The sequence below is a fragment of the Hibiscus syriacus genome, unplaced genomic scaffold (assembly GCF_006381635.1).
Source record: "Hibiscus syriacus cultivar Baekdansim isolate YM2019G1 unplaced genomic scaffold, ASM638163v2 tig00110320_pilon, whole genome shotgun sequence".
NCBI lineage: Eukaryota > Viridiplantae > Streptophyta > Magnoliopsida > Malvales > Malvaceae > Hibiscus > Hibiscus syriacus.
The window spans coordinates 322536-394434 of record NW_024062679.1 but is presented as its reverse complement, the minus strand read 5'-3'; the positions used below and the strand labels follow the sequence as shown (position 1 = coordinate 394434).

Sequence of the window (71899 nt, the reverse complement as noted above, 5' to 3'; positions counted from 1 at the left end):
GTTTTGGCTCCAGTGGCTTGGACAATATTTTCATTAGGGATCTTCTTTAGGTTTTATCTCAAGTAAGAGAGCTTCTTCCCTTGACAATCCATTCATACAACAACAACAAAATACTATTACCATATACAATGGAATAAGGGGAGGTAGGATAGTAGGCTGCCCCAACGCTAAGTTGAAAACAACTTCTGTGGAAGACCTCCGATTAACAATCCATTCATACGAGTATCAATAATCTAACAGTTTAACCTAATATCAACTTCAGACTAGATAAATGAAAACATGGTACGTAAGTAATCTTAAATTTATAAAAAAATTATAAATTTACAAAAAAAATCAATATGATAACATGGATATTTCGTCTGAAATCCTTTCGTTAAATAAATAACTCGCCCTGACAAGAACTTGGATAAAATGTCAAGCAGTTAAAGCATATTTGTTTTCTGCCACTGCATTCTCAGGAGGCTTAATTTTTCTATGTATCTTTTGATTTACTATGTTAAAAGGTTACTCGTTTTAGTTACGCTCATTAATATTTTAAGTTATGATTAATCGAAAATATTAATTTTTTAATATATTCGGTTATATTTTTCTTTAATCTTAAATTAAATCCGATGAATATTTTATATTAAAATATATTATTATATGTTTAAATTCATATATTAAAAATATTTAGTTAGAGTAAATCATTCTTAACAATCCCCTATAAATAGAGAGCTAACTTTCCAGATTCAACACATATCAGAATTCAATAACTTTATAAATCTTGAAAAAAAAATTCTCTTTTTCTAGTTTTCTGGTGACAGACAAAGGCAATAAATAGTTTGTGATCTTCAAAGTTTGTGATATTATTCGTTGATTATCTAGTTGTTTTATTTTGGGAGACAGACGATCAAAAGATCTCGAGTGACTTTTTCTTTCTATATTTTTTTTAATTTTATTTTAAGAAATTTTACTTTTTTATTTTATTTTCTCATGTTCGATTTCGTCTCGGATTGTTATTTTGTATAAACATTAAATATTATTAATTTTGTGATATGACATGTTAGTAAAAGAGTTTAATTTTTAATTTAATCCCTGAATTGTACATAAAATACTAACTATGCCCCACTCTGTTCTGTACATGATTTCGAGCACCTTAACTGAGCACTTCGATAAAGGTTCCTTTGATTAATCTTATACTTAAAATCATCACTAGGGAGTACTTTTCTGCTCACTTTGATAGCGGATTCGGTTCCTTCGACCACATACAAGGCATTGACGGTATCCGGCATGACACCCACATCTTATAAGCAGCGACGGATACTTGAGCAATCCGGGGTGGTAGATTGCCACTCGGTTTCATGTACTGATATCTCGGGGTCACCAACAGATAGAATAACAAGACTATGATTGCAGAACCTAGAGAAACCAAGAAGCCTAGCGTCCGTTTGCCCGAATCCTCATAGTAAACAAGTATGGTGTTTGAAAATAGAGAGCCTACATTAAGTGCAAAGTAGAAGTAATTAAAGAATGCAGCTTTTGTTGGAAATAAAACGCTCACACAAACAACTTTTATTGAAACTTAAACAAATATTACAAGAGTACTCTCACTCAAAAACAAGAACTACAACTCACTCTTATAAGACTTTGCTTCTTCACTCACTTAGAAGCTCTTAATTTTTCTTGATGCGTAAAACTAAAATGGGAAGGGGTATTTATACTACTCAAGAACAATCCTACACCACACAAATAAACTAATTTAAACCATTACAAATTCAACAAATATCTAACTCTCACCTAACTAAATTGATGTAAGCAATGACATCATTAATTAAATGATGTAAGCAATGACATCTTTAATTAAATGATGTAAGTAATGACATCAATTTAGTTTGGGTTTGGGTTTAGGCTCCCATAATGGATCAAGTTTATGATCCAACACCCTCCCTTAAACTTGATCTCGTGACCCCTAGTAGGTTCCTTAATCTTAAGAAGTCTTCGTTGGTCAGTGGCTTGGTAAAAATATCAGCAACTTGATCTTGTGACTTCACATATTCAACTTCCACATCTTTTCTTGCAACACACTCCCTTATATAGTGGTAGCGAATATCAATGTGCTTGCTTCGATCATGGAATACTGGATTCTTCGCTAAGGCAATGGCTGACTTGTTGTCGACACAAACCTTGGTAGGCTCTTCTTGTATCAAACCAATCTCCTTCAATAGATTTCTAAGCCAAATTGCATGACAAACACATGAGGTAGCAGCAACATATTCCGCTTCACAAGTAGATAATGTGACAATCGGTTGTTTCTTTGACATCCATGTGAATGCAATATCTCCCATGAAAAATACGAATCCAGTAGTGCTCCTTCGATTATCTATGTCTCCACCCCAATCACTGTCGCTATATCCAACAAGCTTGTAATCATTAGAAACTGAATAGAACAAGCCAAAGTCAATTGTACCTTTCAGATAGCGAAGAATTCTCTTTGCGGCTTTAAAATGGGTGGTTGTTGGGGATTCCATGTAGCGACTAACCAATCCAACTGCGTGAAGAATATCGGGTCTCGTGCAAGTTAGATAGCGTAGACTTCCTACCAAACTTTTGAAGAATGTTGGATCTACACTTTCGCCTTCTTCATGTTTGGTCATCTTGATCCCGTATTCTGCCGGTGTGCTTATTGGCTTACAGTTCTCCATCTTGAACTTCTTCAGTATCTCCTTTGCATAGCTTTCCTGTGAAATGAAAATTCCATCATTTTGTTGCTTAACTTCAATGCCAAGGTAGTACGCCATGAGCCCCATGTCTGTCATCTCGAATTCTTTCATCATCACATCCTTGAATTCATTAAACATGCTTGGGTTGCTTCCAGTGAAGATCAAATCGTCCACGTAGAGGCACACGATCAAAATATCTTCATCTTTGATCTTGATATATAGAGCATGCTCGTAGGGACATTTGTTGAAGCCATTCTCTTGGAAGTACTTGTCGATTCGGCTATTCCATGCCCTTGGTGCTTGTTTTAGCCCGTAAAGAGCCTTCTTCAACTTCAACACCTTGTCTTCATGCCCTTTGACTTCATAGCCTGATGGTTGCTGAATGTAAAGTTCCTCTTCAAGAACTCCATTTAGGAAGGCGGACTTTACATCCATCTGTTGTATCTTCCACTTGTTTTGAGCTGCCAAAGAAATGATTAGTCTGATAGTCTCCAATCGAGCAACAGGAGCAAATACCTCATCATAGTCAATTCCAGCCTTTTGACTATAGCCTTTAGCAACTAGCCTCGCCTTGTGCCTTTCAATCTCTCCTTTGGCGTTTTGCTTTGTTTTGTACACCCATTTGACACCTATCGCCTTATGTTCCTTGGGAAGTGAGGTAAGTTCCCATGTGTCATTCTTCTCGATGGCCTTGATTTCTTCGTCCATCGCATCTCTCCATTTCTTTCTTGTACCGCTTCTTGAAAGCTCACTGGTTCACAATCGGCAAACAGACAAAATAATGTAAGATTATCTTGTCGTTCAGTTACCTCATAGAGATCTCTAAGGCTTCTTGTGCGTTGCACAACTCTTTCACTTTGACTCCCACTTGACGATGATGAAGGTGATGAGTCTCCTTGAGTGGTTGATGTTGGTGAAGTGGGTGGAGTTGCAAGCTCTTGTTGAGATTCATCTAGTTGCTCCCTCATTGTCTGCTCATCTTCTTCAAACTGAGGAAAGAAATTGAAGTCATCTGTATGGGAGTTAAAATCCCATTCTCCTTCTTCGTTGAAGACCACATCTCGACTAATCACAAACTTCTTATTGTCTGGATTGTACAACTTGTAGCCCTTCGAATTAGCATCATAGCCGATGAAGATAAAACTCTCGCTTTTATCATCAAGCTTCGTTCTTCTCTCGTTTGGTACGTGAACATGGGCTATACTTCCAAAGGTTCTCAAGTGGGAAATGCCAGGCTTTCTTCCACTCCATGCCTCTTGCGGTGTCTTTCCCCATACACTTCTTGTTGGAGATCGATTTGACAAGTAGACTGCACACGATACTGCTTCCGCCCAAAATTCTTTGGGTAGTTTCTTGCTTTTGAGCATGCTTCGTGCCATGTCGAGGATTGTTCTATTCTTTCTTTCTGCCACACCATTTTGCTGGGGGGATCTAGGAACTGTCATTGGTCGACGAATTCCATTTGCTTCACAGAACTCTTGAAACTCCCTGGAAGTAAATTCTCCACCTCGATCGGATCTCATGGCTTTGATCTTTCTACCGCTTTCTCTCTCCACTGCTGCTTTGAACTTCTTGAATACTTCAAAAACTTCTGACTTCTGTTTCAAGAAATATACCCAGGTTTTTCTTGAAAAATCATCAATGAAGAGAAGAAAATAGTTATTGTTACCGAGAGAACTTGGCTTGATCGGTCCACACACATCGGTATGGATGAGCTCAAGTGGCTTCTTAGCTCTTGTCTCTGACTCCTTTGGAAAGCTTTTCCTGAATTGTTTCCCGACTAGACACCCTTCACAGAGTTGGTCAGGATGGTTGATGTGAGGTAGTCCTTTCACCATCTCCTTCTTAGATAATAGCTCTAGACCTCCAAAATTGAGATGCCCAAATCGAAGATGCCAAAGCCATGATGCATCTTTGTAGCAAGCTTTCAGGCACTTTGCAACATCATTTTGTATGTTGATCAAGAACATTCTATTCTTTGACATCGGCACTTTAGCAATGAAGTTATTCTTATCATCTTTTATAGAAAGATTATAATTATTCATATGAATATCATAACCTTTCTCTACCAGTTGCCCTAAACTTAAAATGTTACTTTTCATATTGGGCACATAGTAGACATTTGAAATAAATTGATGTCTCCCATCTTTCAAACGGATAAGAATGTTACCTCTCCCTTTCACTGCTATTGTGGAATCATCTCCAAACGAAACATTTCCACTTACTGACTCGTCTAGCTCCACAAACATGTCTTTCCTTCCACACATGTGATTGCTTGCACCACTGTCAAGATACCAGGAATTTGCTTGGCCACCATCAGTTTCCTTTCGTGCTAGAAGAAGAGTTTCTTTGCCATCTGTCTTTTCCTCCACGTAATTGGCCTTCTCCTCAATTTTGTTGTTGGGAGCTCTACATTCTGAAGCATAATGCCCAAATTTTTGACAATTATAACATCGAATTTGAGATTTGTCATACTTTGAGTTTGGATTAATTCTTCCACGGCCTCGTGTTGAGCTTTCTCCTTTCTCATAGTTGTTGTTGGAATTGTTATTGTTGTAATTCCAGCCTCGTCCACGACCTCGACTTCCACCTCGTCCATGGCCTCTACCTCTGCCTTGGCCACGTTGGTTTCTATCATTGCGTTGGCTCTCATGCATATCCTTGAGTTGCAGCTTGAGGAGTTGCTCAGTAAACTCATGCTTCTTTTTATGCTTCTCTTCGTATGCTTGCAATGATCCTTGGAGCTGTTCGATCTTCATTTCTTCCAAGTCTTTAGTTTCTTCAATCGTCACGACGATGTGCTCAAATTTGGGATCCAACGAACGGAGTATCTTCTCTATTATCCTCACATCGTCTAACTTTTCACCATTTCTTTTTAATTGATTAGAAACAGCAACTACTCTTGAGAAATAATCTGAAATAGACTCAGATGCTTTCATGTTTAAGGATTCGAATTCACCTCTTAATGTTTGGAGACGAACCTTCTTCACTTGCTCGGATCCTTTGTAAGAGGTTTGCAGCTTCTCCCACGCTTCCTTGCTAGAGCTTGCACTTGAAATCTTTTCAAAACCATCATCATCTAATGCTTGATAGATGAGGTAGAGAGCCTTCTTGTCTCTCTTTCTTGAATCCTTCAAAGTTGTCTTTTGATCTGGTGTAAGAGTAGCAAAAACATCATCATCCGCAGGCTCATTATAGCCTTTCTCTATGATATCCCACACATCTTGTGATCCAAGAAGTGCCTTCATTTTGATACTCCAATTGTCGTAGTTGTTGTTGTTGAGTGTCGGAACTTGGAATGGTGCCATACCATTTGCCATATCTCTCAATATAATGAGATTTTGTAAAATCCGATTGCACGGATGAATCCGGAACGATGAAAAAAAAAAAACTTTGGAGGGACTTGGACACCTCGGTCAAGAGCTCCAACTCGGCTGAATCGGCTCAACTCGGTGAGTCAACTCGATTTTCTGGCAGCAGTCTTCCGGCGGTGCGTGGCGGTGCGTCAGAACTCAGATTGAGAAAATTCTGGCAGCGGCGTATTCCTCTCGTCGAGACCTTCGATCTTTCCAACTCGCTCTGATACCACTTTGTTGGAAATAAAACGCTCACACAAACAACTTTTATTGAAACTTAAACAAATATTACAAGAGTACTCTCACTCAAAAACAAGAACTACAACTCACTCTTATAAGACTTTGCTTCTTCACTCACTTAGAAGCTCTTAATTTTTCTTGATGCTTAAAACTAAAATGGGAAGGGGTATTTATACTACTCAAGAACAATCCTACACCAGACAAATAAACTAATTTAAACCATTACAAATTCAACAAATATCTAACTCTCACCTAACTAAATTGATGTAAGCAATGACATCATTAATTAAATGATGTAAGCAATGACATCTTTAATTAAATGATGTAAGTAATGACATCAATTTAGTTTGGGTTTGGGTTTAGGCTCCCATAATGGATCAAGTTTATGATCCAACAGCTTTCGAGTTTGTTCCTTTCGGATGTGAATCATCGAACTGATCCGATCCAAGTGTGGCTACGGTCGGGTGATGCTCGCCGTATCCAAACGCTACAAGATATATCGACAAGTAAAAGATAGCAACACCGAGTGGTGGTGGAGTGGTGCAGACTCTTATCCCATCACCACAATCAGCTGGGTTTTATCAGAGAGGAAATAGTCCAATATATACAGGAGAATTAACGTACAAAGATTGGAAATTTTACTTTATTTTATGAATATTTCGGCTCAGAAGAAGAAGATATGCATTGAATATAGATGAGTGTATGCCACATATATTTTAAATCATTTAAAACATGAAATTTTATTTTTCATTTGAAAGTGACATTCCATCACTAATATTATAATTTTATATTCTCAATGTTCGTAATAACATGAATATCATTATTACACTTTGGATCAATTGGTACAAATTCTTTTATCTTAATCAAAATTCCGATCTCGAGAATATAACCGTGTTAAATATTTTATCATAATCAAATCTAATTTTATATCTTTTTCATATTGGTTTATATGGTTAGTTGACAATATAGTTTAAATATATTGATTTTCTATACGGTTATTAAAAACCAGTAAAACAAAGGCATATATGGTGTCTGCTTTGGGGCAATAAGATCACACACACTGAACTAAAACAAACTGCAATTTATAGTTAAAAGTATCTAACAGATGGAGGCGAAGTAAATAATTTAAGTTGAACAACATCTTATTGCCTACATTAAGAATCAAAACTCATTCACTTACAGAATTTGTTTCAACTTGATTATCCTGTGTGTTAATCAAACAATATTATGGAAGTTGATCAAATCTGGTTTCTAACCTCCAATTTTCACTGGAAAAACATAACTCCCTGGGATTTTAAGTTAAGTATATGGTTTTAACTTAATCGCCTACTTCTATTATGATTGTTGGTAACCCGATTCATCTTTAAAATTCAAAACCTGCCAGTTTCACTATCATTTTCTCCCTCAAATCTCTCCTGGGTTTTTTGAATCTAGAATTTCCCTAACCTTTGATCTCTTGCCTGCATATATATTTTCTTTAAGACCAATCTCTAATGGTGGAAGATGATTCGAGCATCGTTTTGAGCACTAAATTGGCTGTTCTGGCTGCAGAAACCTCGGATTCCGGCGACAGCAACTACAAGCTTCGCCCCAGCAAACGTGCCAGGCATGATCACGGTGCGTCGTTAGCAAGGTTCAAAGGTGTCGTCCCGCAGCAAAATGGGCATTGGGGTGCGCAGATATACGCCAACCATCAGCGGATATGGCTCGGGACGTTCAAGTCCGATAGAGACGCAGCCATGGCTTACGACAGCGCTGCCATAAAGATACGTAGCGGCGACACGCATAGGAACCTCCCATGGACCGATCTCAACATCAAAGAATCGGACTTTCAGAGCCTTTATTCGACCGATGATGTATTGAACATGATCAGGGACTGGTGGTATCAAGCCAAGTTGGAAGATTTCGTCAAGATCTTGTCTAAAAAGGATGGGAAATTGATCAGTAATCTTAACAAAAAGCTTGTGCATGGTGATACACAGTTCTCATGCATGCAACTTTTTCAAAAGGAATTAACACCAAGCGATGTCGGCAAGCTTAACAGGCTCGTGATCCCTAAAAAATACGCCGTTAAACACTTCCCTCACATTTACGAGACCGATCAACAAAGTCTGGTGGGTGGGGACGAAGACATCGAGCTTGTCTTCTATGACAGGTTAATGATGACATGGAAATTTCGATACCGCTATTGGAGGAGTAGCCAAAGCTTTGTCTTCACTAGAGGCTGGAGTCGATTCGTGAAGGAGAAGAAACTCGGTGAGAAAGACTCTGTGACATTTTACGCATGCGAGTGCCCTGGTGGGAGTCAAAATGGCAGAAACTTCTTCCTCATCTATGTGGATTACAATGGTGAAAGATGTTGCATCGATGAGGGAGATTGTTGGGAAATAAAACGAGAACGAGTAATTTTCCTATAACCAGATTAGTGAGAATTCGAAATAAAAGTGAAAAAATAATACTCGAAATTGATAACGAATTTCAGCCAATTATGCCTACGTCTCTGGACTACTGCAGATCTTTTACTAAAGAGATAAAATTTACAGGTATTTACAAAACACTCACTACTCACAAGAAAACTCTCTAGTATTGAGAGAAAGAAATGATTTGAGATGATTTTGAAGCTAAATGAGTTAGGGTATTTATAGTTGAAGCTTAATGACTAATATTTGTAAATACCCTAAAGTCCAGGGACTAAAAATAATTTTCTCATGCCTAAAAATCAACAAAATTCAGCCCCCCATTTTTATTTTCAAACAGCCGGCTGCCAAGGAATTTAGCAACCCATGTACTTTTGAATTTTCAACAATCTCCCACTTAAAGCTGTTGTCAGTCAAAGTGTGAAAGGTTAGGCAAGAAATTGTTTCTTGCTCCAAACTTCCTCTGGTATTCCGCCATCCAAAGGAACTGAGGGCCCACGGTTGATCATGTAAGCTATAGTGTTAATAGCTTCAGCCCATAGCAATTTGGGCAATCCGGCATGTATCCTCATGCTTCCGGCACGTTCAAGACATTGTTCTGTTCATGCGCTCTGCTATGCCATTTTGTTGCAGTGTCATGGGAACTGTTGTCTCCATCTTGATCCCATTGTTTGCGCAGAAATATCTAAATCTACTATTTCTGTACTCTCCTCCATTGTCAGACCTCAACCGCTTGACTTTTAGATCAGTCTCATTTTCCACCATGGCCTTCCATTTTCTGAAGGTATCAAAGACTTCTGATTTCTTCTTCAGAAAATAAACACACACATTCCTTGTAGAATCATCGATGAAGGTGACATAATATAGTGAGCTTGCAAGACATGGAAATGGAGATGGTCCCCATACATCAGTATGAACCAACTTTAACTTTTCAGCCTTGGGTTTCTTGTCAATCTTTGCAAAACTGACTTTCTTTTGTTTGCTAAAGATGCAATCCTCGCATAGTCCGACATCTACACTCTTTAGATCCGACAGCTTCCCTTTTGACAAAAGTGTCTTCATCCATTTCTCGCTCATATGGCCAAGCCTTTGGTGCCATAGGTTTGATTTTCCATCAGTATCTGCTACTGCAATGATATTCTCTAAATTTGAGGTTACATAGAGAGTATCAGTCTTCTTTCCACGAGAAATGACGAGTGCTCCTTTGGTTATCTTCCATTCACAGCCTGCAAAGGTTGTACTATAACCTTCTCCATCAAGCTGTCCTACAGAAATCAAATTTCTTTTGAGGCCAGGAATATGTCTCACTCCTTTCAGCGTCCAGGTGGTCTGGTTTGGCAGCTTTAATCGGATGTCTCCTTTTCCGAAGATCTTCAAGGTTTCATCATCAACTAGATGAACCTTCCCAAAATCACCACTGACATAGTTCTCCATGATTTCTTCTGATGGGGTGGAGTGTAAAGATGCCCATGAATCCAAGATCAATGATTCAATCGGACTGTTGACGCTTAAAATCATGACATCACCTGTCTCCTCTGTCATGTTGGCAGATTCCTGTGCGCCGATATATTTCTTTGGTGTTCGACAATCTCTTTTAAAGTGACCCTTCTTGCCATAATTATAATAGGTAAAATCTTTCTTTCCCATTCTTGATTTTCCCCTTCTAGATTTGGATCTGTCACGATTTGAATTTCTTTATGAAGTTCTCCCTCTAGACTCCGTGTGCAAGGCTGAGGAGGTTGATGCTTCCCGATTCTTTTCGTCGAATTTATTCGTTCAATACCAGATCCCGAACATCGTCAAATTTTAATTTGCTGTTTCCCAGCGAGCTGCTGACTGCTGTAACAGTAGCATTCCAACTGTCTGGTAGAGATGATAAGAGAATTAAAGCTCGAACTTCATCATCGAATTCAATTTCCACTGAACTCAACTGAGTTGTGATTGTGTTGAGTTCATTTAGGTGTTGAGCCACTGATGTCCCTTCCGCCATCCGCAAACTGAATAATTGTCTCATCAAGTGAACTTTATTTGAGGCTGATGAATTCTCATACATACTGGAGAGAGCCACTATAAGACTCTCCGTAGTCTTTTTCTTTGCTATGTTGAAAGCAGCATTGCGGGATAAAGACAGACGGATAACTCCGAGGGCTTGTCTGTCGAGAAGAGCCTAGTCTTCATTCTTCATGCCCTCTGGTTGCTTTCCTGAGAGATGTTGATATAGATTTTTCTGGTACAGAAAATCTTCAATTTGCATCTTCTAAAAGCCAAAGTCTGCACCATCGAACTTCTCAATTTTCGCCTCCCCTTCTTCTGCAGCCATCGCTTCCACTCGAATCTGACTTCTTTGGATCGTTTCTTACAATTTCTGCGAACCATCGTGTATTAGAACACCTCCGTCGACAAATTCGTATCGCCGATAAAATTTTTACTATTCACGAAATTCACTATTCACATGAATATTAATGAATAGCAACCTTCAAAAAAAATGACAAAATTAATAACCAAAAACTCTGATACCAGTTGTTGATAAATAAAACGAGAACGAGTAATTTTCCTATAACCATATTAGTGAGAATGTGAAATAAAAACGAAAAAATAATACATGAAATTGATAACGGAGTTCAACCAATTATGCCTACGTCTCCGGACTGCTGCAGATCTTTTACTAAAGAGAGAAAATTTACAGGTGTTTACAAAACACTCATTACTCACAAGAAAGCTCTCTAGTATTGGGAGAAAGAAATGATTTGGGATGATTTTGAAGATAAATGGATTAGGGTATTTATAGTTAAAGCTTAAGGATTAATCTTTGTAAATACCCTAAAGTCCAGGGACTAAAAATAATTTTCCCATGCCTAAAAATCAACAAAATTCAGCCCCCATTTTTATTTTCAAGCAGCATGCGATCAAGGAATTTAGCAGCTCATATGCTTTTGAATTTTCAATAGAGATAAGAAAATGACTAACACTAATACGTTGGAAGCATCGGCGCTGGAGTTGGAGCTGAACATGGGGAAGAAGAATTACAGTAAGACTAGTAGTGAGTTGAATGAAGATAGAGTGGTAGATGGATTGGAATCGGGTCGTAATGTAAAGAAGAAAAGTATTACTCTTTTCGGAGTACAGATTAAATGATGAACATATAGGTCTAACAAGTGAGTTCCATGCTGCTTTGTTATTTTTAGTTGGTTTTTGATGTATCCAGACAATTATAATGTATATAATCCCAGGAATTAAAACAACTAATTCCTGGGTTAGGAACTTACACTACGGTTGAAGAATAATTAAGAACTAACCAATGAAGAATACATCAAAGTCTCCTAATTTTAGTATTAATGTACTTGATGAGAATATATATATTAGTATATGGAGTTTTAGAATTTCTTCTCTTCTTCCTTTGATAATAAATTATCCGGTCAAACGACAGGCAATAGTGCTTACTATTGGATAAACTCTTTGTATATATTAAGTTGGTTTTATCAAGTATTTCTTGCAAGAGTTTTTACTACTTCCACGATAATAATATAAATTTAACCAAAAAAAAGTATATTGTGCTATAGAAACGGTTGATTGATCTTTCTTTTGACTACTTTCAACAAAAACAAAATCTCTTTGCATTGGCTCTCTGTGCCTCTCAAAGGTGACCAGCTCTTATTCTTCTTAGTCTCCAACATTTTATGCTTACATAGAAATATAATTTTCAAAAAAAAGAGTTCTTTCTTTTTATTCTTCAGTTAAGAGGGCATTTGTTGCTGGTGTTGCCGATGAGAATGGTTATGGCTGGGCGACAGCAAAATCTCTTGATGCTGCAGGTGCTGAAATACTAGTGGGAACCTGAATTCCTGTAAGAGAATTAGGATTTATTTTGATGTTCCTGATAAACAATGCAACATGCTGACCATGGAGTTCTCCTTGTAGGCTTTGAACACATTTGAAACCAGCTTGCGAAGGGGAAAGTTTGATGAATCAAGCTTGTAAGGGTCGGTTACATGTTATAATACCGTTGGATACTTCATGAATTAATAATTACTGTTTTCTGATGGAAGCTGATGTTTCAGATTGCCAAATGACTCTTTAATGGAGATTACAAAAGTATATCCCCTAGATGCAGTCTTTAATAAAACTGATGATGTACCTGAAGATGTAATGGATAAGTTCATGCCCTCTCTGGAGATTTTACATGCTGAGAAGTTTAGATATCTTCGTAACACTTTCTATCTCGATTGTTTCATGCAGATAAAAGCAAATGAGCGATATGCAGGACCCTCAAAGTGGACTGTTCAGGTATCTGCAAACGTACCCGCTAAATTTTCATCTTTGGAACTTTTAGTGTCTAAAATTTGACTCATTTGCATTCATGATTATGTTACTATGTATTCCAGGGTTTCAAAAGCGTTGACATTCTTGTGCATTCACTAGCTAATAGCCCTGAGGTATAGGAGTTCCAAGCTTCCAGTTGCTAATGGTTTCACCTTTATTTCTCTGTTCTTAACTAGCAATTGTTTGTTAACAGGTCATTAAACCTCTTCTGGAGACATTCCGGAAACGATACCTTGCCAGTTTTATCTGCTTCAAGACCATGTTTCATTACTCAAGCACTTTCTCACATTAATGAATCCAGACGCATCTTTCGTCACTTCCAGTCTTATTTGCTGAACCTGTTCTCTTGATTTCTTATCATATAATAAACATGACTAAGTACTCACATATGTGCTTCTGAAATAAACTATTGCCATTTCCGGAGGTTCCTCAATTCTCTTACATGCATTGCTTCTTAGCGAATAATTCCAGGGTATGTTTTCTATATTTGGTTTGCTTACTATTCCGAAAACGGAATGAATACTCATTAGGAAACGGAAGTCTCAAACAACATCATATGCAGATATGGTGGAGGTGTAAGTTCTGCTAAACCTGCTCTAGAAAGTGACCCGAGAGTGAGTTGTAATTTGTTTCTAATTGTCGATGTAACTTGACTGCATATTCAGTTTCCCAGATTCGCCATGTTTATGTTTCTCTCATTAATTTTCAGGTACTGGCTTTTGAAGCAGGAAGAAAACACAAAATTCGGGTCAACGCAACATCTGCCGGTAAGAGCAGCTTGCACTCTTGTATTTTGAGACGTTTCTTTTGAATTCCAATGGCATTTCATTCCTTGAAATATGTCAACAAAGTGAAATTCTTGGAACACATTTGGTTATCCATAACTATATGCTTCTCATGGACAGGTCCTCTAAGATATCGTGCTGCAAAAGCAATCGGATTTTTCGACACAATGATTGAATACTCAAAGGCCAATGCACCTCTCCAGAAAGAACTATCTGCAGGTGGTTCCGAGGAACTACTAAGATTTCGATTGTTCTATTTTGTTAACTTCTTTTATTTAATGAATCACATGGATACTGAATAAAAGAATTTGACAAAACAGACGAGGTGGAGAACACTGCTGCCTTCTTTTGCTCAAATCTTTCGAAAAACATGCCTCTCTGAAGTTGTTGCATCATCTAAAAAAATGGAGGTTTTAAATTTATCTGTCTTCACTGATTTTGTTCGTGGATTAAAAAACAATCAGAAATTATCGAAGACTTTGTCCATTAGATACATTGAAGTGTAAAGAGTATTAGCAACAGTAGCTTTATAAGGTGAGGACTGAGGAGTGGGGACAGGTTTGAATTTCACTTTGGCTGAGCCCAAGGCAATTTAGGAAGCCTGGTTTTTATATGCTTCCCTTCGCTTGTAAAGGTAAAAGCTTTTTTTAGTGCTAGTTCTAGAACAAATTAGTGAATCCCCCCCCCCCCAACTATCCTATGCTTTATATTTAAATGTGAACGCTTGACTGGATTCTTATTACAGGCTAAGTTAAAGGCAAATTAGTGAGTTTGTTGCTCTCTGTACTTCAAGTTGCTGACAATTATTTTTTGTACAGGTTTTTTATTAATGTTTTTCCCTTAAGAGTGGAAGTTATTGATGTGTGTGGATTTGGTGCAGATTTGTTGCAGAATACGTCTGATAATTTTGATATTTTCTTGGGTCATTTTTGTTAAAAGTTTCAAAGTTTGGCAACCAACTTTGGAAAATATTTTTTTCAAAGTTTGGTAAATGTTTCTTTGAAAAATGTTTTTCAAAATTTGGTAAAATTTTGGTAGATGTTTGTTGAAAATAGGAATAGGTAAATTCACTTTAGTCATTGCACTTTATGGTATTTTCAAATATTAGTCCCTAAGTTTCTACTATAAATACCCTTACCCATTTAGCTTCAAAATCATCTCAAAACATTTCTTTCTTCCTATACTAGAGAGCTTTCTTGTGAGTAGTGAGTGTTTTGTAAACACCTGTAAATTTTCTCTCTTAGTAAAAGATCTGCAGCAGCCCGGAGACGTAAGCACAATTGGCTGAACTCCGTTATCAATTTTCGGGTATTATTTTTCCGCTTTTATTTCGCATTCTCACTAATCTGGTTATAGGGAAATTACTTGTACTCGGTTTATTTTCTTAACAACTGGTAATCAGAGCTTTTGGTTGTGAATTTTGTCAATTTTTCTGTGAGGTTACTATTCATTACTATTCACGTGAATAGTGAATTTCGTGAATAGTGAAATTTCGGTCGGCGATACGAGTTTGTCGACGGTGGTGTTCTAATACACGGTGGTTCGCAAGAATTGTCAGAAACGATCCAAAAGAAGCCAGATTCGAGTGGAAGCGATGGCTGCAGACGAAGGGAAGGTGAAAATTGAAAAGTTCGATGGTGCGGACTTTGGCTTTTGGAAGATGCAGATTGAAGATTTTCTGTACTAGAAAAATCTTTATCAACCTCTCTCAGGAAAGCAACTAGAGGGCATGAAGAATGAAGACTGGGCTCTTCTCGACCGACAAGCCCTCGGAGTCATCCGACTGACGTTGTCCCGAAATGTTGCTTTCAACATAGCAAAGGAAAAGACCACGGCGGGTCTTATGGCGGCTCTCTCCAGTATGTATGAAAAACCATCGGCCTCAAACAAAGTTCATTTGATGAGGCGATTATTCAATTTGCGGATGACGGAAGGGGCATCGGTGGCACAACACCTAAATGAACTCAACACAATCACAACCCAGTTGAGTTCAGTGGAAATTGAGTTCGATGATGAAGTTCGAGCTTTAATTCTCTTATCATCTCTACCAGACAGTTGGAATGCTACTGTTACAGCAGTCAGCAGTTCGTCGGGAAACAGCAAATTAAAATTCGACGATGTTCGGGATCTGGTACTGAGTGAAGAAATTCGACGGAAAGAATCGGGTGAAGCATCAACCTCCTCAGCCTTGCACACGGAGTCTAGAGGAAGAACTTCAGAAAGATATTCAAATCGTGGCAGATCAAAATCTAGACGGGAAAAATCTAGAACGGGAAAGAAAGATTTTACCTGTTATAATTGTGGCAAGAAAGGTCACTTTAAAAGAGATTGCCGAGCACTGAAGAAAGATACTGATGCACAGGAATCTGCCAACGTGACAGAGGAGACAGGTGATGCCATGATTCTAAGCGTCAACAGTCCAATTGAATCATGGATCTTGGATTCAGGGGCATCTTTCCACTCCACCCCATGCCAAGAAATCATGGAGAACTATGTCAGTGGTGATTTTGGGAAGGTTCATCTTGCTGATGATGAAACCTTAAAGATCGTCGGAAAAGGAGACATCCGACTAAAGTTGCCAAACCAGACCACCTGGAAGCTGACAGGAGTGAGACATATTCCTGGCCTCAAAAGAAATCTGATTTCTGTTGGACAGCTTGATGGAGAAGGATATAGCACAACCTTTTCAGGCTGTGAATGGAAGATTACCAAAGGAGCACTCGTCATTGCTCGTGGTAAGAAGACTGGTACTCTCTATGTAACCTCAAATTTAGAGAATATCATTGCAGTAGCAGATGCTGATGGAAAATCAAACCTATGGCACCAAAGGCTTGGCCATATGAGCGAGAAAGGGATGAAGACACTTTTGTCAAAAGGGAAGCTGCCGGATCTAAAAAATGTAGATGTCGGACTATGCGAGGATTGCATCTTTGGCAAACAAAAGAAAGTCAGTTTTGCAAAGATTGGCAAGACACCCAAGGCAGAAAGGTTAGAATTGGTTCATACTGATGTATGGGGACCATCCCCAGTTCCATCTCTTGCATGCTCACTATATTATGTCACCTTCATCGATGATTCAACAAGGAAGGTGTGGGTTTATTTTCTAAAGAAGAAATCAGAAGTCTTCGATATCTTCAGAAAATGGAAGGCCATGGTGGAAAATGAGACTGGTTTGAAAGTCAAGCGGTTGAGGTCTGACAATGGAGGAGAGTACAGAGACAGTAGATTCAGAGATTTCTGTGCAAACAATGGGATCAAGATGGAGACAACAGTTCCCAAGACACCGCAACATAATGGTGTAGCAGAGCGCATGAACAGAACTCTGAATGAACGTGCCAGAAGTATGAGGATACATGCCGGCTTGCCCAAATTTCTATGGGCTGAAGCAATCAACACTGCAGCTTACTTGATCAACCGTGGGCCCTCAGTTCCTTTGGATGGCAGAATACCAGAGGAAGTTTGGAGCAAGAAAGAAATAAACCTTTCACACTTAAGAGTGTTTGGTTGTATTTCTTATGTACACATAGACTCTGCTGAAAGAAGTAAGCTTGATGCTAAGTCCAACAAATGTGCCTTTGTTGGTTATGGCGGTGATGAGTTCGGTTACCGGTTTTGGGACTATGAAAATCAGAAGATCATCAGAAGCAGAGACGTCATTTTCAATGAAAATGTGATGTACAAAGATAGATCAACCGCAGAATCAAGTAATACCGAAGCTGAAACAAAGGAATTTGCTGAGTTCGAGGAGATTTCTGGAAATGATGTTCAGATCAATCCTGAAGCAGTTCAAGAAGAACCAGGCACACCAAAACTGAGACGCTCCTCCAGAATTCCTAAACCAACCCAGCGGTATTCTCCTTCTTTACACTACTTGTTGCTGACTGACAATGGTGAACCAGAGTGCTATGATGAAGCAATGCAAGTGGAGGATTCAGTCAAGTGGGAGTCTTCCATGAAAGATGAGATGGACTCGCTTATGTCAAATCAGACATAGGAATTAGCTGAATTACCACCAGGCAAGAAAGCGCTCCACAACAAGTGGATTTACAGGATCAAAGAAGAGCACGATGGGAGCAAACGCTACAAAGCAAGATTGGTTGTCAAAGGCTTTCAGCAAAAAGAAGGTATTGACTACAATGAAATTTTCTCTCCAGTCGTAAAATTGTCTACAATCAGACTGGTGTTGAAAATTGTAGCTGCAGAGAATTTACATCTTGAGCAGTTAGATGTAAAGACAGCTTTCCTTCATGGTGATTTGGAGGAAGAAATCTATATGAGGCAGCCAGAAGGCTTCATAGAGGCAGACAAGAAAAACCTGGTATGCAGGTTGAAGAAGAGCTTGTATGGTTTAAAACAAGCTCCTAGACAGTGGTACAAGAAGTTCGATAGCTTCATGAGTGGCAGTGGTTTTATCAGATGCCAAGCAGATCATTGTTGCTACATCAAGAGGTTCGACAACAACTTCATTATTTTATTATTGTACGTTGATGACATGCTCGTTGCAGGCTCAGACATGCAAGAGATTATACACTTGAAGCAAAAATTATCGAAGCAGTTTGCTATGAAGGATCTGGGCGCTGCAAAGCAGATTCTTGGGATGAGGATCAAGAGAGACACAAAGTCGGGGACTTTGATGTTATCACAGGCTGAGTACATCAACAAAGTACTCTCCAGGTTCAACATGCAAGATGCTAAACCAGTAAGTACACCTTTAGGTGTTCATTTCAGACTCTCCAAAGACCAATCACCAAAGACGGAGGAAGAACGTGCACACATGGTGAAGGTGCCGTATGCCTCAGCAATTGGAAGTCTGATGTATGCCATGGTTTGTACCAGACCAGATATTGCTCATGCAGTGGGAGCTGTTAGCAGGTACATGAATAATCCGGGCAAGGTACACTGGGAAGCAGTCAAATGGATCCTCAGATATCTTCGGGGTACCACAAACAAAGCACTTTGTTTCAAAGGTGGAGATATGATACTGACAGGCTATGTAGATGCTGACTTAGCCGGAAATGTCGACATCAGAAGGAGCACTACAGGGTATGTCTATACTCTAGGAGGAACTGCAGTGAGTTGGGTTTCTCAACTACAGAAGATAGTTGCTCTCTCCACAACTGAAGCAGAATATGTCGCTGTTACGGAAGCCAGCAAGGAGATGGTTTGGCTCCAAAGTTTCTTGGAAGAGTTAGGCAAGAAACAAGAAAACAATATCTTGTATTGCGACAGTCAAAGTACTATCCATCTAGCAAAGAATCCGTCTTTTCATTCCAGGACAAAGCACATACAATTGAGATATCATTTTATCCGGTCTCTTCTGGAAGATGGGATTTTGAAACTTGAAAAGATTAGTGGAGCTCAAAATCCGGCAGACATGTTGACAAAGACGGTGACTACGGACAAACTGAAGTTGTGTTCAACTTCAGTTGGCATGCTAGAATAACAAGACCAGACATGCTGCTGCATTGATCGAGGTGTGAAGACATATTAAAATCAGTCTTCAAGTGGGAGATTGTTAAAAGTTTCAAAGTTTGGCAACCAACTTTGGAAAATATTTTTTTCAAAGTTTGGTAAATGTTTCTTTGAAAAATGTTTTTCAAAGTTTGGTAAAATTTTGGTAGATGTTTGTTGAAAATAGGAATGGGTAAATTCACTTTAGTCATTGCACTTTAGGGTATTTTCAAAGATTAGTCCCTAAGTTTCTACTATAAATACCCTTACCCATTTAGCTTCAAAATCATCCCAAAACATTTCTTTCTTCCTATACTAGAGAGCTTCTTGTGAGTAGTGAGTGTTTTGTAAACACCTGTAAATTTTCTCTCTTAGTAAAAGATCTGCAGCAGCCCGGAGACGTAAGCACAATTGGCTGAACTCCGTTATCAATTTTCGGGTATTATTTTTCCGCTTTTATTTCGCATTCTCACTAATCTGGTTATAGGGAAATTACTTGTACTCGGTTTATTTTCTTAACAATTTTATACATTAAAAATTATCCTTTATTAAGTTGTGAATGCATTGTTTGGTTTCTATCCACTTAAATCACCCTTAGAACTGATGTGCTGAAATTATATAGGTTTTGTTTTCTTTGCATTGAATTTTCTTAATGGTCAGAGGTAAACGGGGCGCATCTTCTTTTGACAGGGACACATATTTCAGGTTCTGCGGTAGATAAACTCGAGCAAGTTGTGGGATACGTAAGTCTTGGGTACCCTTTCGGTATGATGACCTCGGGTACCCTCTTTGGAGGACACCACAATGCCATATTGCAATCCCTGAAACCAAAGCTTTTTGTCATGGGAACTCGGGATGGATTTTCGAGTGTGTGAATAAGCTCGATAACAAGCTGAAATCTGAAGCAGGACGCACCGAAAGGCGATTAATCAAACTAGTTAGCCACTTTGAAATGGAAGGCCTCGATTATGATGCTGAGATGGTGAATTGTATCCTTGAATTTATTGCCTAATTGAAGCACAAGCAACCTGTTCTTAGACTGGTTGGTTGAATTGCTGTGAAATTTGCCTTCCATTGTATTTGTTGAAGTTTTGTGTTTGTGTGTGTACATATTTTAGCAACTTGCAGGAAATTAAACCTTGTGGTTCCCAAAATTGGAAACATGGGTCCCCACTGGACATGACCGCAACCAAATGAACAAGATGGGGACAAAGATGAAAAAGAGTTACAAAATGAAAATAATTTTTTTGAAAATTTATACAAAGCATTTTCCTAGTTGACAGCCAAGTTGAAGTTACAATAAGACCAAGTCCAATGAACCTTCTAACACCCCACCACCCCTCCAAAAAAAGAAAGAAAGATTTATGTACCATGAAATGGACAATAGCCTAGCTGATAGAAAAGTAAAGGATAAAACAAGATACAAGAACTTCTTCAACAGGATATATATAAAGCTGGCTAAAATCCCACGTATATGCCATTAGGCCCTTCAATCATTCTCATCAAGCCGCAGTTTTCTCCATGCCCTTGGTTGATCCATTGGTTGTCCTTGCGAGCAATAGATGTTCATCTGCTTTTAAGCCAAACAAATAAATAAAAACTATAAACCATGACTACCCAAACTGTGTTTTGGACACCTATTGCAGAAAAATAGGGAAATAAATGACAAGTTTCATTTGTATCATATGTGTTTAAGATGGTAATGTGCATTCTTCATGAATAGAGCTATAAAACCTCTGCTTTGAGCCATATACCCCAGAAAATGGGTTTAAAGAAAACATATGAGGTCACACCAGCTTAGACATGTCACAAGCTCGACACCACCCCTCCCCCCGAATGGGTTCTCATCTTGCTGCTGTAAGCAGGCTTAAGATAGAAGCTACATCGTACATGCGGTGTTCTTGTCTGTTTGAAATTTGTATCATTGCATTCGTTCTTACAAGAGTGGTAATGAGGAAAAACAATAATTAATTGGATTTTTTTTCACACCTTTGCCACAGGTAAACTGAACATCCAAAAGCTACAATTAAATTGTACAATAGAAGATTGTTGCATCCTTATTTTAACTGAAATTATGTAACTTATGTAGTTAGTTATTACCACTTTCACCATCAGATGCATCTTCAAGTCTTGCAATTGCATCAATTAGGTTTGTTCATGCTCCTGCAATAATGACTACACATCATGATTGCTGCAATAGCTGATATAGAACACAAGAATATCATTAGAGGACAATACGCACGTTCAACACTTTCTTTGCTTTCTCAATATCTATAGGATCGGGATGGCTTACACCAAAGACTTTTTCCACCTAATCAAAATTTCCAAAATTAGAAAACAATTACACAACATATTTAGGCAAACTCAGAACATTAGGTTATCTTTGAGCAGCAATTGTACCTCCTTAATTAGAGTATCTGTATGTAGTATCTTAATATCACCCAAAACCTTTTTCCCAACACCATTTTGCGCCAAAGGGAAATCCTTCCTACCCTGACCCTTTATACTCCCCCTACCTCTTCCTGCTCCAACCACCCCACCACCATGACCCATGGACTTCTTAATCCCAAGGCCTGGTCCAGGGTGACTACCTCTATGGGATATTCCAGGAACATCACCTTCCCATCTAATATCTTCAGGAGATATCTAGATCATATGTATAACAAACAGTTGAGTGGCAAGAAAGCATAATACAAAGGACTTACTCTGATATTGTATTTGAGTGACCGAAGAAGTGGATACATAAAATACCATTCTATGTTTCTTACAGCTCATTATGAGCCTGATGTAGTGAAAGGCACAAGAAGATAGTAAAAGACATTCTTGGAAGTAACAAAAAGTTTAGTGTCGTTATTGAAAATGTTACCACTTCAGCATGCAATATTACAAAGTTATGAATGATAAATGGGGATCATAGGTACAATAGCTCCAAAACATGAACCCTATCCTCTGAATAATGCAAAACCATTACATTTGACTGAGAATGATAATAACAAAGCAAATTGTCAAGACGTGCACAGACAGTTGATGACATTGGTCATTACTTGGTAACACAACTTGAATCAAGTAATAGTTATATCAAGTTATCAACAACTGGGATATAAAACTTTATCACAAGACCCTTGCTTGTATTAATAGATATATCCAAATATATGCAAGGTATATTGGCACCTCCATAATTTCATTTTTTCCAAACCAAACTGCACCAAAATTCAAGAAAAACATATTGATCATTGACTAACTGATAAGCTTGACAATGTAGTATAAGTCCGTAAATTGATGTGATTTAAACCATACATCTGGAAACATATGGTTCAGGCCACGAGGATAGACATGCAAAATTCTGCAATGTCTTGTCAATAGCATAAAAGATTCGGAGAAAAATATGCTACAAAGATCAAAGTTGTAGACTTGTAGTTATTAAAATTTCTATATAACATACTAGTTGAAGGTAAATGAGGTGATACAAAACAATAATACTTTCCAGAGATAGCATGAAAATGAAATAATCCTACCTCTTTGAGATTGACCCATTCCCAAGTTTCATCTGCTGTATTAATGTCATAAACCAAAGAATGCCGCCCCTATCAACATGGAAAAATAGGATTATAAAGGTACAATAATTAACATTGTACTATATATACAACTACAAAATATACCTCAACTCGATTATAGTCTGTTATAACAACCTCATAAAAATGATTGTCTTCAGGCCACCTTGTCCAAACATTCCTTCCAATTAATGGATCGTACGGTGCTGCTTCAGCAGGTTCATTCATTGCAAAGGCCCCTGAAGACATACGGTTAGAAGCCTGGGGTCTGCCAGGAGGCCCTGCGGAAGGGTACTGTGTCGACTTCATCGAGGATACAGCAAAATAACATACATCATCAGTGAATGGAGAAAGTAGGATATGCATATTCCATTCATTTTTTGATAGAAGTTGGAGGTCTCATTAAAAACTCCCTTTGTATTCGTTCACTTACTAAAAGTATGTTAACGAACATCGGAAGGAAGAAAAAAGTACCTCAAATTTTATTGATAAAATACCCGATACAAAAGACACCACGGAATATCCTCTCATGGTGATGTACACCATTACAACAAACACCTTAACCTCATATGACCTCATCCAAAGCCACAGTCTAATCACCTTACTTCTAATTACACCACCAGCAGTAGGAATAAAACAGCGCAACAGAACATAATACAAATTAAAAGCAACACCTACAACCATATAGACTAAAACAACCACAATTGAAGAGACAAGATCTAATGAGACTCGTCTTCTTCAGGAGCCCAAGAGTTTGGTTTGAATGAAGGTTCTATCTCATGCACCATGACCTTGAAGAAGTTGTCACCAACCTTCAATTCCACCATCGCATCAATTCTCGCATCAGCCTTTGTTAGGACTTGAATTTTTGCCCGATCAAAGGATGATGGAGATTGACAACTTTCGTCGATAGCTAGTAATAAACCCCACTTATCAGCAATGTTCTTGAAAGTATCCCAATTCCATGTGTGAAAAGGAACACCCTCGCAAACTAACCATACTCGACGACACTCCATTACCAAACTCTCTGACCAAGCTTCGACTATGGAGAACCACTCTGCGAGAATATTTGATTTATCGTTCTTCACGCTTCTCAATGAAGCATTGTCTTCGAAAATCATTAAAATCGCATTACTAGCAGCTCTCATTAAGGTGAAGCTAGTGAGGCCCTTCGCTTGCATTTGTCTGGCGAGATGACCAATTTTGACAAAGTCCTTGCACCACCCCACTAGACAATTGCTCAACACCTGAAGTTTTTCTTCATCTATAACACCTTCAACTTTATAATGATTCTTCCTCGAAAAATCTTCCATCCCGGACTTGCGAAGAACACCTGTCGAGGACTTTCTCCAAAACGACTGTCCAGGTTTGAATTTAGCGAAATAAACACCAATTTTGCTTCCGTCGATATGAGAACCATTCATTTTTGAGATCGCTCTCATTGCTTCATCGATAGTTGCGAAGCGAATGAAACCAAAGCGAACTCCTTTTGAATTTCTTTTATTTGGAATAAAAGCATCAAGAACCTGACCATGAGAGCGAAATAAAGATCCAAACCTCTTCCAGTGAATGTTCTCTGGTAAGTTATCAATAAATAACGTGTAGCATCCAGTCTTATCATTACTGCACCCCTTTGAGGTGGACTCCAACATCCTCTCATATTTTTCCCCCGCCGTAGTCCTACACTGCTTCTCTTTGGCCTTCTCCACTATCTTCTAAGTCGGCGCCTGCTGCTTCACTCTCTGTTTATGAAGCTCCGATTCCGTAACCTTTGGCACCAAAATCTCCACTCGATTTGCCTTCTTATCCGGAATTTTCAAACTTTTTCCAGCCTCTTTATCCCCAATATTGGACTGACGGCCAGCCTTAGCCCCAAGAGCTGCGGCTTCAACCCTCATCTTCTTCCTCGTGTTTCTTGGTCACCTTTTCCTCCAGCACATGGACATCATAACTTGATGGACGAACTTCTTTAGGAACAGAAGATGAATCTGCTGTCTCCCTCCCAGCTGCAAGCTTGTCATCGACAGATTTCTTTAAGGTTTCTGCATCTTGCACAGCTTCTCTTGCTTCCCTTAGTTTAGCTGAAGACTCTTTAACGAGCTGTTCAATATCAAACCTTGTCTTATGCAATTTGTCACGTAATTCAGCGATGTCTTTAAGTGAACTGAGGGAATTAACAAGACGATCAAATGCCACAATAGCAGTTAGTATCTTGGAAATCCCCGCCTTCACAGACTGCGAAGCCGAAGCATGTTCTGCAGCTAGCCTTGGCTTTTGCCGAGAGGACTTGTAATGGTGAGGGGTAGCAAGACCCACTTCAAGTTTCCAGGAACTCATTTCTTTTGTGTTGCTTTATCTTTGAAGAAAAGCAAAGGAAGAAAGGGTGATGAGCAGAACCAAAACTGCAGCTAAAGATCAGCGGCGAACGTGGCTGACTTGATTGCTTTGTGGAGAGACGACAGGCGCAAGGAGATGGAGAAAGTAAAGATAATGACTATACTGCTGTTGTAGATCACGCCGTCGTCGGAGAAAAAAGAAAGAAGAAGCATCGCCAACAGCTAAAAGTCGAAGGGCCACGTCCAACATCCACTGAGTTGTAGGCTCTCCCTGGTGAAACGAAGCCTAGATCCTTGATGCTGGCGTCAAGTCGAAAAACTCTGGAAGTTTTGGTGTTCAACGGTCACCGGAAGTGACGGCCGGCGCGGCGTCTAACGGCGGCGGCGGGTGGCTGATGACGGCGGCGGACAACGGACAACTTCCTTGGAACAAAGTGACTCACAGATTTTGACTTCTTGCTCTTTCCACCTGGTGGAGGACCTTGTCTCAAGGCTGATGAAGACGGTTGCATTGATGGATGCAGTGCAGGAGATGGTACAACCATCAACAATGAAGCTACAGATTGTGACGTTTTCTGTTTCTTGCGTGATCCTGATACTGTAGGACTAGGCACAGGGTCACGAATAGGCTGACTTGTACTGAGCATTCCAGGCTGGATCCCACCTGTCGTTCTCCATCCCCTAACAGAAATGATTGAGCATAGCTCGCATTTTAAATGCATATATGACAAGAAGTCAATAGATATTTAATAAAAGCTGCTCAGTAGAGCAAGGCAGAGTATAGTCAGACCTTGTCCTCCGGATATTAAACTTTCCTTCTCCTGAGAGGGAAAACACATTTGGTTTAAATAGATTTAAAACCTACTTTACTCATTGTTTATGGGATAAACTATTGAACAAAAATTGACAAATACCCAAGTTAAAGCATCTGATTGTGCTTTGAAGGCACGCAGGACCGAACTGCATGCTTCCTGTTCAATGAGATGGATTTGCGTTTCCATGTCACCACCATGAATCCTAGGCAAAGGAGCAACTGATGATCTTCCATTGCCCACAGAACCTACAACTGCTGATCTTCCATTGCCTGCAGCAGCGCGACCCCCTCTTGGAAACCTATTCTGATGTGAAGAAGGGAGATCATCATCTGTTCCTGCAGAACAGAAAAAACTCATTAGCTGAATAAAGCTTCTATGATATTGAAAAATATATGCCAAGGTTTGCAGAACACTTTGAAACAATGTAGAAATTACAACATTGGGAAAGAGAACCGGGTGTGAGAAAAAGGAGGCTAGAACCTTTTGTGAGTAAAACTATTGAATAGAAATGGCTTACAAACCCTAAATATTCACTCAAATTAACAAAGGAAAGCCACCTAACTTTGCCATCAATAAACCAAGCCTCAAGAAACCAAGTTCTTGAACCTCAAAATCATCAAATACTGAAATACATGGGGGAAAGAGGAAACAAACTAAAACAAAACTTTCAGCTCACCACTGCTATCAGAAAGCCTATGGTCCATGATAGCTCCTTCAAAATTCAATCTTCACTAAAATCTATGAAAAAAGTATGAACAAGGAAGCTGCTAAGTTCTCGAGAAAGACAAGGTACAAATACCTGGAAACATAAAAATCCAATTAAGTCATAAACCTTAATTTAGCTCAAATACCTATAAACTCACTATTCTAATATTTGGTGCTACAAGAATCAACAACACCAAATCATCAAAACAAACCCCAGCTTAACCCATGAGCTTCAAAAATATGCATTTAAAATATCAAGCATGGGAATTACACCTGCAACTTATTGCTTCAAACTAGATCATAAGATCAAAACAATGTGATAGTTTCTTTGGTGTTTTACAAATGTGACTTAGACTTGTTCTTAACGAATTCGCCTTAGTTAAATACCATTTTGCTACTTGCATTTCGCTTCTACAAGCACATTTGAATACAAAAACAGTAATTTATAGAAAATAAAAAATGTAACTCTTCTTGAATAAGAAAAAATACAACATTTCTACTTCTACATAAAATAATGAACTCAAGAAATTCGTTGAAAAAAATCCTAATTCCCAAAAGTAAGATATTAACCAAACGATATAATGCAAAGCTTCAAGCTCACCCTGCTCGTCCAAAGACCTCCAATTCTGAGAATCGAAAGGCAATCAATTAAACGAAATTCCCTTCCAATCAGCTTCGAAAGACGCTTTCTCCAAAACCTCTTCGAGTCCCGATAAAAAAATCGGTCAAAGAAGCTCGGAATAAGTTAAATCTCGAGAAGCGAATTCGTCCAATTAGAGGAGAAGAATCATATTTCAGAATTCCGAATTATGCTTGAAACTTGAGCAGATGGGAATCTGAGTAATTAAGGAGGAGGTTCGATATGGAAATTGGGGATGAATTTAGGGTTTATAGAGTGAATAGAAATATGGCATTGGATTTGCGAGTGTTTGTGTGTTTGAGAGGGGAGAGAAAGAAGGCGGACTGCCGGACTAGAAATGTGTTATTATGGCACAATTATTTTGTTGAGTTCCGCTCCATGCGCCCATAATTCCATGTCGTTTGTTTAATTACATAATTAATGCACGAGTACAATATTCCGACTGCCGTCTTTGCCCTGTTTAGCTACTCTGGACTTCTGTAACTTTCATGGATGATCATGAGTTGAGTTTCCGTTTGTTCTGATTTTGATTCGAACAATATATTCTTTTATTGAATTTGATTTAATTTTTTTATGAAATTTAATTAATTTAGATATTTTACAAATTAATCTTAAAAAATCGGATGAAAACTTATCAAATTCAAATAATTTAATTATTCTTAAATTTCATATATTTTTACATAACAAATTGATATTATTCAATAAAATGACTACACATGTGATCATCTTATTTAAGAAAAATATGTTGACTTTGGCACTAATGTAGTAACCTACGTGGCAATTCAACTGCTTTAATTTCTTAATTTGTGTTTTTTGATTTGTTGTTTCATAATAAATTAAGATAAGCTGTGAAAATTTGGCTCTTATCTTATGGGAAAACTGTTGGTATTTATTATCGTTTGTAACCAAATCTCAATACCCATTTCCACTTTTCCTTAAACTTGTATCCATGTGTATGACAAAATGCTTCTATGAGATGTAAAGTAAAATTAGCCTGACTATTTCTTGGTATTATTTGGATGGGTTATCTTATTTTGCTCATGAAAATTGCAAGGTTTTGTTCAATGCTTCTTTTCCAATGATTTGGTTGCATACAAAATATAGACTTTACTTCTCAAATCTTCACTTCTTCTGCAATCTTTTATGATTGCATACAAAGAAGGATATTAAGCTAGAAAGGAGAAGATCCTGCTATAACCCCAGTGGCCAGTGCAGTTCAAAGGAGTCAATTGGAAAGGCATTTTCCTAGAAAGATTGTGATTGATTGTTTTGCAGAAAGCAGGATTACCCAGCTAACTTTAGCTGTATTTGTTACACAGATGCAAGTGGTTTTGATCTCATGTGATTGGTCACATGAGACATGTTATCTAATATTTGAGGATTGCAGAAAATACACAGAATAATAGTTTTGAAATCCAGTGTCACATGATCAGCAGCTGCTTCTAAGTTCCCCATCTCATTTGAATAAGAATAAATCTGATCAAGAAGATATTCTAATCTGCATTATTTGTGGAAATCCCAACAGGCACTTGATTATTTTAATGGACCTTCTGCCCTACTTCGCTGCCATTAGTTTTCTCTAAACTGTTGAATTTAGTTTAAGCATATGATACCTAGTCAAGACATGTACCGTCACCTTTCCTGAAGATTATCTCTCAATATCTTACCTCCCAAGTCATCTCTGTTACATTTCTTTTCCAAAGTAGATCAATATGAAATTCATTCGTAGAGCATTGTTTGCTGTCTTTGCCTTAATACTCTTTCATCTACTCATCTGTTCTCCGATGTCGCTTCATTGTTGGAGAAACACTCATCCAAGAGTTAGAAATCAACCGAGGATATTGCTTGGTTCTTTTGCTTCTGTTTCTGCAAATCTAAGCAAGTTGAGTGAAGCCATTCAAGATCCTTTGGAGACAAGTCTTAGAAAAGCACCACCGAGTGCTTCGAATCCCAACCAAAACAAGTGACCCCAGCGCTTGCCTACTGTCTAGAGATCCGAGGAAGAAAGAGAAGTGAAGTCCAATTCTCTTTCAACATTTTTGCAGTTTTCTTACTTTTACTGTATCTGCAACTCTTGTTTTGCGGTAGATTTAGGGATAAGAGTAAACTTTATTCACAGTATCCTGTCATTTTAAGAAAACATCAGAAACAGTAGAGTTTCTTTGAGAAGATCACAAGCATATTGTGTGTGATATTTGTGCTAATCACTGTTTGTTTCCATTCTTTTTGGCTCTTTCCACTTCTACTTTTTGCCTGAATTTATTTTTCTTTGTGCAGAGAAAGTCCGCATAAATTGAACCATTCTAAATTGAATCATCTTTCTCTTGATCTCCCTAGTTTCTCTACATGTGGCTTCATGTGATAAACAAAACAAGATTTGGGTACTATATTATTCTGTTAACGTTTTTAGGTAACATGATCCATGGGGCAGATCATATAAAGACAACTAAACATGTTACCTTGTACTAATACTGCTATAAATCCTTTCAGGTAGAGAATAGAACCTTTAGAACCAAAATAGCTAGTTTATTAATGTACTCTCAGCTATCACTTATTCCAATGACGGACGTAAGATTTTATATTAGGAGGTGAACTTATAAAATTTTAGGTGTAAAAAGTACAAAAAAGAAGAAGCAGAAAATAACTATACATAAATTATATAAGAATTTAAAAATTTTAGGAGCAACTGCCCTGACCTGACTTATTCTTTCTCATATATCTTCCATAGTGGAGAACAAAATATGTGGTTTCAGACGGTTTCCCCCCAAACATATAAGTAGCTTAAAATAGAAATATCTGCAGCTGCTCCTAGCTGCATGGTGTTTGGAGTATATAGCTACCTCATCATATATTTCCTAGAATGCAAAGAAATTACATTATTGTCTTCAAACAGGGCATTCCATTCTTAAGAGATTCGAGAAGAACAATTAGAGATGCAAAATTTTAAGGATTAAGGAAACTTCCTGGACGTGTTGGGATTTGAAGCTTACAAAAAAATTTGTTATGTAACTACATATAACTACGGTTATTGTGGGGTATGGTGAAACAGGAGGGGGAGGTGCCATACAATAAGAGCAAACAAACTTTCCTATTAGAGACTCAGATAGCAAGAGGCAGAAAGCAAGATGCAATACCAGAGAAAAAAGAGAGAATAAAATGAGAAATATTTCCGAGAAAAATGTAGAAGATGAAAACGGTAGCAAGAGGAAGGAAAATTCAAGAAGGAGAGTGATCAAACTGAAGATTATGTTCTTTAGTACTTGTACTCTCTTTAAACTATTATAATTTGAAATTTGTAGGAGAGAGAGCGACCGTCTCTAAAACCTCTTTTATCCATGTCTGATTATGTTATTTAGATTATGGTTTGAGAACTTGGGACACATCTTCACAAACAACTGAGGTGTTCCATGGAAAGATATACTTACCATTGTATGTATGAATGCATAATGTGTATGTTCCTTTATTGTCTGTTGAGAGGCATACGGTTTGCTTAGAATTTATAGTGAATTCTACACCCTGGTTATTGATAGTTTACTGCTAATTGTTAACATCAAGGCTAAATGATCTAATGAATCTTCTCTTACTTCCTACAGTTCGCCTGCGCTTAAATTGCTTATATATATATATATATATATATGAGAATATATTATTTAATTATTTATTTTATTCATTAAATCATTAAATGAACAAAATATTAACTATTCTCAACGTATTTAATATATATAATAATGAAAATAGATAAAAATTAATATGTAATAATTTAAATTTAATTATAGTTCTTATCTTATTTGTAATGTATTTAAAGATGCACTTTAATTAGTAAAAAAGATGCACTTTAAAAACACAATAATTCTGTGAATTTTTTGAAATGTATTAAAGAATTAATTATAAATTTTATTTTTTAAAAATAATAGATTTTAAAAACTTAATTGAAGTGCCATCCGTAAAAACTTAAAATTTTATGCTTGAATATTTTTGTTATATATAATATATATATATATATATATATGATGTGAGTTTTATTATTTTCATTAATTACATAAATAAAATATTCTATCAAGTAGTAATATATAATACTATGTTTCATTTTTCCCATGTGATTTGTAATATTTAACATTTTATGAAATAGTGAAAAGGACTTGCATTTATTTTGTTTATTTACAAATTTTGTAGAAAGGAGGGAAAAACCTTATAAATCTTCAAAAGGCCCAACCAGAAGTCCTAGTTAGAAAAGGAAAATTGGAAACCCTCGAAACCTAAAAGCTCAAATTACAAATTAAAGAAAAATAGAGAGAACTCTTTCCAACGCCGTGCCGGTAGCATTTTCGCCGTCTGTCCATCTAATCCGTGACTGCGGCCACATCTCGGAACTTTTATCGCCTGTATAGCTCGGTTTCACTCTTAGTTGCAGCCATGTACGGAGGGGGTGAGTAGTAAGAAAATTTATCCTCATTAGGCATTGCGTGCGTGTGTTGTTACAGTGATGATTTGCTTACTTCTTGAATCTCAAAATTAAGTAACTATACTTAATAATTAACATGCACAGATGAAGTATCGGCTATAGTGATAGACTTAGGGTCCCACACTTGCAAAGCTGGTTATGCTGGCGAAGATGCTCCTAAGGCTGTGTTTCCATCTGTAAGACAAGTCCATGCTTCTTTCTTTCTAATTTCTGCGTTCTGTTTTTCGACCGACTCTTATTCTTCGTTGTTGATGTTTTTTTGTTGGATTGTTAAGGTTGTGGGATGCATTGATCAAATGGATGCTGATGATGACAAAGAAAACAACGATTCTGAGACTAACAACAATAATGCTGATTCCAACAAACCCAAAGGAAAACGCAAATTGTATGTAGGCTCTCAAGCCTTGGGTTTTCGCCGTGACCATATGGAGGTGAGGTCTTTGCTTGATGATACTTGCTTTTTCGTGTTAGTTCACTTAATTATTTACTATTTATGTATGCATTACATAGTTGACAGCTGCTTCCTTCCTTCAGGTGGTGTCTCCCCTAAAGGATGGGGTTGTTGTTGATTGGGATATTGTTGATAACATCTGGGATCATGCTTTCAAGGATTGTTTACTCATTGATCCTAAGGAACATCCGATGCTACTTGCTGAACCTTCTTCCAACACTCAACTACAGAGGGAGAAGTCAGATTTTCCTAGCCCTCAGCTATGTTAATTTTCTTTGCCTTCTTCTTTCTCCAATCTGAAAGCATGCTGTTTGGTTTTGTTAAAATCTAACAGGACAGCGGAACTCATGTTTGAAAAGTACAAAGTTCCTGCTCTGTTTTTGGCCAAGAATGCGGTATTACCATTTTCCTCACTTCCAAATCTTTCTGTATTTTTTAGTTGGGTTTGATTGCAGTTCTTTTCAATGCCAGGTTCTTACATCATTTGCGTCAGGACGTGCTACCTCTGTTGTTATTGATAGGTATGATTTATATTCTTAAATTTTCGTGTAATCAGAGAGTGGTTCTATTACATTGTGGAAACAGAGACAAAACTGATGCTCTCTTTTGTTTCTTTCATGAACGAACGGTACATAAATAGCCTGCAGAGGCTTTTGGGTTCAGAACCTAAAGCCAGAATCCATCCCTTAAATCAAGTTTTACTTGCTTTCTTTTACTTACATGTTTTTATGTATAACTATTAATTTCTTTAGTGGTGGAGGATCAACAATGGTTGCCCCAGTACATGATGGTTATGTTCTTCAAAAGGTATTCCCCCTGTCTGTCTACTTTGCTGCTCAGATTGGCCTTTTCCCCCAAAAAATTATTCAATGTTGAGTTAGTCTGGAAAGGAAACAAAATTAATTGTATATTGGAGAGCTTTTTCTGGGAAAATTTCTGATCTTGTGACTGGAGTTGGCAATATGTTTGCAGATTCCCACTCTTAAAAAATTTATAACTGAGGCCGAATATGCACCTTGGCTTTATTAGTTGATTGTTGCACTCTTCATTTTCTTATGCCAAGTAGTGATTTGCTGGGAAAGCAAAATTCTGCAGCGTTCTTAATTTTTATACTGAAAATGAACTTCCTTTGTTTTTACCTTTCTCTTGTTACCATGTTTTTTGGTTGCAATAAACAGGCAGTTTCTTCTTCTCCTATTGGAGGAGAATTTCTTACATATTGCTTGATGAAAAGCTTGGAAAGCAAAGGCATCGTGGTAAGTGATGGTATTAAGTAATTGACGAGATTCCCGTGTCACTTTTCATTGCTTCAATTTAAACTATTCGCTTTCCTGATGTTTGTAGATAAAGCCAAGGTACTCTTTTAAGAGAAAGGAAATCCAACCGGGGGTGTTCCAGGTATTTTATAATATCACTACAACCGATTTAAGGTTTATGCCATTAATTGCTTTTGTTTCTTGAATTTCATGCATACGTGTCTTCTCAAGTTCTACTTCTTTGATAACACTGGCAATCCTAATGAAATTAGACAAAAAACCTGTTCAATTATTTTCTTTGACAACACTGTTGTACGAAAATCCTTTTAAGGTTTTGAGACTCATTTTGAAATCCTTGATACTGCTCAAATGTGTCAAGTGGGAGATCGCATCACTCCCTGCTTTCTGTGCGATGTTTCAGCAATTTGAATTTTAACTGTCAGAGTAATAGTTAAAAAATTGAACATTGATAAACATTCCCTTCCCCTTCTTTTCTTATGGTATTGGCGTGGGGGGGATACATTATTTTAATATATGCTATATAGTATAACTTAAATCTTAAAAGAGAAGGCAAACGGACTTGATGTGTGTCCTGTTCTTCTGATCATAATTGTTTTGCCAAAGTAGAGAAGTTTTCTTGAAACTGCAACATACTCTAATGGAAATTTACTCCAGCAGCTGTTTTACTTTTTCTTGTTCCTATTAGTTTCGAGTAAATAACCTACGTTACTTTCTGAAAATTCTCTTTACTTTTTTTTTGGGAATTTCAGACTGTAGATGTTGATTTGCCACACACAACAGAATCCTACAAGCTTTACTCCCAGGTTTGTTTTTAATCATTGTCATCCCTTTCCAAATTGACAAGTTCGTTCCTGTAATACCTTTGTATATCTTCTTACAACAGAGAGTGATTGCAAGTGATATCAAGGAATGTGTCTGTCGAGCTCCAGATACTCCATATGATGGTTTGTATTCGTTTGCCGTCTTCTTTTCTTTTGAAGTCATGCCACTTCATCCTTTTATTTCCTATTTTATGTTTGTATGTTATGTATGTTCGTAATCATAGAAGCTGCCTTCAATAATATCTCAAAGATCCTTGTTTGCTGTAGCTGGAATGCTACCTGTGGCATTATGCTTTTTTGGAAAATCTCTTTCGCTTGACGTTGATGTTGTTAATTTGATTTTACAGCTTTATGATTGTCTTTTCCCTTGCAGAAAGTTCATATTCAAATATCCCAATGACCCCATACGAGCTTCCTGATGGCCAGTGAGTTCCGTACTAGTTTTTTTTTGATAGAATAAGGCCTCATTAAAACCCCCTTCTTATCCTCCATGTTACAAACATAACATGAAGGACATTGGAAGGATGGAAAGAGTGCCTCTAACTTTTATTAATAGGAACAATAATACACCTCCACACCTCAACAACAACAAGTTCTTACAAAACAGAACAACCATAATTCTGAAAGCATAAACACCCTAATACACTTTAAATAGTAACAACCGAGACATAACACCTTAACAATTACACAACTAAAATCAGCCTATGCCAGCTTTAGCTAATTCATCCGCTTCCCAATTAGCACCGGTTTGTTGGCATAATCAGGTTGCTTTTGTTCCTTGGATCTCGATTTCTATTGCTACTAATATTAATTGATCTTGCATTTTCTTTTATGTTAATTCAGGACAATTGAAATTGGTGCTGATAGATTCAAGATCCCTGATATTCTGTTTAACCCATCTTTGGCTCAGGTAGGTGGTCTTTAAACTTTGGAGATCTTGATTTCATTTTTTTAATGCTTTTTGTGCACTTGCTGTTTGTTTTTCTTAAAATTTATTTGTATCGAAGTTCTGTTGGGGGTATTAGCTTGTGTTGTTGACTAGAAGTGGAAAGTGTGAGACAGTGATTATAGAAAAACAAGAGATGGAAGAAATTTGGGGAATAGAGGGATTAGGAAAGAAATAGAATAATCAGGAGAGGAAAGCAAAATGATCCTAGGTTAGAGAAATCAGAATTCAATCAAAATCTTCATTATTTAATGCAACCAGAAATTGAACCTCAAATCTATATTTAGATGTTAAATACCAGTGTAGCTCTAATGCTTTGAAAATAATTGTAACACTAAAGAATGCAAAATAGTCGGCATAAAAACAAGAAAGCTTTTATCTAGTTTTTTACAAAATAAACTCCTAAAACGTAGTAAATAAACAAAAATAAATCTTAAGGCGCTTATTCAATAAGCAATTCTTTCCAACAAGCTTCACCAGCATGTTTCTTGTCAATTGATGTTCTTTTGAACATTGTTCACTTTGAAACTTTTGTCCTGAAGATATATGCATTCTGCATTTTTTAATGACACTGATAAAATATACATGGTCTTAAACTTGTTCATTAGCTTATTTTGGATTTGTCTAATGTACATGGTCTTAAAATTGCAATTTTCTGTTTATTTATATATTTTTCTTGCATAACTAGAGTATATTTTTCCATTAATAATTTAAGTGTGTATGTTGATATTATTTCTGATTTTCTTTTTTTTTACTAGACAATTCCTGGAGTGGACAATTTTGCTGAGATTTCATCTGCTCGTGGTTTGCCACAAATGGTATGCTAGTTTACTTCATGCATTTTGCCTTTAATATCAGCCTCTTATATTTTTACAATGATTACTTAATTAAGCATTTTTTCCCTATTTTTTGCAGGTCATAGAAAGCATCAATAGATGTGATGTTGACATCAGGAAAGAATTGTTTGGCAGTATATTGGTAAGTCAGCCACACTCAAACAAGCCTGTCCTCAAGTGTCCTGATAATTTTTTCGTCTCGAGTTTCTTTTTTATATTATTGCCAGAACAAGTAGCTTATTTGACTGGATAAAATGTGCATTAATAATTTTATTGATAAACATGTATTATCTTTTAAGGCATATATCTTTGTGCACTGATATTATCACTTCTGCTATTCATTTATATTGCAGCTTGCTGGTGGCACAGCATCTATGCAACAGTTGAAAGAACGACTTGAGAAAGACTTGCTAGAGGTATTGTTGTTTGTTTTCCATTCCTGCACAAGTATTTTTGTCTCTTTATGATCCTATAGCTTGATTTAATGTTGTTGCATTTATATTTTTTTTCTGTAATAACAGTTGTTGATGGTCTGACATAATCCTTGAAAACATGATTTCTTATCACCGTAGCTTCTTCTGTCATAGTTCTGCATGTTGGTAGAATAAAAATTTTGGTAGCAAAATAACTCTACCATTGTCTGTCAATATGAAGGAATCTCCTCAAGCTGCTAGAGTTAAAGTATTGGCAAGTGGAAATGCAACAGAAAGAAGATTCAGGTTCGTTCTGGTTTTATTTCATTTTTTTTTTGTTCTACCTCTTCATCTGTTTTGCTTAGCAATTTTTATTCTTTTCTGGTCATGAGAAATGCATTTTCCTTTTTGAGCCATCGCAATGTTCTTTGTTGCTGGATTTATTCTTTCATTTTTGAGAACCCACTTCTCTCAAATTCTCTAATGCTCCGTACTTGGATTCAGAATTTGGATTTGTATTTCATCTGCTATTTAAATTATAAAGAATGAAATGTATACATTAGTGGTAAATAGTTAAGATTTGATATAATATATAGTTGAATAGCATAAAAGCATTGATTTATCAAATCCAAATTTATATCAGTGATGTAGGCATCTAACAAATCCATGGGTTTGAGAATTAAGGATGACTGCCTGCATTTTTTTACTCAATTTACACTATCTTTGAAATCCAAGTTCTCAAAACATTACCTAAATTCTTTTGCGCTTGCCAGTTAAATATGTTGTTAACTAATGATTGTCACATATGCTGTAGCACACATAATTACTTAAGCTTATAGATTAAGGAAAGTAGCATGGAAACTGCGAAGGGAAAATATAACATGAACCTATAAGATGAATGATGAAACACCATAATGGTTGACCTTCTGTTGATTAACGTTACCAAAGTCGTCATAATCTAATCCATTCATAACAAGGCCAAAAGAACTTATTATTACCTTTTATAGTTTGTCATTTTTTTTATCATAAGCTTGTGTAAATTTATGATAAGAATTTTGTTTTACTTGCATTAAATGCTCTGCGTATATGTATAAACAGTGTTTGGATAGGAGGTAGTATATTGGCATCTCTTGGTTCATTCCAGCAAATGTGGTTCTCCAAGTCCGAGTAAGCATCATGTTTCCCTTTTCATATTGCGATCTCGATGTTATCAACAGAACATCAGTAGCAATAAACATATAGTAGGTTATAGTAAATTACTTAATTTCAAATGCATGCGGTTGACAGGTATGAAGAACATGGAGCTTCATACATCCAAAGAAAATGCCCTTAAGATGAAGAAGATGATAGGCATTTGCATTTATTGACATGGTAAGCAAATGCTAAGCCATTCACATAAACTTTTGTTTCTCCATTTATTTACTAGAGCTAATTTTCATCTTTTTAAAGGTTTAGGATCTACTTCTGTTGGACCCAAAATCATCTCATTCGTACTAACTATTCCCCGATTGATATCGCCTGTAGGTCAATATAAGATATTCTATTTACAGGACTAATGTTTATTATCATCCTAGATGGTGCAGCATTCATGGGTTTTAGGAAAGATATTTTTTTTCCTTCTCTGTTTAAAATTTGAGCTATGTTAATATTTATCTAACTTAAAGTCAGTTTTCTGGTGGTGTTTAATGGGATATCTTTGTTAAAATATGATTGCAGAGTATGTTGAACATGTTTACTATTATCATTACCATTCTGAAACAATATCGAACACGTGTATCTATGTCTATTTCTTCAGGGTTCTACTTAATGGTAGACACTAAAGCAAAATACTATATTTAACAAATTGTTTAATGTTAAAATTCGTATTTAAATTACAAATTTTAAATTAAATAAGAACAGTTAGATTAAAATTGGAAATTTAATAGGCTCAACAAATGATGTTTTCAATATAAAAGATATAAACAGGAGGTTGACAAATAGAGACATCAACTTACTAAACTTTGCACTTGAAACCGACCCGTCCTGAAAGTTATTATTTATCATTATTGTTTTAAAAAATAATAGGGAAAATCAATCGATTTCAGGTCGCCCTTTCCCTTTATATGAACTTGCAAGGCTTCCAGCAGCGAAGTCAACTAATCAAGGCCATTTGTGTCGACTGTCGAGTCATCTACCCTGATTTGCATCCCGACATCAAGTGGTGCCTACATTGAATTCTAGGTCTCGGCCTTTGACCTTCATCATTTGGTACCGAGCTCAGCTTTGACCTGATGCATTGCTTCTAGGTGATGGCGTTGGAACGAAAGTCGATTACACTGCGTATCATAGAATACAACCACTCGTAAATCTTATTATTGTTTTCCGCTGCTGCCGCATTGGTTGGCCGTGGATTCCATTATCAACAATTATATTCACAGCTTCTTGCTTGTATCAAGCTTTCCTTTTAACATGCCCCCTTCCTTCCCCAATTCATTATAAAAATCTTCGACTCATATGAGCCAATTTTCACTTCGTATAATCGATTTACGAACTCTTGACTTGAAGCAGACGTTTCATTTACTAATTGTCCACTGGAAACATACATGTCATGAAAGGTTGTCATTATTTCATAAATCATAAAAACAATTGCGTTAATGAATCAAGTTCAACTCGTCTCTTCCTTCTATATGTACTAGGCTACTAGCAAGCTTTAAGCACCGAATTATCTCCTGAGTTGTGTAAAACAGTACTGTCAAAACAATGTTGAAGCCACAGCAGATTCATCAATCCCGTTCCATCAGAAACTTACTTCCTTTCCCCAGTCAATTCATCCATGGCTTCTCTACCCCAGCTTTTCTCCCACTTTGTAACTCAAAGATCAATCAAACGCGTAAAAATGTTAAACTTGGGTTCCACCCCACTCCTGTTAAAGTAGCTCTAACAAACACTCCAGAGAAACCTGTTGCTGTTAAGGCTACTGTCATTGTAAAGCAAACCGTCACTAGTTTTATCAAAAACATAGGTATACAAGAGGGCCTTGATGAAATCCAGGAGTTGCTCGGCAAAACACTGCCCTTGGAGCTTGTTAGTGCCCACCTTGATCCTAGTAAGTAACCAAGACAACCCTTTTTTGTTTTTGTTTTTGGGATGTTGAAATTTTTCTTGAAGTATCTTATGAGACTTTGCAGACACTGGATTAGAGAAGAAAAGAATTACAAGGCATACACATCGTGTAAGCAAGGGCGGGAGCAATGTTAAGTACGAAACCGAGTTTGAAATCCCTGCAGATTTTGGTGAGATCGGTGCTGTTGCTGAAAACGAGCATCATAATGAAATGTTTATTGAGGACATAGCGTCTGCTGGTGTGCCGAATTGAGCTGTTAGCATCAGCTGTAATTCTTGGGTTCATTCCAAGTTTGATAATTCTCGAAACAGAATCTTCTTCACCAACAAGGTCAAGATTTTTACTTTTTTTAAAAGAAATTTTTTGTTATTGAATCGTTATCTAAAGCTTGAAAAAATCATATGGAGCAGTCATATTTGCCATCTCAGACGCCAAGTGGATTGAGGATACTGAGAAAAGAAGAGTTCTTGAATTTACAAGGAAACGGGTAAGGAGAGCGCAAATCCTTCGAAAGGATTTACGATTACGATGTTTACAACGACCTGGGCGACGTCAACACCGATCCAACCAAGAAATGATCGGTTCTCGGCAGCAAAGACTTCCCATATCCTCGCCATGGCCGAACTGGACGTCCTCGTTGCCGCACAGGTAAGATAACCAATAAAACCACTTTAACAAGTCCGTATTCAAAACATAACCTGAATAATAAGAATGCATAAAATGGTTTTATTGCAGATCCGAGTTACGAGAAATGAGAAGCCGGTTTCTATGTGCCGAAGCAGCTGAATTTCTCTAAAAACATCATGTACACTTAAGGGCTTAACTTGCCATCCCTTGATAAGAAAGAGCTTTGAAAATCAGTACTCCCTAAGCTTATCAAGACTGTCTCCAACGAAGCTCATGGTTTTTTGCGCTTCGAGACCCCTGAAGCATTGGACAGTAAGCAACTTCAACTGCGACATAACTTTCCAATATTTAATTTAAGATATTTGATCCATCCGTCTCCAATATATACCTCGGAAGCACTTTCACAATCGTAATTTTGATGGTAGATGATGTTTACTTATGTAGTTTGGCCTTTACAGGAGACATTCTTTTGGTTGAGGGATTAGTAATTTTCTAGGCAAACTCTTGCTGGAACTAACCCCTCTCAGCATAAAACTTGTGACGGTGGGCAGGGGAGACAGATTGTCCTTGTTATGATTTTTTTTGTGTATAATTTTGAGTTTTTTGTTTAATATATCATTGTTGGTTATAGGAATGGCCTTTTAAGAGCAACTCGACCCTGAAATCTACAGTCCTGCAGAATCCGCAATCACCACCGACATTATTCAACAAGAAATCAATGAAGTCATGACGATTCATAAGGTAATTCGAATCAGACATGACATGATATATTTTATTCATTTTCCATTTATGCAGGCAATAAATGAAAAGAGGCTATTCATCCTAAATTACCATGACTTATTCCTGCCCTACGTTGAGAGAGTTAGAGATCTTAAAGGCAGAGAACTATATGGATCGCGCACCATATTTTTCTTGAACCCTGACGAGGCTTTGAAGCTGGTAGCCATTGAGCTAACTCGACCACCGATGGACGGGAAACCACAATGGAAGGAAGTATAAACGCCTTGTTTGCATTCTACCAGAGACTGGCTTTGGAAACTTGCCAAAACTCACGTTCTTTCACATGATTTGATCCATCTCATGCCTGTTAATCACTGGTATTAATATAGTTCCACTGATTCAATTTCTTGATTTGTTTGGACAACATAGGAAACCTGAAACTGTGTTTTGCAGGTTGAGAACTCACGCTTGTGGTGAACCTTATGTCATTGCAACCAATCGACAACTTACTGTGATGCATCCTATTTATCGACTACTGCATCCTCATCTCCAGTACACAATGGAGATCAACACGTTGAGCAGAGAATCATTAAGCTGCGCCGATGGATCAAATGAGAAACTAGTGACCCTTGGCAAATATTAGCTAGAGGTCGACTCGGTATTTTACAACCAGCATTGGCGATTTGATCAGCAATCATTGCCTGCAAATTTGATTAGCAGGTATAATTTCTTAATTATCTCATTGTTTTCTAATTATTGATCAATTTTTTTTATTGCATTTTGTTTCATCTTTTTCAAGGGGAATGGCTGTTGAAGATTCAAATGCTCCTCAAGGCCTTAGGCTAACAATCAAAGACTACCCTTACGCCAGTGATGGTCTCATGCTATGCGATGTCCTCAAACAATGGCTTACTGAGTATGTTAATCACTATTATCCGAACCCGAGCATGGTAGAAGCCGATCAAGAGCTTCATGCATTGTGGACCGAAATCCAAACTGTCGGGCACAGTGACAAGAAAGATGAACCGTGGTGGCTGGTTCTTAAAACCCCGAGAGACTTAATCGAGATCCTCATGACTATAATTTGGGTTGCATCGTGTCATCATGCGGCTGTCAACTTCGGACTATACACATATGCAGGGTACTTCCCTGGTAGGCCTTTGTTCACCAGAACTAAAATGCCGAACGAAGATTCCACTGACGACGACTCTTGAGGAAACCAGAAACTCGAGCAATGGTTGTATGCGACGTGATGTCACATCATCATCCTGATGAAGAGTACATAGGAGATAAACCGGAGCCATCATGGGAAGAAAACCCTGTTATAAAAGCTGCATTTGAAAAACTTCATGGGAAGTTGAAGCAAGGTGAACTGGTGAAGGCATTATAGATGAAAGGAATGCAGACTGTAATTTGATGAACCGAAATGGAGCAGGCATTACACCTTACGAGGTTTTGAAGCCAATTTCGGAGCCTGATGTTACAGGAATAGGTGTTCCTAGTAGTATTACTATTTGAAAGCATAATGGCAAAAGAAGCCCTCAACCTTTGTTCGATTTTTCAATTGAGCCCTTAATAAATAATCATGTTTTAAATTGTCATATAGATGTTATGTGTTGAGTGCCATGATAATTACTTTCGATATATCTTCAATTTTTTTACATCATTTATCCTGTTTCACCAAACACCATATTACGTGAAAGTTATTATTGCTTGAAAATAACTGCGTAAATCAATGGATTTCAGGTCCCCCGTCCCTTTATAAGGCAGTAGCAAAGCTTCAAGCGGCGAAATATCTCTTCTAAAAGTAGTAAACCACAACGTCAACTAAACAATGTTGAAGCCACAGCAGATTCATCAATCCCGTTTCATCAGAAACTTACTTCCTTTCCCCAGTCAATTCATCCATGGCTTCTCTACCCTAGCTTTTCTCCCACTCCATAACTCAAAGATCAATCAAACACGTAAAAATGTTAAACTTGTGTTCCGCCCCACTCCTGTTAAAGCGACTCTAACAAACACTACAGATAAATCTGTTGCTGTTAAGGCTACAGTCGTTGCAAAGCAAACCGTCACTAGTTTTATAAAAAACATAGGCATACAACAAGGCCTTGATGAAATCCAAGATTTGCTTGGCAAAACACTGCTCTTGGAGCTTGTTGCTGCCCACCTTGATCCTAGTAAGTAACCAAGACAACCCTTTTTTTGTTTGTTTCTGGGATGATGAAATCTTTTGCTTCATGAAGTTGTTTATGAGATTTTGCAGAGACTGGATTAGAGAAGAAAAGAATTAAAGGTTATGCACATCGTGTAAGCAAGGATGGGAGCAATGTTAAGTATGAAGCCGAGTTCGAATTCCCTGCAGATTTTGGTGAGATCGGTGCTGTTGTTGTTGAAAACGAGCATCATAAGGAAATATTTATTGAGGACATAGTGTTTGATGGTGTGCCGAATGGAACTGTTAGCGTCAACTGTAATTCGTGGGTACATTCGAAATTTGATAATCCTCGAAACAGAGTCTTCTTCACCAACAAGGTCAAGAATTTTACTTTGTTTTCTTAGATTGTATATATATATATATATATATCACCATTGATATTGTTTTTAAAAGTTTGAAAACCCCTATGGAGCAGTCGTATTTGCCATCTGAGACACCAAGTGGATTGAGGAAACTTAGAGAAGATGAGCTCTTGAATTTACAAGGAAATGGGCAAGGAGAGCGCAAATCCTCAGAAAGAATTTACGATTACGATGTTTACAACGACCTTGGCGACATCGACACTGAACCAACCAAGAAACGATCGATTCTTGGGGGCAAAGACTTTCCCTATCCTCGCCGTTGCCGAACTGGACGTCCTCGTTGCCGCACAGGTAATATAACCTATTACACCACTTTAACAAGTCTGCATGTACAAATCGTAACGCTAGTTGTAAGATTGTATCAAATGATGGTGTTGGTGCAGATCCGAGTTACGAGAAATGGGAAGAAGGTTTCTACGTGCCGAGGGACGAAGCATTTTCGGAGGTGAAGCAGCTGACTTTCTCCACGAATTTCATATACTCGATGTTGACGGCAATAATACCATCGCTCGAAGCTTCGATCCTCGACCCTGATATGGGATTTCCAAACTTCAACGCCATCGACGAGCTTTACACTCAAGGGCTTAACTTGCCAACCCTTGATAAGAAAGAGCTTTGGAAATCAGTCCTCCCTAGGCTCATCAAGACCGTCTCCGATGAAGCTCACAGTATTTTGCGCTTCGAGACGCCTGAAACATTGGACAGTAAGCAACTTCGATCGCAACATAACGTTATGGTCCTTATTTTAAGGTTTCTGATCCACCGTCTCCTATGAAACACTCGAGTAATCTTGTGTGGTTTGGCTTTTGCAGGAGACAAATTCTTTTGGTTGAGGGATGAGGAATTTGCTAGGCAAACTCTTGCTGGACTTAACCCTCTTAGCATAAAACTTGTGACGGTGGGAAGGGGACACAGATTGTAATTGTTATGATTTTTTGTGCGTGTATAATTCAGAGTTTTTTTGTTTAATTTATCATTGTTGGTTACAGGAATGGCCATTGAAGAGCATACTCGACCCTGAAACCTACGGTCCTGCAGAATCCGCAATCACCACCGACCTTATTCAACGAGAAATCAATGAAGTCATGACTGTCCATAAGGTAATCTGAATAACATTTTTTCAGCTGCGTTGCTTATATTTTATTTGCATACATAACATGCTATTTTTTATTCAATTTCCACTTATGCAGGCGATAGATCAAAAGAGACTATTCATCCTTGATTATCATGACTTGTTCCTACCCTACGCTGAGAGAGTTAGAGATCTTAAAGGCCGTGCACTTTACGGATCACGAACCATATTTTTCTTGAACCCTGACGAGACTTTGAAGCCGATAGCCATCGAGCTAACTCGACCACCGATGGACGGAAAACCACAATGGAAGGAAGTTTACACGCCTTGTTTGCATTCCACCGGAGATTGGCTTTGGAAACTTGCCAAAACACAAGTTCTTGCTCATGATTCAATCTACCACCAGCTTGTTAGTCACTGGTATTAATATAATTTCACTGATTCAATTTCTTGATTGTTTTCCTCCAAATATTATAATTCTTTTAGCATAGGAAACCTGAAACTGTGCTTTGCAGGTTGAGAACTCACGCTTGTGGTGAACCTTATGTGATTGCAACCAATCGATGTCTCAGTGTGATGCATCCGATTTATCGACTACTGCATCCTCATCTCCGGTACACGATGGAGATCAATGCATTGGCCCGAGAATCATTAGTCGCTGCTGATGGACCGATTGAGAAAATCATGACCCTTGGCAAGTATTATCTAGAGGTTGGCTCCGTCTTTTACGACCAACATTGGCGGTTTGATCAACAATCATTGCCTGCAGATTTGATTAGCAGGTATATATGATTTCTTGGTTATCTATTTTTTCTTTTAATTGTTGATAATGGGTTTTTGTTTTTTTATTACATTTTGTTTCATATTTTGCAGGGGAATGGCGGAAGAAGATCCAAGTGTTCCTCAAGGCCTTAGGCTAACAATCAAAGACTACCCTTATGCCAGTGATGGTCTCTTACTCTGGGATGCCCTCAAACAATGGGTTACTGAGTATGTTAATCACTACTATCCGAACCCGAGCATGGTAGAAGCTGATCAAGAGCTTCAAGCATGGTGGACCGAAATCCGAACCGTCGGGCACGGTGACAAGAAAGATGAACCATGGTGGCCGGTTCTTAAAACCCCGAAAGACTTAATCGAGATCCTCATGACTATAATTTGGGTTGCAACAGGTCAGCATGCCGCTGTCAACTTCGGACAATACACGTATGCAGGGTACTTCCCTAGCAGGCCTTCGTTCACGAGAGCTAAAATGCCGAACGAAGACCCTACCGACAACGAATGGCGACGATTCTTGAGAAAACCCGAAGTTGCATTACTCGAATGTTTGCCTTCTCAGATTCAAGCAACTCGAGCAATGGCGGTTTGGGATGTGATCTCGCATCATTCTCCTGATGAGGAGTATGTGGGGGACAAACCGGAGCCATCGTGGGTGGAAGACCCGGTTATAAGAGCTGCATTCGAAAGACTTCATGGGAAGTTGAAGCAAGTTGAAGGCATTATAGATGAAAGGAATGGAGACTGTAATTTAAAGAACCGAAATGGAGCAGGCATTACACCTTATGAGCTTCTGAAGCCATTTTCGGAGCCTGGGGTTACAGGGATGGGTGTTCCTAATAGTGTTTCTATTTGAAAGCCTGAGCAATTGAGCTTTCTGAGTTTATGAATAAGTTTGCCGGTATATTCATCATTCCGTTGTTATTTACCGTCAACAAAGTCTGGGTTCGAATATGTTATTTTAATAAAATTTAAATATATTAGTATAATAATTTTACTTCTTTTAATATAGTTAAAATATATGACCAGGTCCATCGTGGTTTACAGTATGTTAAATTTAGGCTTAAGTATATAAAACGTTTATTTTATTTCAGTTTAGTACTTGAATATTTTATTTTATTACTTCAAATGGATGAAGTTTGACGAACTATTAAATTTGACCGTTAATTCATTAAAAATTTATTTGTTAAAATAAAAATAATATTTAAAATGAAAAAGGAGGGACTCCTCAAGCTGCAGAACTTTTCTTCTTCCCTTGAAGCCCACGAGCTGGTTCTAAATCTTTTAATGTAAAGAGAAAAAGGAGAGTCTCCTCAAGTTACAGAAGCTAAGTGGTTTGTAGAGTGAGTGAAAGTGAGTAGCTTAAGGAAAAGAGAGAGAAACACTGGTCAAATGCCAAAAAAAAAAGTCTCATCTTTTTCTTAGCCATATTTGTGAAGAAAACAGGGAGTTCATGGAAACGAAAATATATCCAACCATTCTCGTTGAAGTTGGAGGAGAAAGTTTCGATGGAATCGAAGCTGAATGGGTTCAATGGTTTCAGAGGATTTCTATACACAATGAGGAATCTGAGCTCATTGCTTCTGATGCTGCTGCTCTACGGGGTGGTCCATTGTTGGCAAGAGTAGAGGGCGGGGCGAAGGGCGTTTGTTTTTCGGATCGAGTTTGATGATATGACGGTAACGTTGCAGCAGAGCGTGGCGGAGGAGACAAACGAGATGAAGGGGAAAGGTGGTGGGATATTGATGTATGAGTTTAGAAGATCAAAGATAGCAATGGAGGAGTTGAGAAGGGAGCTGGAGAGGAGAAATAGTGGTGGACAAGTGGTGGTGGAGTGAGAAAAAAAAGGTGGGGTTGAGAGAGAAAGTTGAGAACTTGAGACTTGAGAGGGTGTTTTGGGCTTACGGTTTTGGGGTTCAGAAATCATTTTAATTAATTTCTTATATTAAAAAATGTCAATTGACATTTCAATAGGTTAACGGTCTGTCACGACTTGACCTATTTTATGTAACGTAATAAAACGTTAAGCACCAATCTAAAAAAAATAAATTTTAAACACTAAACTGAAAACGGGCATAAATTGAGCACCTTTTGTATAAAACTAATAATTTTTATTTTTTTCTTTCATAATTTATGTTCAGAATTTTAGAATTTGTTTTTCAATTTTTAATAAAACTAATGAATTTTTTTCAAAAACAAATAAATATGGATAATCAAATATATTTTTAATGGTTATACTATAAACATGTATTCATTCTTTTATATGAATGTAATTTACTAAATTTATACAAAAAAGATATACTTTATATAATTAAATATGAGATGAGTAAGCGAAGAAGTTATATGTGTTTAAAAATATTTGGTCAGGATGATTTGATCCGTCGATTTGTTGATTCGTAAAAAAATCAAATATTTTTTTATCAAAATACTTGAAGTTGTAGGTCGGGTATCTAGCGTTCTATTTTTCTCGGGTTTTTGGATCGAGCTCAGGTCAGAAAATCATTTAATCGGGTACCCATCGACCCAATACCCGATTTTTTAATTTAATTTAATTTAATTTTTTATTTTATTTTACTAAAACACAATAGTCATTGTCGTCTAAATAGTCTTGCTTTGGAATTGGCTATTGAAGTTTTTTCAATGTTTATCACATTGTCATCAATTTTTGTAGTGAAGAAATTTAGGGTTAAGATTAGAAGGAAAAAAAACCTAATTTACTTCCTCTGAGCTGTTCATCTTTTTCACTAGCATCCACCATGCATTGAATACCATGAAAAAATAGCTTTGGTACAGTGACAAAATAATACTTTACTGCCTTGTACCCATTTCAATTACCTAATCCCAAGTTTTGCACCATTCTAATAATTTAACAATGTTTTACTACTGAGCAGGATCTCATGTGTTCATTTCTCCTTTTTCACCTGCTGAGCATTACGCTTCGATAAATAAATTGTTTGATTTACGAACCTCCCCAACAACGCCATAGAAATAGAATCTATCTATACATGTATTGGTTCCCATACCCACTCATATATATTATATATATACTACGACTTTTGTATCCATTGTGAACTGATCTCTAACTATTTTTACATTTACAATATAGTAGCATCATATTCTTCAATCAACAAGTTAACGTTCAACTCAAACATTTGGCAATCTTTTAACGAAAAAAAGAGTTTAGAACATATAAATAGAGGAGTGACTATTTTGTAAATTTTTATAGTTGAAGGACTTAACAAAATAACATATTATACTCGATAAACATTTTATAACTCTTAATAGTCAAATAACTCAACAAAACAATACTCCATAATCAAAAGATAATTCGTGTACTTTATCTTAAAAATTATTATGCATTCAAATATAAATGATTTCACATTCAAATAGATTTAGATTTATAACATTTTATATTATGATATCAGTGAAAATAAAATTAAATCTCTCATAATATAAAAATAATAATTTCATGCTGGCTTTTGTAGAGTGTGCATTGAAATCTCGTTGTATGGACACACAAATTTAAATGAAATCAAAGATAAGATAATCGGCCTCTTCATATATGTGCATGGATTAGCATCGGTCCCCCACAACCCTAAAAGGATAGGTCATAGGTGTGCCCCTACTTATTGAATGATCGATTCAACTACATTGCATTATTAGTAAGAAAATGTTTTTCATAAACAAAACTAAAATATTTTTTTAATTCGTAAATATTTAATAAAAACACTTGTTATAATTCTACATCCGTTTATACAATTTATTTTGTATGAACACTATATTAAATAATTATTTATTAATTAAACAAAGGGTCCGTCAGTATAATAAATGCAATATCTATCGGGATTTTTTTCTTTTACACAGTCAAAATGCATGCATGGAGGTTTATGGTTGCTATCAAATACCACAATAAATTATCAAAATAATATTGAAGATGACAACCGGATTGACATGTAACGACAGATCCACAGTATTATGACAGTAAATACATATTCACTCTAAAAATCAAATTGTTTTATTTTTTTATTAATCACTGATATTTAATGTATTGACAGATTAATCTATATTAGATATTATAGAGGCGAAGGCAACATTCTTAACCTATTTTTTTCCATTCACAAACGTCAGAATTCGAATTCCCGAAAATTTAAGGGACCTAGTGCCTCATCTCACTAGACCAACTGTTTATTGGTAAATTATTTTATTATTTATTTATTTTATTCTCATTTAAAAATTATTTACTATTAATATATATATAATCACTTTGAAAAAATATTTCTGCTTCGAAATATAATAATAATAGTATACCCTTATGCCCTTACCCTTATCTAAAGGCAATATCCTTCGTCAGCTTATCGTCACTACCGTCGATAAAAATAATACTCATAAAATATTTGTTTTTCCTTTTCAATAATTGATGTCCCATCAATAATGTATTCGATGGAACAACACTGAGTGCGACAATTTATTTAAAACGTGAACCTATCTTCTGTCATCGTCAGTACCTCCATAGTTGACTCATGATTTGGTGGTATATCTATTAATACTGCTCAACTAAATCACACGTGGTTGGTTTTTTTTGGGGCATCACATCACATCACATAACTATTCATTTTATATCGCTAACATTTGCACTTGACAAGACATATAAAATTATATATTTGAAACAATATTTATATATGAAACAATTTGCAAAATGAGTACATTATATTTGTAAAGATACATCAATGGTATTAACAATATAAAATACAATATATCAGAACTATATCAAATGATTTTCTTTTAATTTTGGTATGTTTTTATTAATATGGAGTAAATACAAAATAATATATGTATGAAAATAACTTTAAATTATTTGACATTGATTGCTCAAATATCGGATATTCATGATGCTTAAAGTCTAAAAAATAACAACAATTGTTTGACCGCCGAAGCCGCTTGATTCATGCTTAATGTTATTATTTTAAATAACATAATTAATGCATAAGTTAATTTTATAGGCCTATTATGTGAAAATCTTACAATTATAAAATATACACAAACAAGAATGAAACTTTTCATAATTTGGTTACGTATTGTAATTGTAATATGCACTCAAATTTTATAATATTTATATCATTTAAGTTTTTCTATATATTGAGTATTTAAATATATGAGTTCATTTTAAGTTTTTGTTTTTCAAAAATATATGATACGACTCTATTAATTACACTCCAACGATTTCCACTCCCCCCAAAAAAAATCTTTTATGTAAACCTTCCTCCGTACCTTCCATTGACGATTTCATATTTCATTTATTGATTGGTATCGTAAACCTACACGTGATATGCTTTATCTCTCTTCCATGATTAATTAGAGGAACCATCACTGAGACAATTTGTTTCTATGCGGAAACCCTACAATATCCAGCGGTGTTCACTTTCTGTCACGTAGGAAATTGATTGTGGAAATTGAAAGGAAGGGCCACAATCAATTTCTTGTTTCTTCATTATTAAAGCATATGGGGCCATCCATTAATGATTTTTGGACGAAATTTGGATATCAGATTTTGCATTATGTGTGAGTTGTGACATGAGAGATTGAGAGTTTACAATCTTTTGATACTAATTTAGTTTACTTTTAAAATTTCCATCATTACAGAAATTATAATTATTAAATTATATTTTATTATTACATTTTTAATATGCACTATAAGAGAAAATTTTCTTAGATAATGAAAAAATGTCCATATAAAAGATAAAAAAAACTTATTTTACTAATTACAGTGTTTGTTACAGTACTAGTCTAGAAGTGTCTTGGTCACTGGAAGATATATGAAAGATGCCTGAACCGGCCGATAATTTATAGATTATACGATTTTCGATTCTCGTAATTCCTGCAAGACCTGACATTCGGATTACATGCAACATGAGAAAGACGTCCTGCAATATATGTATATTTCAAAATGATCCAAATGTCTTTTGAAATTTGTTGAATGATCTAAACGTTTTTTCAATATGTATCGTAACAAACATTATAGTTAAAAAATATATTTTTTACTTGTCATTTACATGGACAATTTTTTTCAATACGTTATCTAAGAAGTTTTGCCATGTATATTTAGTTCTTATTCTCTTAATTGATCATTTTAATCTTAAAAATTAGTAATATTATTCTTGTATAGTTTAATTCAGTACTATAATTTTAAAATAATAATATAATGAATAATTCTGATTAATTTAAAATAAAAATATGAAAATTTGTACAAAATATATAAACAATATTACAAATATATTATTTTCTGTCAATCAATTAAATTTGATAAAATACATAAAAATTTGAGGGTTAAAATAGACGCAGAAAACTTAAGGGTTAAAATATTATTCTACGAAGTTTGAGGAGAAAATGTCATTAAACCTTAAAAAAAACAATCCACGCACTACATAGAGCTTCGCAAGTAGATAGGTTATGTGCGGATTTGAATGCATAGTAAAATATTTTAACCATTTTTCAGAACTTTTGAGGATTTTAAATATTTTTTAACGAAATGTAATTAGATCACATAATATATTTTTTAAAGAAAAGAATCAAAAGGCTAACGATGCAAGCAAAATGGAAATTGAGAAGTTAAATTGATAAAAGGAAAAGTAATATAAAGATAAGGCTCTCTGTGCCATTGATGCTTTTAAAAAGTGTTTGAAAAAGAAAAGAAAACATATTTTTGAGAAGATAAATAATTTAAGGATTTTAATTGTTAAGATATTTATTATTCTTTTTAAGTCTCGGGTTCGAGCACAACGTGTAAGAATATAAACGTTTATTCTCAAATAGTTGAACATATGTTATCATGTATTTACTTTAAATTTATTAAAAATTAATAATTTAAGATCAAGTTTTAACGTATGAGATACGGCTATAGCAAGAGATATAAGTTGAGAATTGAGATATAATTTTTATAATACTGTTTTTTTATTAAATTAAAGTGATTACAAAATAATATATGTTTTAAATATCCTCTCAATTGTTTGACAATTAACATACAATTATACTTGCAGTCATTAGTGCTAGAACTAAAGACCTTTAGGAATAACAACGATTCCTTTAACTATTCAGGTAAGTTGGTTCGTACTATAATATTGATTTTTCTAAATAAATTTAATAAGTTTTAAACCAGTAGAGTTATGGTTTTACTTTAATGATAAAATCATCAATTATATTGTGGAGTAAAATGAAAATTAATTATTAATCTGGTTATATTTAAATTTGTTCAGCTTAAAAGAAGATGAAATAGACCAAACGTTTTCAATTTATTAATAGCACACATGAACAAAAGAGTTGATAACAGCTTCAAATGGAGATGCTATTTGGAACTCCTTTTCCTGTGACCCCAGGTTCCGAGAATGGTTTCAAAAACTCGTAAGGCACAATCCCAGCTCCAAATCGATTCTTTAAGTTTCTGTCATCGTTCCTCTGATCAACAATCCTTTCAAGCTCCTTCAACTTGCCATTGAACCTCTCAAAAGCTGCTTTTATAGCAGGGCTTTCAGCCCACGATGGCTCAATGGTTGCCCCAATATACTCTTCGTCCGGAGAATGACTCGATAACACATCCCAAACAGCCATCACTTTCGCCGCTTGTATTTGCGAAGGGAAGCATTCAAGAAGCACGGCTTCAGGATTTTCCAAGAAGAATCTCCATTCTTCCTCCGAAGGGTCTTCGTTCGGCATTTTCCTTCTCGCAATAGTTGGCCTGTTGGGGAAGTAACCGGCGTATGCGTATTGTCCGAAGTTGACGGAGGCATGGTGACCGGAGCAAACCCAAACCATAGTTGTGAGGATCTCAATGAGATCTTGTGGGGTTCTGAGATCAGGCCATCCCAGTTCGTCTTTCTTGTCGAAGTGACCGACTGTTCGAATCTCTTTCCACCATGCCTGGAGCTCTTCATCGGACTCTATGAAACTGGATTTTGGGTAATAATGGTTGACATATTCAGATATCCATTGTTTAATAGCATCCCAGAGGATTAGACCATCATTGGCAAATGGGTAGTCTTTGATTGCTAGCCTTAGGCCATGAGGAGCACTGGGATCTTCAACAGCAATTCCTCTACCAATTACTAAGAAAATTATATAAACCTTTGCAAAAAATCTAGTGGTCAACTGAAGTACTGAACAAATTAATTAATACCTGTTAATCAAATCTGCAGGAAGGCCCTGATGGTCAAATCGCCATTGCTGACCATAAGCTAAAGAGTTGAGCTCCAAAGCGTACTTTCTTGGAGTGAATGAGCTCTCAATAATGCCATCAGCATTGATAAGGAACTGTCGACCTAGAGAATTAGTCTCCATCGTGTACCGAAAATGTGGGTGCAGCAATCTATAGACCGGGTGCATCTCACTTAGCTGCCTATTGGCCGCTAGTATGTAAGGCTCAGTGCAACAGTGAGTTCTCAACCTACAAGAGCCAATGGCAACAAATACTTTCACAGTACAACCAGTAATGTAATTGACCTGATTACTAATATTAGTCTAACAATAAATTCGTATTAATCGAATACCGTGGTTAAACAAAAAAAAAATATTATAGTAGTGCAATTGATATAATACCAGTGGCTGACAAGCTGGTGATGGTAAGAGTCATGAGCCAAAACATGAGCCTTGGCAAGCCTCCATAGCCAGACATCGGTGGAGTTCCAAGATGGTGTGTACACCGATTTCCACACCGGCTTGCCATCCATTGGCGGTCGGGTTAGCTCGATGGCTAGAGGCCTTAATGTGTCATCTGGATTTAAGAAGAACACTGTGCGAGATCCGTATAGTGTTGTGCCTTCAACGTCTCTCACTTTCTTAACGTATGGCAAGAACCAGTCATGGTAATCAAGGAGAAATAGTTTCTTTTGTTTTATTGCCTGCATAAATCAAAACCCAAACAAATTATTTGGTTTTTACTCTTATGATGATCGTCTTAGCTTCCTATCAAAACAAAGGAAAATTTCATTGTTTAAGCTTCGAAAGCTGGTTTACCTCATCAATTGTCATATAACCTTTGATTTGTTTCTCGATCAATTCTTCGGTAATGGCGGACTCCGAGGGACCATACATTTGTGGGTCAAGTTTGCTTCTCAATGGCCATTCCTGTGAGATTTCATGCAAAATATTATATCCATTTCACATTTTATTAAAACTTACAGTATCCTACCGCGACGAGCTGAATGCCAAATGGATTACACCCAGCCAGAGTTTGTCGAGCAAATTCCTCGTCTCTATACCAAAACAGCTTGTCCTCTAAAGATAAATAATATCACATTATCGTAAATGTAATTACAAAAAGATATTGAAACTGTGATTTCAAATTGTCATAAAATATCGAGAGATCGAGTTCTCACTATGGACCGTTGGAGGGGGTTCGAAGCGTAAAACATCATCGGCGTCGGTAATAGTCTTGATGAGCCGAGGCATGACTGATTTTAAGAACCCTTTATTCTCTTGAGGAGGCAAGTTTATCCCTTCGTTGAACAGTAGCTCGATATCGGTTAAGCTGGAAAACCCGCGGTTGGCATCGTCTATGGCGCCCTCTAGCGACGGAATTATTCCATGTAACAAACAGTATAGATAATTAGTGGAAAATGTGAGCAGCTTTACGTCGGAAAATACTTCGTCTCTCGGTACATACGGTAACACGCTGGTTCTTTTCTCCGAAAATGGATCTGCAGTACCATATAACATTAACATATATTGCTTTTAATTTATTTGGGTCTTTCTTAAGATTGATATTGACCAGAAAAGAATTAAAAAAGAAGAAAAAATCTAACCGGTGTCACACATGGGCCGTCCCGTTCTGCAACGTCTAGGATAAGGAAACTGTTCCCCACCAAGTACAGGTCTTTTCTTGCTTAAATCATTATCCGGGTCACCAAGATCGTTGTATACATCATAATCATAAACCCTATCAAACAATTTGCGCTCTCCTTGCCCATCACCCCTCAATACCTTCAGCTCCTCCTCTCTTAGCTTCTTCAATCCACTTGGGGTCTCCCATGGCAAGTATGACTGCATGCATCTTCAAATTATATATCAAAATCTTGTGTTTGTAGTATATACAGTGTAATATATTTTCTGTGTAATTAAGATTTGACCTTGTTTGTGAAGAAAACTCTCTTTTGAGGATTATCGAACTTGGAATGAACCCAGGAAGCACATTTTACGTTGACAGGTGCATTATGGAAATCATCTAGGACGATTTCCTGCAGATACACCTCCCTGTGATGCTCGTTCTCAACGATAACAGCACCAACTTCTCCAAAACCTGCTGGAACTTCAAATTTGGCCTCGTATTTCACGTCATCGCTCTCCTTGCTCACCTGTCCGGCATAACCTTTAATTGTCTTCTTCTCCCTTCCTGTAACTACAAATCCAAATATTCTTGTTAATCATGTGTTTTTCATTTTCTGTCTAATTATGATCTCAGTCCATACACTTTTGATACATTTGAAATTTAATATCTACATTTTAATAGAAGAATATAACCCTCTAATCTTTCAGTATAATTAATAAAATGAAATTGCTAACAATTTAAAAATATTTTTATTAATAAAAAATGAATGCCAAATTTTAAGGTTTTAAATTCTGAAAATGGGATCATAAATTTATCTAGTGAAAGTCATACATTTTTTCTCATATGACTTCCACACAACGTTAATGTTATCATATTAATATTTTTTTTAAATACCTTGTACTTTAATTTAACGAAATTCCTCTTATTAGGTCATCGATTGGATCTTAGATATTCGATTATTAAATCAAAACAGTTGAGAAAAACAATTTAAAATGTGTGAAGAGTACAGGGACTAAAACATAGTTAGATCCTTATTTGTCCCCTATTTGCGAAAGAAACATAAAAACATACTTGGGTCAAGCTCAGCACTAACAAGCTCCAACAGCAGAGTTCTACCGAGCAAGTCCTGTATGTCATCAAGCCCTCGGCTTAGCCCAAGGTTTGCCATGGATCTAACGGTTTGTTTTACTGTGACGGTAGCCTTGACACCTACGGCCTTCTCAGTTCCGGTGTTGATCGCTTTAATGTTTCTGGTGAAAAACACCAGTTTACCATTATTACGAGCTCTATTGAACGAAGGCCGGCGTGGGTTAAATGGAAGAGCAGCAGAGCCATGTAAGAATGGATTCTTTAATGGCAGTATTGTTTTGATGGAGTTGAACGGGCAAGCTTGAGGCTTTAACATGGCTTAGGGGGGCGACGGAAACTGTATGTTTATGTGTTTCCGGTGATTCTATAAATAGATAGAATGGGAAACTGGTGATATTCAGGCACGTGGGGAATTGAACAGTGAAATGTGGAACCACAATCCATCGACATCATCGTTTTGTTGATTTATTTATCTATATAGTAAGTTTAATTGTTGCATTTTAATAGACGACCACTCACCTTATCCTCATCGTCGGTGCAGTAATTCTTTCTGCAACCATACATATCTGACATTTGATGGCTGTCAAATTTCGGTGCCAATCATGTATGTAATATTATATATTGAATAATTATATATTGCAGAGAATCGAGTGCTTTTGTCATGATGTTCGTTAATTGTTCAGCTGAAGTCACATGCTCTGCTTGAATCAATTCCTCTTGTATCTTCTCTCTCACAAAATGATAATCAATTTCGATGTGTTTCGTGCGTTCATGATACACAGGATTTAAAGTTCGCTAATTTGTTATTACAATGTAGCTTAACTGGTTTTCCCTTATCCACACCTAACCGTGCAAAGCAATCCCTTCAACCAAACGAAGTCTGCTACCGTGGCTGCCATACTCCTATGTTTTGTCTCTGCCGTAGATCTAGCTAACGTCCTTTGTTTCTTTGACTTCCAAGAAACCAGAGCCCCTCCAATTTTAATGCAAAATAATGTGATCGATTTACTTGTCATAGGGGAAGATGCCCAATCTGCATACCTCACCGCACACAAAGCAACCTCCATACATGATTGCTTAGAATTCTGCATAAATTGAATGAGATAATGTACAACAAAAGTTATATCCGACCTCGTATGCGTTAAATATATTAATCTCTCAATTAACTGTTGAAAATTGTCTTGTCATCAATCTCCATATCCTTGTCTTGTTTTTCAAGACTTTTATCATACGATAATTGTGGTCAGCTTCACATTATGTTCCAAGGATGTCAAAACACGCTTGGCATCACCCAAACATGTGTTACCAATAAGTTCTAAATATATTTTCGTTGATTCAAAATCAAGATTTCTTTTGATCTTAAAACTTCGATGCCTAAGTAATATTTCAAATCACCCAAATCCTTCATTTTGAAATTTTTATTCAAGACTTTTTCAAACCTTTAATCATTTAATCATCCTTTCCTGTTATAAGGGGATCATCTACGTAAACTAATAAAATCACAATGCTATCTCAAACTTACTTTGACTACAACTAGCAAGTTTCAAGGTCTCAGTCAACTTCAAATTTCATTATCGAGAATCCTGCTTTAATCCATATAGTGACTTTTGCAGTCGACACACTATCTACGAGATGTACAATGTCAGCTGCATTTGTCTAGTAAACGCCACTAAATATCAAATTTATTGTAGCGACAGTCGCACTACCAGTCACTCCTTAAGCCTCAAAATTCAAATACTCTTTTAGTCTCAAGACTCTCGCCAATCTCGACATTGAGATTCGATTCTGCATCCTTGAAACAAACTCTTACTTTGTCTCTACTCATGGCATCCACGTTAATGAAAACCCCAAGAAGAATCCTAACTTTGCTTCATAAAAACCCATTGGAACTTGACTCACTTTTTTCATAGTTAAAACTGGATTATGATTCTGCTTTGAAATGTTTGCGAATAAAATCCTTAAATGTATCCGTTTGCTGCATGAAACTACACATGTTGTTATCCATATATATAGCCATGGATTCATCTGTTTAAACAAGAAGAAAATTAAAATATATTGAATATTATATATTATAATATGTTAGAATTGATTAGTTTAAACATGAAATTTGATTCTTTCTTGTAAATAGGGTGTGCAGCCTTGTTCAGTCTACTTGCAGAATGGACACTGTAAGTTAGGGTCCACATGCAAATTCGATTTTGTAGGGGTTTGTTAGGCAGTCACAAATCTGATATAATTTGTGTGTTGGTTAGAAGTTAGCGTTGTTCTTTGTTGGCCATGGAATATTCTATATACTTTTTTGGTAACCGGAAAGCAGGACCATGATACTACCTAAGCCTTCTAGTTTTCTGCATATAAAATGAATAAATTAGTGTTTCGGAATCTGAGTCTTCTAAAATTGTTATTTATTTATTGCATATATTATGTTTAAGAAGAAATTAAGTGATTTGTGGATTGTTTCGGCTCCTCAAGCGGAGGAAGAAACTAATAATGAGGAATTGATTGGTTTTGGATCTTTGAAAATTCCAGATACAACTGAAAAAAATGTAGAAATTGAAGTTAATGTTCGACACTATTTAAATAGTGACTAACTTTTTTTTATTGAGTTGATTTTGAAAACTTACACTGAATTATTTCTTATATAGTTGAAAATGGTCGAAAGTGCAAGACTAGAGAGTGCACGACGTTGAAGAAATTATATCCGATTACTTTGGAATGGTTGCACACTATGCTAACTTTTACCGATCAATTTTGAGTCATATTGTAATAGATAATTCATTATAATTCAATAATAATTTATGTTTACTTTGAACATTTATGTTATTTCTAGGAGAAATTTTCTTCAATTGTCTTAAACAATTATTTGAAGCAAGCGATAGGAAAGAAATGGAGAGACCACGAGAGTTCATTGAAAAATAAATATTTCAAGAATTTAAAGAGAAGCTACGAAATGTTCCTCCTAGAATGCTTAGATATCTATGGGAAGATACAATCAAGTTTTGAAATTCAAAGAAATAAGAGGTATAATGCACTTTAAAAAAAATATTATCATTATCATATTAAATTTATAAGTCATGCAAATTTATAATTATAGGACCATGAGCACGTTGGAATTGCTAGCAGAAAACAATAGAAGTTCACTCATACAATTAGGTCGAAAAGCTTTGTTCGTATAATTGATGATGATGTATTATTTTTAAATTATTGAATATCCACATATTGATTTTAAGTTGATAGGACACAATAACAAAAATTGTTTATATTTTATATTGTAGGAAAATACGTCTGATAGTAGAGTTGGAAAATAAAATTCTTCGACATAACACATACAATAAAAGATGACTCTCCTATGACTCTTTTAAACTACAGAAATTATGGTATAGTTATTGGACATAAAATCTGAATTATGTTATACTTATATCTATAACATAATATTTTTATTTTAAATATTTGAATTCATTCTAACTTTGTAATTGATTATTAGGAGAAATTGGGGATAAAAGGGCGGAGTATGAAGCTACGATATCAACTCATGGTTCTGTTAATGAGGATTAGATCGAAAATCAAATTATTGTTATGGTTTTTGGGTTCTGAAAGATATGACCAGGTTCGTGCAAGGATCATTTGCTACCTCAATCAAATATTTTGAATCCAGCTCGTCTCAGAACATGTAATCACATAGTTAGGCTTCACAGTCAAAAGTTAATAGTTTATTACACAAATAAAAGGCAAAACAGAAGCGAAGAAAGCAGAGAGAAAAGCAACATATTAGGACAAATATAAAGATTTACAAAATCAACTTCAAGATATGAAGAAGATGATACAACAGAACCAAGCGCATAATTCACCATCTCAGTGGATTTCTTAGGTTCATGTATTGTTTATTCTAGTGAATAATGTTAAATTATATTACATTTCACTTTAATGTTTGTTGTTATTTGCTTTGATTTATTTATGTTAAGTATTTCAACTTAATTAGTATAGTAATTAAATTTCAAGTTTGTTGTTATTAGATAATGTTGATATTAAATTTGAGTAGTATAAAACCAAAAATGATATTTGCCAAATCAGTTAACCTTATCGGCATTTGTTAAAAATAAATGCACTACAAGTCACATTGATTTACAGTGTATAAAGAATTAAACGTCATCAATATAGTACACATTTACGGCGTGTTTAAAGATAACACCGCTATATGAAAAGTTAATAGAAATGTTTGTAGTAAAAAAAGTCGAACGATGCTATATATCACGACTATTAGCGGCATTTCCCCCCTAAACGTCACTAATAACACAATCTTTTGCGGCGTTTATATTCACAAACACCATGAACTACAACAACATTTGATTTAGCGTTGTTGTGACGCTATTACTAGCACTAAGATAGTTTTTAATAGCGCTTAGAAACGCCGTCATAGGCCATTGAAAATTAGAAGCAATAAGCAAAACAAATTTTATTGTAACCATTTTTACAATAGGAGAAAAGGTCTCCATATAATCAATACCCTCCTGTTGACTATACCCCTTTGCAACCAAGCGAACTTTATAACGCTCAATTTAACCAGAAGATGCCACCCAGTTGAACTTTATAACACTCAATTTCACCAGAAGATGCCACCCAGTTTCCTCCACTGTAAACTACGCATATTGCTGCTTCAAATAAACCTATTTTTTTTGTGTATAACTATCGGTATCTGATCTATTGATCAACTAATCCGGATCGGATACTGCAAAGGTAAAGATGATCCTCCCAACTCAATTTGCTCCATTCACAAACCCCGGGATTTGAACCTCTTACCTTGCTTAAGAGGTCTAGTGCCTCATTCCACTAAACCAAACGATTGTCGGTCGAATAAATCTACTTTAACACCAAGATACGTGATACCTAACTACTAGGGTTTTTGCTGCCTGCCTGCCTTCTCAGTTTTCGGCGTCTATCCCAAATATATATCTCATCTATTAACATTTATATTTAGTTATATTTCTAAACTTAATTTTATGAATAGAGCTTTGCTATTAATTTTTTTTAATTATATAATTATCAAATATATTATCCTTTTGTTTTTTCAAAAAAAATTATTAATGAAATCAAGTATATTATTTAAAAATTATCTGCAAAACTGCTAGCAAATCTAAATATGAAAAAGAGGAAGGAAAAAAACACGTTTATGATCCATAATTCATCTTAATTTCATGCTAAAAACCCCATAAGGAAATTGTGATTGATTACCCTTAAAGGCCTAAAATTCAGATAATTGAGTAATTGTAGTACAGATATAATTCTACAAAAAAATATTTTTTTTTCTTTCAAAAGATAACAGTAGTCTTTAATAAAATAAAATTTTAAATGGTTAGGTGAATAATTATTTGCTAGTGGTTGTTTTTTGTTATTTTAGTTTTTTCTAATGTTTGAACTTCTCAGTTAAATTTTAATTCAGTATTTAAAAAGTTGTTATATATTTACTAAAATTCTATTTAAGAATTAAAATTTCATTGTAATTATATTAATTGAAGATCAATTTGTAATTAAATTTAATTTGATATTAACAAAGTTTGTTTTTGTATAACTATAGAATAGGTCTTAAATTATAGAATTATGAGAGTAGAATTTTTTTAAGAAAGATATAATTTTTATGTGATCTCCGTAACTTTTAGGTGTCCGTTGTTGAGAAAGTTATCAGTTATCAAAATAGATTTTATATATATTGAGGTTTAGAGATATATGATATTGTACTATTGTATGCATTTTTACTCGTGTAATCTCTATATTTATAATAGATTGTTTCTCTAATACTAGAGATAGATTAAATAGAATGACGTTAGATTTTGTATATGGTTTATTTAATATTAATACTACATTTTATGTTTTTGCTCCTAAATTATCAAAAGGTGTTTTGATCCTTTCAAAATCGACCAAAACTTCAATATTAATATAAATTGTTGAAAAATATTTTTATTTGATGTCGTTTTTAGTTCTAAATCCATATAAAAATGCTAATTGGTCGGTATAAATTGCCGACAAAAAGAAAATAATAGTATAAAAATTTCACTTAATTGTTGACAAATCAACGATACGACCACCCTGGGAAAGAAGATTTGGCTGAGAGCCTCCTTCTTTGGTAATATTCCCATGTATTTTGATTCTATCTCCTCTACTCGAACCCTTGTCGGTGACCTGCGTCAGTGTGGCATGTACAACTTCCTCATTTTGCCGCTCATTTGGGCTCGTATGACCCAAAATCAACGGAGCGCCTATCCACATTTGTTTCGGTAAACGGTAACCTGATCCACATTTGCACCAGGTCAGCTTTGTTTGAAATCAACTAATCGAGGTCATTTGTGTCGAGTTTCCCTGTTTGCATGCCCACAACTTGGGCCCTACATTGAAGTTAAGTTCTTGGCCTGTCGATCAGCCTCGGCAAACTTTGATCATTTAGCACCGAGCTCAGCTTCGACGTGACGCATTGCTTCGAGGCGACGGCATCGCAACCAAACATTCCATCTTTGACTTTCAACTACACTACGCATCATAGAATAGAACCACACACAAATCTTATTACGCTTCACGGTATCCTTCGTTGCGTCATTACTTGTACGGGATTCCATTATCAACAATTATATCCCCAGCTACTTGCTTGTATAAAAAAAAATTAATTTAATAATATTACGTGAGTCGGTGATTAATATGATATTATCAACAGTATTAAGATTTGATTATACAAGAGATAATCCTAATATTAAACTTCTTCGTTGGTTTGATACAAGAGATAATTCTGCAACTTGTTATAATATTTTTGAATTAAAAAAATGTTATATGAATTCATACCAAGCTCTAGGTATCAGTCGGAATGGATACTATCAGATTACCAACCTCTAGGCATCTGTATGAATAGATCCTATCAGTATCTGGATACATTGAATATACAAGTAAAAAATCATTAGAAGAGTCAAAAACAATGCAATAGAGACGTCAAAATCAGTACCTGGATATAGACAACGTTGATGTAGCCAAATCCACCTACAAGTCTAACATGTTTTTTGTATTTTTGTCTAAAGACAACATTAACATACTTTTCTTCTTATAATAATCCAAGACTCAGTCTGCTAATTTTGTACTCGACGTATGAAATGAGTTATACATTTTTGACAGGTGAGATATTATTTGTAACCCTCTAGACCCGGCCTATGCGTTTCGACTAAGTCTAGTGGATCACATTATAATTATTAAAGACATTTTTCGCAACCGTTATTCCATCAATATAAAATCACATTATAAATAACATGAAATTATAAACAATTTATACTGTCAAAATCCAACTCGTAAATATAGTACAAATAAATAATAATTTAATTTAAAACATGTCTTCAAATTCAAAATCACAATAAACCGAGCAGTAGTAGCAAAAGTGTTATCATTATAAAATCCGATATTTTAAAATAAGGTCTATGTCACCAAAATAAAGTCAACTTGCCAGATAAAAACATTACAATCTGATTTACTTCAAGAGATATGTTGATCCTCCAAGTGCTCGAACCAAGGTATCTACCCAACAGTATCTGAAAGGGGGAAAACATTTTCAAAAGGTGAGCTAGGCTCAGTGTGTCCCAACATTTCCATAAAATCACAATAGGTACAAATCATAGTCCAGTAATCTCACAAATTCGTAAAAGAGTTTAACTTTTTGAAAATCATAGTTTAAACCCTTTTCTGGTACACCATCAGTAGTTCCCAAAATTATTTTCCATATAGCTTACTTTATGCACATAGCAAAAAGAAAGCCGACTTAAGGATATGCTCTGAAGCTTGTATCCTTAAGCCCAAGTCAATAAGTCCATATAGCTTACCCTAAGCACACAGCAAAGGAAAGCCGACCTAATGAAACATCTTGGGGCCCTCAAGAGTCACATTAGGCCCAGTTAGCTTGATCAGAGCTATTCCATCGTAATTCAATTCCAAAAATTCAATTGCACCGTGACATAAATTCCATAAATCCAAAAACATGGTAATCATATACTATTTCAAAACAAAAATTAGATAGCAGCCATATTCCATAAATTGTCACATTAAATTGGTGCATCCATAAAACAATAACCAATGAATTCGGTGTACCACATATTAAAACCAATAAAACAGTTCAATAATAAGTAGAGAACACACCTCGACAATAGATTCAAATAACAAATCTACTGATTGCTGGTTTCACCACGCTCTGCTACAGTTTTCGAACGGGTGAATACTGGCACACGTGGTTTAACTGATCTAGAAGAGCTGGGTCGAGCTGTCGAACGATCCGGAGAGTCTCTTGTACCTTCAAACAATAATATTTATCAGTCTCAAATCCTATTTAATTGTTCAAAGCTAAACTTCTTAAGTATATACGCATTTTTCGGGTTTGACTATCAATTTGAGGTATTTTGAGTCTGAATTTGGCCAAACGGATTGCGGAATCGGAATCAGGGCGTCGAAAAACATAAAGTATGACTTTTCGAAAATTCAAATTCTTGGTCAAAGTCAAAGTCAACCACTTTGACCATAGATTTGGAGACCTTCGGATTCGAATTTGACAAAACGGACCACGGAAACGGATTCGGCACGTCGAAAACTATCAGGATAGGTATACTCGGAAAAGATTAACGGTCGTTTAATGCTCGGTCAAAGCCATTTTAAGTTTTGGTCAAAGAAAGTCAACGGTCAACGGTCAACGGTCGAGTCGGGTCAACAGTCGGGTCGGGTCAGACCGGTCAAACCGGTTCAGACCGGTCAAACCGGTTCGAACCGGTCAAACCGGTTCAAAACTGGTCAAACCGGTTTTCCAGCAGCTCACTCTCCCTGCGGCGGCGCGTGCGGCGCGTGAACAGTGCCACGGTGTCGTAAAATTCCCGGAAAAATTTCTAAAAATTATTTTGAGCGATTTCGAGATACTTACAACGATCGGTTCAAATTTTTGAACGGCGGAGAGCTCGTATTTCAACTCGGCCGAATCTTTGACTGCACCACCTCCTCACGCGCCGCCGTCTACTACGGACAAGGTTGACACCGGTGAACTCGGAACGGCACAAGGAACACGATGGTGCGGGAGGTGTCGTAAACGGAGCAACGATCAGAGGTGAATTTAAGATTTCCTCGGCGATAGAGCTAACAAAACCGTCGCTACTTTGACTGGAAATTCCCGACGTTTGGCTGCGTTTCGCTTCAATTAATTTGAAGGGTTTGTTCCTCGCTCGATGATGAACACAACGGTGGGTTTAAAACGATGATCGGAATTTGGACGGCGTCGGAATCGGAGTTGGAAACTGCGTATGGGAAAGGAAAATTGGGAGCATTTTGGTTCTGAAAATCAGAACCAAATGTACGCTTATAATCAAAGCTGCCGACAGTTTTAGGGTAAATTCAAGGCTTGGTCCTTGGATTTCCTTCACTTCTAAAATGACCTATAAACTCTCATAAATTTTGATTTAGTCACCAACAATTTACCAATTTTCACAATTAACCTCCAATTTCAATTAAATATTATTTTGTAAATATTCGGGTTGTTACATTATTATATTATTTTTATATTTTTTTTTAAAGAATGGAAACATGTTTTTACTATTTTAGGAGAACCAAGGTCTCTGTTTACTTGAGATGTCTCTTATGAGAATTTTAAAATGAAAAATTAAAATAAATAAATAAAAATATAACCTTCAACACGTAAGCTCCATAATTTAGATTTATGATTGTATTTATACTTTTAATTTATATTTTTTAAATGAAGAACAATGATTTGAGCATTAACAGATTCAAATGGAGATACTGTTTGGAACTCCTTTCCCTGTTATCCCAGGCTTCGAGAAGGGCTTCAAATATTCGTACGGTATAATCCCAGCTCCATTTCGATTCTTCAAGCTTTTGTCACCATTCCTTTGATCAACAACACTTTCAAGCTCTACCAGCCTTCCATGAAACCTATCAAATGCCGCCTTTATATCAGGGTTTTCTGCCCACGATGGCTCAATGGTTTCCCCAATGTATTCTTCATCCGGAGAATGATTCGATAACACATTCACAACTGTTATCACACTAGCAGCTTGTAATTTTGAAGGGAGACATTCAAGGAGCACAGCTTCAGGGGTTTCCAAGAAGTGTTTCCATTGTTCCTCCGAAGGATCTTCGTCCGGCATTTTGGTTCTCGCGATGGTGGGTCTATTTGGGACGTAACCAGAGTATGCATATTGTCCGAAGTTGACTGAAGCATGGTGACCAGTACAAACCCAAACCATCGTTGTGAGGATCTCAATAAGGTCTTGTGGGGTTCTGAGATCAGGCCACCACAGTTCGTCTTTCTTGTCCGAGTGACCCACTGTTCGGATTTCCTTCCACCATGCTTGGAGCTCTTCATCAGACTCTATGAAACTGGCTTTTGAATAATAATGGTTGACATATTCAGATATCCAGTGTTTAAGCGCATCCCAGAGGATGAGACCATCGTTGGCAAATGGGTAGTCTTTGATTGCCAGCCTTATACCATGAGGTGCATTGGGATCTTCAACTGCCATTCCCCTACCAATTACAACCACAATCATAGGAACCAAGTTGTTAATTTTTGACAAGGGTTACAATGGCAATTTACATCCGACTTCTTCAAACTATAGTACCTGCTAATTAAATCTGCAGGAAGACCCTGATGGTCAAATCGCCATTGCTGACCATAAGCCAAAGAGCTGAGCTCCACACAGTACTTGCTTGCATTAAAATTACTCTCCATAATCCCACCAGCGTTGATAAGGAATTGTCGACCTAGAGCGTTAGTCTCCATCGTATACCGAAAATGTGGGTGCAGCAATCTATAGATTGGGTGCATTTCACTCAGTTGCCTATTTGCGGCAAGTATGTAAGGCTCAGTGCAACAGTGACTTCTCAACCTACAAAGGACAAGGACAAACTTCAAACAATATTTTCACAGTCGATTAAAAGTTATTATAGCCATGTAATTAATTTGGCAAATACCAGTGGCTTATAATGTGGTGATGGAAAGAATCATGAGCCAAAACATGAACTTTGGCAAGCCTCCAGAGCCAGACATCGGTGGGATTCCAAGATGGTGTGTACACCGACTTCCAGAGCGGCTTGCCGTCCATCGGCGGTCGTGTTAGTTCGATGGCTAGAGGCCTCAATGTTTCATCTGGATTTAAGAAGAACAGGGTGCGAGATGCATACAGTGGTTTGCCTTCAACGTCCCTTGCTTTCTCTACGTATGGCAAGAACCAGTCGTGGTAGTCTAGGACAAATAGCTTCTTTTGCTCTATTGCCTGCATAAATAAAAACCCAAACGAGTTTTTTTCCCCCTTCTTAAGATCATCTTAGTTTGCAATAAAAAACAGTGGAAAATATATTGGTTTAAGCTTTGAAGGCTGGTTTACCTCATCAACTGTCATATAACCTTTGATTTGTCGCTCGATCAGTTCTTTGGTAATGGCAGATTCCGAGGGACCGTAAATTTCTGGGTCAAGCTTGCTTTTCAATGGCCATTCCTGTGATATTATTTCAGATAAAACACAGTGACAAATCGCAAATTTAATCCAATTTTGTTTCGGCTAGTCTAGTAATCGAACTAACTAATCGAAAAGATTGAATATTTATAACTGCACATTAATTTACAATATCATACCGTGACCAGCCGAATGCTAAATGGATTACAACCAGCCAGAGTTTGTCGAGCAAATTCTTCATCCCTATTCCAAAACAGCTTGTCCTCTAAAATTAAATAAATAAAATAAAATTACATAATGCAAGTGTAATTAGAAGAGAACATAAGCATTATTTCAACTTTTGTCATACAATAGTGCTGGAAGAGAGTTCAGGTTTTGAGTTCTCACTATGGAACGTCGGAGGAGGTTCGAAGCGCAAAACATTGTTAGCGGCGGTCATAGTACTCGTGATGAGCCGAGGCATGACTGATTTTAGAAACCCTTTATCCTTTTCAAGAGGCAAGTTTATCCCTTCAATGAACAGTTTATCGATTTCGTAAAAGCTTGAAAACCCACGGTTGGCGTCGGCCATGGCAAGCTCTAGCGATGGCATCATGCTGTGTAACACACAGTAGAGATAATCTATTGAGAACGTTAGCAACTTAACCTCGGAAAATACTTCGTCCCTCGGTATGTACGGCAGCACGCTTGCCCTTTTCTCTGAAACTGGATCTGCAACCCACATTAAAAGCAAGAAATTTGTATTTTTGTTTCTTTTTCTTTTGTAAGATTAATACATAAAAGAATGAAAAAAAGAAGAGAAGAAAAAATCTAACCGGTGTTACACATGGGCCGTCCGGTTCTGCAGCGTCTAGGATAAGGGAACTGTTTCCCACCAATTATGGGCCTTTTCATGCTTAAATCAGTATCAGGGTTGCCTAAATCGTTATAGACATCATACTCATATATCCTATCAAACGATTTGCGCTCTCCTTGCCCATCACCCCTCAATACCTTCAGCTCCTCCTCTCTTAGCTTCTTCAATCCACTTGGGGTCTCCAATGGCAGATATGACTGCATGCACCTTCAAATATATCAAATTCTCATATAAATAATACTCTTTTATAATAATTTCTATGTAATTAAGATTTTACCTTGTTTGTGAAGAAGACTCTCTTGTGAGGATTGTCGAACTTGGAATGAACCCAGGAAGCACATTTTACTTTGATAGGTCCGTTATGGAAACCATCTAGAACGATTTCCTGTACATACATCTCCTTGTGATGCTCGTTCTCAACGACAACAGCACCAACTTCTCCAAAACCTGCCGGAACTTCAAACTTGGCCTCGTATTTCACGTCATCGTTCTCTTTGCTCACTTGTCGGGCATAACCTTTAACCGTCTCCTTCTCCCCTCCGGTTCCTGCAGATCCAATTATTAAATCAAAACAGTTGAGGAAATAAATTTGAATGGTATGAAGAGTAAAGGGACTAAGAACATAATTAGGTCTTTATTTTCTCCTATATGCGAAAGAAAAGAAAAACATACTTGGGTCAAGCTCAGCACTAACAAGCTCCAACAGAAGAGTTCTACCGAGCAAGTCTTGTATGTCATCAAGCCCTCGGTTTAGCCCTAGGTTTGTCATGGAACTAACGGTTTGTTTCACTGTGACGGTAGCGTTGACACCGACGAGCTTCTCAGTTCCAATGGTGACCGCTTTAATATTTCTGGTGAAAAACACCAGTTTACCCTTATTACGAGCTCTATTGAACGAAGGCCGGCGTACGTAAAATGGACGAGCAGAGCCATGGAGCAAAGGATTCTTTAATGGCAGTATCGTTTTGATGGAGTCGAACTGGCAAGCTTGAGGCTTCAACATGGCTTAGTTCAGTGGCGACGGAAAATGTATACGTTTATGAGTTTTTGAGTGGAGTGATCCAGAGAGATTCTATAAATAGAGAGAGTGGGAAAGTGGGGATACTGTGGAACGAGCATCCACAATCATTGTTATCTTCTTTTTGTTTATGGAAAATTATAAACTAAAATGTACACACTATTAATATCAAATAATTTTATTTGCTTATCACTAAAACAAATTAGATTTAGTTTTTATATTTTAATTTGATATTTATATTATTTTATAGTTTTTAAATTTTAAAAAATTAATTATGATTGAATAGTAATTAATATTTGTTAATTCAAATACTATCATTAGTACTCGTATTATGTATAAATTATATTCTTTTTTAATTTAACTATATTTAATTCTTATGATTTAGATATATTATATGTATATTACCTGAATCAAATATTATTTTTTCCAATAAAACCTTAGTTTTTTTCTTTTTCTTATTCCGGTGTTTGTTTTTTTCTTCATCAATATAATCGGTAGTGACATTAACTTTAGTGTTGGTCTCTGATCGTCGATATTCTTTTATTTTATTTTATTATATCGTATCTTTATTTTTTTCTTGTTTTTAATTTTTAATAACTCTATCTTTATGACTCATTTTTCTATGTTTTTCAGTATGTTTTCGGTCATTTGATTGTTATTTTTGTTTATTATTTTTTTAAGGTTGGATTTGATATTGTCACGATTAATCAACATGACTCTTATTTGTTATCATGTTGATCTTCCTTGCTTTTGACCCTTTGATTAGATTTGGATACACGATTTATGTTCGTGGATAGTTTTCTCATGTCGCTCGATTATGATTTATGGTTTGTCAGTGATCTTTCAATAGCTTAATCCGCTTTAATTTATAGTTCGTTTTTCGATGCAATCAGATATGTTTATATATATTTTTTGTTTGGGTTTATTTAGTTAGGTTTTTAACATTTTTCTTATTTAGTCTTAAGTGGCTAATTTATTGTATCAATGGTTCTAAGAAAATATTCTTATTATATGTTTTAATTTACGATTATAATTGTAAATTTTTATTAAAATTTAAATATTTTTTAAGTTTTAATAAAATTAGCGGCTTTTATGTTGTAAAAAATTATTTCCAATATAAAAAACTATTAGAAAGTTTCAACGTTCTCACATTTAACACGTTTCAATTACATTTACGTATAAAAAACAAACATGGCATGTTTAGTATGTGTTTGCGTGTATGTTATTTTGTGTGTACACATTTACAGTACTATAATTTCTTATAAAGCTTTACAAGTGTATAATTCATTTATATAACTTTTGACAATTTACAAATTTATTGATTGATTTTGATATATTATTCTATTCTTATCATATTTGTGTAATTTTTATATCGTGATTTAAGTATTCTATTTTGTAGGATGTATGATATTTTTTTATAAATTCAAGGTGAATACAATGTATTATTTGTTAAAAAAATTCTCAATCATTTAATAATGAACATTCACTTATATAGGCATGTCCAATGACAAGTGTAACATGTGATATGTCACAAGACTGTAAAATTCAAGGGACTACACATGAATATCATTTAGGCTCGTCCATGTATAATATTTGTGGTCTAACAACATTTTCACTCGAAGGAAAACTAAATTTTCCGTTTGGTGCTTGGGAAATTGCAGAGAATTTTGTAAACAAAGATTTGGACATTATCTTTAATCGTTTTTCATGATGATTTTTGGTAAAAAGACCTAGTAGATCTCTCATAATTTAAAGTTTGAAAATTAATTTTTATTGTAAAATATTTTATGGGTCTCATTTTAAAAAGTAGCACAGGGTATGTAAATCATCTGGGACGAGTCTACACTCATATCCTTATATACGTGGTGTTTAAGCCCAAAATCTTAAAAAATAATAGTCATCACTTAATCATTAAAATCGTTTAAATAGTATGTCTTTTTTGAGTTTTTTAAATTATATAATTACCAAATATATTATTCTTAGACGAAAAGTGATATCTACCAATTAGTCGAATCCTTCTTGGTAACCAGTGTGGCGTGTGCAACTTCCACTCCTATCCTCATTTGTTTCGAAAACGCTAACCCGAACTACATTTGCCCTAACATCAAGCCAGCTTCGTTTGAAATCAACTAATCAAGGTAACTGGTGTCGAGTCGTGTTTCTTGGTCTGCATGCCGACATATTGGACCCTACATTGAAGTTACGGTTATGACCTTCGATCCGTCGTCCTTATCTTGGGGAACCTTTGTTCATT

At 36.2% G+C, this 71899-nt stretch overlaps 4 protein-coding genes and 3 pseudogenes across 5 annotated transcripts; 5 read left to right on the top strand and 2 right to left on the bottom strand.

Annotated features, from left to right (window-relative positions):
• The first annotated feature begins 7755 nt into the window (after positions 1-7755).
• LOC120117531 (AP2/ERF and B3 domain-containing transcription factor At1g50680-like) lies at positions 7756-11847 on the top strand. The gene is made up of 2 exons (XM_039137796.1): positions 7756-8674; positions 11663-11847. The coding sequence occupies exons 1-2, from the start codon at positions 7789-7791 to the stop codon at positions 11845-11847; spliced, it is 1071 nt and encodes a 356-aa protein (XP_038993727.1). The 5' UTR covers positions 7756-7788.
• Positions 11848-12010: 163 nt separating this feature from the next.
• LOC120117530 lies at positions 12011-14199 on the top strand (annotated as a pseudogene).
• A 6936-nt stretch (positions 14200-21135) lies between these two features.
• LOC120117518 lies at positions 21136-26777 on the bottom strand (annotated as a pseudogene).
• A 4769-nt stretch (positions 26778-31546) lies between these two features.
• LOC120117516 (actin-related protein 4-like) lies at positions 31547-38174 on the top strand. The gene is made up of 19 exons (XM_039137789.1): positions 31547-31741; positions 31862-31953; positions 32053-32208; positions 32312-32466; positions 32563-32623; positions 32700-32749; positions 32981-33035; positions 33407-33484; positions 33573-33626; positions 34255-34308; positions 34389-34449; positions 34700-34751; positions 35170-35236; positions 36031-36090; positions 36188-36250; positions 36462-36524; positions 36763-36827; positions 37620-37688; positions 37809-38174. The coding sequence occupies exons 1-19, from the start codon at positions 31729-31731 to the stop codon at positions 37852-37854; spliced, it is 1314 nt and encodes a 437-aa protein (XP_038993720.1). The 5' UTR covers positions 31547-31728; the 3' UTR covers positions 37855-38174.
• Positions 38175-39245: 1071 nt separating this feature from the next.
• On the top strand, positions 39246-46389 carry LOC120117513 (linoleate 13S-lipoxygenase 2-1, chloroplastic-like). Its single transcript, XM_039137786.1, has 10 exons — positions 39246-39522; positions 43068-43151; positions 43238-43506; positions 43605-43842; positions 43935-44255; positions 44364-44449; positions 44541-44651; positions 44742-45043; positions 45139-45405; positions 45497-46389. Exons 1-10 carry the CDS (start codon positions 39261-39263, stop codon positions 46254-46256), a joined length of 2700 nt encoding a protein of 899 aa, XP_038993717.1. The 5' UTR covers positions 39246-39260; the 3' UTR covers positions 46257-46389.
• Positions 40807-42534, top strand: LOC120117515 (annotated as a pseudogene).
• A 6278-nt stretch (positions 46390-52667) lies between the features above and the next one.
• LOC120117514 (linoleate 13S-lipoxygenase 2-1, chloroplastic-like) lies at positions 52668-69719 on the bottom strand. 2 transcript variants are annotated; one of them, XM_039137788.1, is made up of 9 exons: positions 56286-56629; positions 55516-55784; positions 55192-55429; positions 54766-55086; positions 54579-54664; positions 54404-54514; positions 53987-54288; positions 53568-53834; positions 52668-53486 (listed from the first exon to the last, which is right to left on the bottom strand). In XM_039137788.1, exons 1-9 carry the CDS (start codon positions 56617-56619, stop codon positions 52727-52729), a joined length of 2688 nt encoding a protein of 895 aa, XP_038993719.1. In that variant the 5' UTR covers positions 56620-56629; the 3' UTR covers positions 52668-52726. The 2 variants fall into 2 exon arrangements, with proteins under 2 accessions (XP_038993719.1, XP_038993718.1); XM_039137787.1 differs by lacking the exons at positions 52668-53486; positions 53568-53834; positions 53987-54288; ... (4 more) ...; positions 55516-55784; positions 56286-56629 and adding exons at positions 66000-66842; positions 66938-67204; positions 67290-67591; ... (4 more) ...; positions 68905-69173; positions 69300-69719.
• Positions 69720-71899: the final 2180 nt, after the last annotated feature.

Excerpts from the sequence above, each read along its gene's own strand:
- LOC120117531 (XM_039137796.1), top strand. The coding sequence starts at position 7,789 with ATGGTGGAAGATGATTCGAGCATCGTTTTGAGCACTAAATTGGCTGTT. Across the intron at positions 8,675-11,662 it reads TTGCATCGATGAGGGAGATT|ATAAGAAAATGACTAACACT; the intron begins GTTGGGAAATAA and ends TTTTCAATAGAG.
- LOC120117516 (XM_039137789.1), top strand. Across the intron at positions 34,450-34,699 it reads TCCAGATACTCCATATGATG|AAAGTTCATATTCAAATATC; the intron begins GTTTGTATTCGT and ends TTTCCCTTGCAG. Across the intron at positions 36,091-36,187 it reads CTCGTGGTTTGCCACAAATG|GTCATAGAAAGCATCAATAG; the intron begins GTATGCTAGTTT and ends TATTTTTTGCAG.
- LOC120117513 (XM_039137786.1), top strand. The coding sequence starts at position 39,261 with ATGTTGAAGCCACAGCAGATTCATCAATCCCGTTCCATCAGAAACTTA. Across the intron at positions 39,523-43,067 it reads TAGTTTTATCAAAAACATAG|GCATACAACAAGGCCTTGAT; the intron begins GTATACAAGAGG and ends TAAAAAACATAG. Across the intron at positions 43,152-43,237 it reads TGCTGCCCACCTTGATCCTA|AGACTGGATTAGAGAAGAAA; the intron begins GTAAGTAACCAA and ends GAGATTTTGCAG.
- LOC120117514 (XM_039137787.1), bottom strand. The coding sequence starts at position 69,630 with ATGTTGAAGCCTCAAGCTTGCCAGTTCGACTCCATCAAAACGATACTG. Across the intron at positions 68,483-68,586 it reads ACGGCCCATGTGTAACACCG|ATCCAGTTTCAGAGAAAAGG; the intron begins GTTAGATTTTTT and ends TGTGGGTTGCAG. Across the intron at positions 68,037-68,158 it reads ACCTCCTCCGACGTTCCATA|AGGACAAGCTGTTTTGGAAT; the intron begins GTGAGAACTCAA and ends ATTTAATTTTAG.